The sequence below is a fragment of the Dipodomys merriami genome, unplaced genomic scaffold (genome assembly GCF_024711535.1).
Source record: "Dipodomys merriami isolate MVZ:Mamm:240054 unplaced genomic scaffold, mDipMer1.0.p SCAF_527, whole genome shotgun sequence".
NCBI classification, from domain to species: domain Eukaryota; kingdom Metazoa; phylum Chordata; class Mammalia; order Rodentia; family Heteromyidae; genus Dipodomys; species Dipodomys merriami.
The window spans coordinates 248,623-320,711 of record NW_027206099.1 but is presented as its reverse complement, the minus strand read 5'-3'; the positions used below and the strand labels follow the sequence as shown (position 1 = coordinate 320,711).

Sequence of the window (72,089 nt, the reverse complement as noted above, 5' to 3'; positions counted from 1 at the left end):
TCTACTAATCTCAGCTTTTTAGTGGTTATAATTGGAGATATCATGGACTTTCCTGCCCAGACTGGTATAAACTTTGCTCCTGTTTGTAGCCTCATGAATCTGGTCTGGCTCTACATGATACTCATTTCTAATGCAAAACCAAAACAGAAAAATAAAAACCTAGAATTTACTTGTAGTTCAACTGGCAGAACTTGGAAAAAGCACCCAGACCCTGAGTTCTAGCTGTAGGACAAGCACAGAAGAAATAAAAGAAAAGGAAGATAGAAGTACAAAAAAGAGTCAGTAACAGTGGTTGAAATGAATCTAAAATTGTTTGCTCACACATGTTATAAGAGGTACTCAGGAGCATGAAATCTAAGGATCACGCTTCATGACCAGCCCACGTAGGAGAGTCCATGAAACTCATATATCTAATTTGTATCAAAAATAAGCTACAATTTGTACTTTGGCTCGTGCAGTTGAGTGGTAGTTTAAAACAGAAAGCTTGGAACAGCATCTACGCCCTAAGTTGAAATCCTAGACACACATTTCAAAAAAACAAAAAAGCACAAACTAAAAATGATGGGTAAAGAGAAATGTAAAGTTTCAAAATGAGCATGCATTTTGGTTCATATGTTTATTCCTAGATGTTCAAGGTTAAAAGAAAGACTGGCCAAAAATGTACATGAAACTCATTCCCAACTACCCAGTGTAGATATGATTGTAGTTGTATAGCATTGTATTTGGTGAAAAAGCTAAAAAAAAAAAAAAACCTGTTTGTCGTCCCAGAGATCAATTTCTAGCGCTAAAAAAATTGTAGGAGAAGAAAGGCCAACTGTAAATTTAAACATAAGCCTGGTGCTTGGTGATAATGGCTGTACTCCTTCTCAGGAGGCAGAAATCTGAAGATCAAGTTTCAAGGTCAGCCAAGAAGCAAAGTCCAGGCAACTTTGTGTATATGTGTGTATATTTGTGTGTGTGTGTGTGTGTGTGTGTGTGTGTGTGTGTGTGTGTTTGTGTGTGTGTTTGTATGTGTGATGTGTGTGTTTCTGTACAATCCTTTGCCTAGTGCCCTAGCATTCCCAGATTTTGGGTGGTGACTTGGAGATAAAAGTGTCATGGACTTTCCTGCCCATGCTGGCTTTGAAACATGGGCCTCAGATTTTAGCCACCTGATTTAGCTGGAAGTTGAGCTATGGCTTAATTTGCAGAACTGGGCAAATTTTTTCTGGGACGGCACCTAGATCGTGAATTCAAGCACCAGCACATGCACAGAAGAAAAAAGAAGAGTAGAAGTAACCAAGGAAGAGCGAGTGACAAAGGCTTATATAAGTCAAGCATTGGTGGTTCATACATGTTCTATTAGCTATTCAAGAGGCTGAAATCTGAGGATGATGGTTCAGGCCAGCCCAGGTAGGAGAGTCCATGAAACTATTGTGTAGTGACCGTCTACTCGACCAGCGAGAAAGAACGACCACCACACCAGGAGTCTTCTCAGATCACGCTTTATTGGAGAGCCTTTTAGTTGTAGGAGAGCTTGGGCGCAAGAGAGCGTGCACCCGAAACACAGCCGCTTATATAGGAGAATCGGAACGCGGGTCTTTCTATTGTTGGTCGCCTGCCTTTCACCGTCACCAGGTGTCATGGGATTGGCTGGGGACTCTACCTGGCTCGCGCACGCGCAAAGCTCAGGCGTCCCGCCAAGCACCGTCTGGGGTGGTTACCTCAAAGCTGCAAGGGAGTGGGCGGAGTCTCGCCTCGGCTCCCTACACTATTGTCTGTAATTAATCACCTCCCAAAAAAGGGCCAAAAATTGTGGTGTGTCTCATGTAATAGAGGATAGCATTGAATAAAAACTTATGGGACAGAATAAGAGCCCAATTTGTAGACCAGGAATAGCACACACATGCAAAAAAAAGAATAAAGTAAAGCAGGTAGAGGCAAGCAAATATTAAAATTTTTAAATGCCACAAGGTTTGCGGGTCCTGTGTATATTCCTAACTACACAAGAGGATGACATCTGAGGATTGTGGTATCAAGTCAGCCTGGGCATGAACGTGATTGAGATGCTTATCCCAGCTACCTAGCACAAAGCCCTGAGCTGGACCCAAGGTGGTAAAGCAGCAGCCTTTAGTTAAAAAGCTCAGAAACAGACTCCAGAGCCAGAGGTCAAGCTGCAGGACCACTAAAATTTACAAATAAAACACAATAAATAAAAAGGAGAGTGGAAGAAGAGAGACTGAAATCTGAGGATCACAGTTCAAAGCTAACACAAGTAAGAAAATCCATAAGATTTTCTCTGTGTGTGTGCATCTGTGTGCCATCCTGTGGCTTGTATGTGCCATCCTTGAACATGTGCTGGTTTGGTCAAGGCTAGAGCTCGACCACTCCCAGCTTTTCAGTGGTTAATTGGAGGTCATAGTCTCATGGACTTTCCTTCCAAGGCTGGCTTGATTCATGATAGGCTTTGACTCAGACTTTTATGTCCAATTAATTGTCAAAAAGAAAAGAAAAAAACCTTGGAATTGAGTTATGGCTCAAGTGGCAGAATTGGGCAATCACTTTCTGGGATAGCAACCAGGTCGTGAAATCAAGCCCCAGGACAATCACAGAATAATTAAACAATAGGAGGTTAAGTGCAGAAGCAAGATCAAATGACAGAGGTTTAAATAAATCAAGCATTGGTAGCTCACTGATGTTCTATCAGCTACTCAGGAGGATGAAATCTTAGGACCACAGTTGAAGACCAGCCCAGGTAGAAGAATCCATGATACTCTTATGTCTCATTTGCCACCAAAAATATGCCACGAGCTGTGCTCTGGCACATGTGGTAGAGTGCTAGTCTTAAACAGAAAGCTCAGGGACAGCACACATGCCCTGGTGCTGAAGCCCTAGCACAGACACCTACAAAAAGAAAGAAAAAAGAGCACAAATTATAAAAGATGGGAGAAAGTGAAAATTATAATTTCAAAATGAGCCACGGTTGTTGGTTTATTTGTGTATTCCTAGCTACTCAGAAAGTTGAAATATGAGGATCACAGCTCAAAGCCAGCCTGGGGAGGAACATGCTGAAATTCTTTTCTCCAACTACACAGCAAAAGCTGGAAATGAAGGTGTGATAGTAGTTGTAAAGTACTGAAATTCCATGAAAAACCTGGGAAACAGTACCCAGGTACATAATTCAGCCCAAAGTCGACCAAAAACAAAACTGAAAGAAGAGCAGAAATGACCATTTGAGATTTAAATATAAGCTTGGGTCTGATGGTTCCTGCTTATCATTTTAGCTATTCAAGAGGCTGAAATCTGAAGATACCATTTAAAGGCCAGCCCAATAAGGAAAGTCCATGGGGCTTTTTTTCTTTGTGTGCCAACCTGTGGCTTGAATTCATGTAGGAGCTCTACTACTCCCAACATCTTGGTAGTTGATGAAAAGAGTCTCATGGACTTTCCTGCCCAGGATGGCTTCAACTTCGATCCTCAGGTTTCAGCCTTCTATGTCTTTCTGGGCTTTACATGAGATTCTTATCTCCAATTAACCACCAAAAGGAAGAAAAATATAACCTGGTGATTGAGCTCTAATGGCAGAAATGAGAAAATAATTTCTGGGACAGCACCCAGACCTTGATATTAAATTTAGGACCCACACACACAAAGAATAAAATAAATAAATGTAGAGAATATAGGAGAAGAAAGAGCCAATTTCAGAGTTTAAAATGAGCTATGTATAGGTGGCAAACACCTGTGATGGTATCAACTTGGGAGGCTCAAATCTGAAGATCACATTTGAAAGCCAGCCCAGGTAGGAGAATTCCTGGACTCAAATCTAAGTAACTACTTAAAACAAAACAAAACAAAACAAAATAGCCACAAGTTGTGCTGTAGCTCATGTCTTGGTGTGCTAGTCTTCAATAAAAACCTCTGGGGCTGCACCTGGGCTGATTTGTAGACCCAGGACCAGCATACATAGAAACAAAAATACAAATAAAAAGTTGTAAGAATTGCTGGGAATGTGGCTTAGTGATACAGTGCTTGCCTAGCATGCTTAAATACCTGGGTTTGTTTCCTCAGTACCTCATAAATAGAAAAGGCTGGAAGTGGCACTGTGGCTCAAGTAGTACAATTCTCACCTGGAGTAACAGAAGTTCAGGGACAGTGCCCAAGGCCTGGGCTAGGACTAGGAAAAGAAAAACGGTGTGAGAAAATCCAATTAAAATTTCAAAATGAGCCATGCATGAGTTTTTGCTCAATATGTGTAATCTTAGTGACTCACAAGCTGAAATCTGAAGGTGGTTGTTCACAGACAGCCTGGACAGGGAAGTGCCTAAGTCTCCAAATAACCAGCAAAAAACACCAGAAATGAAGCTGTGGTTGTAGTTATAAAGCACCAGCCTTGAGAAAAACCTGTGAAACAGTGCCCTGGATCACAGATCAAGCCTCAGGATCACAATAAAAAAATAACTGGTTCGAAGTAGAGAACTTAAGACTGTCGGCTAATGTCTGTAATTCTAGAAATGCAAGTCGCTAAAATTTAAGATCCTGTGCAAAGGCAAACCTAATCAAGAAATTTGTGTGTGGCGCCACACTGGGGATAGGTTTTTGTTGGTTGATTGGAAATAAGAGTTTCATGGATTTTCCTGCGCAAGCCGCTTTCAAACCATGATGGCCAGATTTCAGCCTCCTGAATCAGGCCAGGCCTTGCATGAGTTCGAGCTCCAAGACCAATAAACACAAAAATAATGAAATAAATGAAAAGAAGGATAGAAGAAGAGAAGAAAGACCAAGTAACAGAGGTGTCAATCAGCCAATCATTGGTGGCTCATATCTTTCATTGTACATACTCAGGCTGAAATTTAAGGATACTGTTTAAAGCTCAGCTCAGGTATAGGTGTTCATAAGATGTGGTGTGTGTGTGTGTGTGTGTGTGTGTGTGTGTGTGTGTGTGTGTGTGTGTGTGTGTGTGTGCCAGTCCTGGTGCTTGAGCTTGCACTATTTTGCTCAATGATAGACTATTCTCAGATTGTAGTGGTTAACTGAAGAAAAGAGTATCATGGACTCTCCTCAATTTTCAGCCTCCTGAATCTGGCCTAGCTCTACATGATTCTCTTCTCTCCATTTAACTTCCCCCCAAAAGCAAAATGTTATGGTTGGTCCCATGTATGTCGTGAGACAGCATCTGAGCTTCAATTTCTACTCCCAGGACAAGCAAAAATGAAAAAAGAATAAGAAAAGAAGGTGTAAGCAAGCACAAATTAAAGATTTAAAATGACCCACATGTTGCTGGTCATGTGTGTAATCCTCACTACACAAGAGGCTGACAACTGAGGATTGCAGTGTCAAGTCAGCCTGGGAAAGAATGTGCTTGAGATTCTTATCTCCACCTACACAGCACAAAGCCTTGAGCTGTCGCAGAGGTGGTAAAGCACCACCCTTGAGTGTAAAACATAAGATATATGCCCCAGAATCAGAGGTCAAACCACAGGACCAATAAAATTTTCAGAAAGATGATGAAGAGATATTGAAATCTGAGAATCATGGTTCAAAGTTAGCCCATGCAAGAAAGTTCATGAGGCTTTCTTTGTTTTCGCATCTGTGTACCATCCTGAGGCTTGAACTTATTCCGTTTTGTTCAAGGATAGAGCTCTACCACTCTCAGCTTTTCAGTAATTGATTGGAGCTAAGAGTCTTATGGGCTTTTCTGCCTTAGTTGGTTTGAACAATGATCCTCAGATTTTAGCCAAATAATTCGTGGTGGGCTTTGCATAAGACTCATCTATTAACTATCAAGAATTGAAAGAAAACCTGGAATTGAGCTGTGACCCGAATGCAAACTGGAAAAGCACTTTCTAGGACAGCACCCAGAGCTTTAGTTCCAGCACTAATACAAAACAAGTATAGCCACAAGCTACACTTTGGCTCATGTGGTAAGCCACTAGTCTTGAAGAGAAAGCTCTGGCATTGTATCCAGGCCCTGATTTGTAGCCCCAGGGCTAGGACATATACAAAAATAAAAAGCAAGAAAAAATTTAAAAAGACAAAAGGGGGAAAACATATTAATGTTTTCAAATACCAATGGGTTTGTGGTTCATGTGTATAATTGGAGCACCTCAGAAAGCTGAAATTTGAGGATCATGGTTTGAAGCCAGTCTACCCAGAAAAGTATATTAGAAGTTTATGTCCAATAAGCAAAACTAAGCTAGAAGTGGAGCTGTGGTTGAAGTTGCATAACATCATCCTTGGGTCAAAAAGCTAAGAAACAGAAGGGCACTGGTGGCTCTTGCCTGTAATCTTAGCTACTCAGGAAGCTGAGATATGAAGATCATAGTTCAAAGTCAACCGGGGTAGGAAAGTTCATGAGATTATTATCTCCAATAATCCACCAGAAAACTGGAATTGGTTCTGTGGCTCAAGTGGTAGAGTGCTTGCTTTGAGCTGAAGAGCACAGGGACAGCACCCAAAGACCAGAGCTTAAGCCCCAGGAACGACAAAAAGGAAAAAAAAATATTAAAATAAGTCAGTGGTTGGTTGCTCATGCCTGTAAATCCTAACTACCCAGGAGGCTGAAATCTAAGGGCTGCAGTGCAAAGCCAGCCCAAGGAAGAAAGTCCATGAAACTTGTTCATGTAATTACCAGTACTAGAGATTGAATTGCCCTGTTTTACTCAAGGCTAGAGTTCCACTACCCACAGTTTTTTGGTGATTAATTGGAGATAAGAATCTCAGACTTTGCTGCTCAGACTGGCTTCAAACCAGGATCCTCAGATTTCAGCCTCCTTAGTTGTGCTGAGCATTGCATGAGACTTTTCACATGAATGAAGCTGGAAGTTGAGCTGTGGCTCAATTGGCAGAACTGAGCAAAACCTCTGAGACAGTGGCCAGTCCTTACAGGCAGAGAAAAAAACCTTTTAAAAATAAATAATAGTAGGTGTAATATAGAAAAAAATCAAAAACCATGCTTAATATGATACAAAGGAAAATTATGTTTCTTTGTAAATGTTGAAAATGAGAAAGTACGAAGTTTCAAAATGACATACTGAGTAAAGGAAAAAAGAAAAATTTTAAAATTCATGTAAATATTAACTACAAGCTGACATGACCATATTATAATGTGATTGGAAACTTATCTCTCACTTGTAATTGCTTACAAATAATTGTCCCTCCACTTTCAGCATGGGGATTTAGACATGACCTACCTATGCAGCCTTGACTGTGTAAGGATCTTCCTGCTTTAGCCTCTTGAGTTAGAACTGCAGGCATTTCCCTCATTTTAATATATGAGGTTTCCTTTAAAACTCAAAATTAATATTCAAATAATGGATTTCCTGTAAAGAATAACTAAACATCAGAGATCCACGAGAGAGCCTCTGAGGAATATAATCAAAACAGTAGAAAAGGACCTACCACTGAAGGTATGTAACAGAAGGAAGATTTAGCATTTTTTGGATGTGTTGGGGTTGAACACAGGGCCTCATACTTGATAGGTAGGTATAAAATTCAGTGAGATTATATCCACACTGCATTGTAACAATTACCTCTATTTGTGAACTGTCTTTTCGATACTGATGGAATCCACACAATCATAGAGTAATGATAACCCCAATGTCCTGTCCCAGAAATTTTAATCTTCCATTTTCTCTTATGAAATAGTTTAATCAATATGTTTCACATAAATAGTAGATTATTTTTGTATCCATCCGTGACAGATATATATTAATTGCAGCCTTTTTGTGGATAAGTCATAATCCATTTATGTATACCTAATATTTTATAAAATTTTTCATCTTATAGACACGCCAGGTATTTCAAACTTCTGACTATTCTTTACTTTGCTGTTATCATTGGTATATGAGCTATTAGTTTTTTTTCTTTTGTTGTTTTGGTTATGCAATGAGAAAAGGAATTGCTGTGTAATGTGGTAATTCTATGTTATGTTAGAAGAACGTGTCAAATTCTACCAAAATTTCTATATCACTTTTCATCAGCACAGAAATGTACAAATGGTCAATAAAATGTACAAGAGTATTTCAAATCTTCCACAGCTGTGCCCTAAAGGATCATTTTTTTTTTTTACTTTTACTTGTTTTTATTTAGGCCATGCAGCCCTGGAACTATGTAGCATTGTCTAGAGCTGAAGTGAGAACAATACCAAATGCCACTGACCCAACCTCCAAAAACATTTTATCTGGTAGTCTTTTTTTTTCTAGAGATAACTTTTAGTGATTTTATGCATTTTTACTCTTTTAAAATAAGGCTTTGAATTTTAAAATGACTTATATAAAGGTAACACCTATGTGTAGCTTCATTTTAATAAGATAAAAAGTTATTTTTTATTTTATTTTATTTTTTGTCGGTCGTGGGGCTTGAACTCTAGGCTTGTGCGCTGTCCCTGTGCTCTTCATCTCAAGGCGAGAGCTATACTGCTTGAGCCACAGCGCCACTTCCTGTTTTCTAGTGGTTTATTGGAGATAAGAGTCTCACGAATGTTCCTCCCTGGGCTGGCTTTGAACAACAATCCTCAGATCTCAGCCTCCGGAGTACCTAGGATTATAGGTGTGAGCCACTGGCGCTCGGCTGAAAAATTATATTTACAAAATATATGAAAGCACAAATAAAGCTTCCCAGCAGGAAAAAACCTTACAATCACAGTCTGATGCTGACCCAAGCAAAATAATATGATAAGAGCTTATTAAAAGTAAAATGAAGAGCAAGGGCTGGGGGCAGGGGTCAAGGGGTAGAGCACTTGCTTGCCCAGCACCAGCCTCTCAATCAAAACTGTAGTCCTGCCAAGGGATAAAATAAAGTATTAAATCTTAAGGAAATGTGTAGATAATAGGATGATGCATGACATAGAGGTACACACCTGTTAACCCAAAACTTGGGAGACTAGGCAACAGAATTATGAAGTTGACTTGGCTATATAATGAGACTGAATCTTAAAGAATAACAGAATAAAATTAAACAAACTATATTTTTAAAGACTAGGGTGTAGTTCAAGAGTAATTCAAGTAGTTTTGTAAATGGAAGGAACTGATACAATCCACAAAAATTACATGCTTTGATAACTACAACATTCAGTTTACACTGCAGTACAAGGTGTCCCTTGCCTGGAATCCCTCCTGAGGAAACCTAAGGCAGTTGATGCACCTGTCTTCTTGGGTTTTTCTGGGCAAATAGGGTTTTCGTTTCCATTCGTGGATCCCACTTACAACTCTTTCTTTTAGTAGACCACCTACAAATCTCTCCCATCTCAAAAAGAGGCTTTCTGGCTTTCAAATGAAGTTATCTCTGATATCTCTCAGGCCTCTCCTCCCCTTTGTCTTGAACTGCTCTATTCCTGGGCCCACATTCAGCAGCTTGTTCTGACAAGAGTGGTAACTATTTTGCTAGTCACCTCTATCCACTGCCATCTCCTCCTCAAATTAGTCTTTGGTATCAGTATGAGTTTGCTCAGAGGGTAGAGCCAGCCACAGCTGGCTTTGAACCATGATCCTCAGATCTCCTGAATAGTTAGGCTTACAGGTGTAAGCCAATGACACCCAACAATCATTTCTTTCTTCCAGGAAAATTTAGGTGTGGAATATCACAGCAGCACATACATTCGATAGCAACTGCCCCAGGGTGAACCAGATGCTCAGATCAAACCACTGACCTTGATATTGCCTTTGGTATCCAACATGATGTTGTTGTAGTTAAGGTTTCAGTGTGTGATTCTGTTTTGGTATGGGCAGTGAACAGCACTTACAATTGGTGTGAAGAGCCTCTTGGTTTCATCCTCATATAGGTGGCAGGATCTTCAGATCCACCCCAGGAGGTATCCCCTACTGGCCAATTCCATGATGAAATACACATACTCTTCCTTCTCCATCACCTGGTACAACCTGTTGATGTGTTTGTGCCATACCATCTTAAAAATGACAACCTCATTCTTTAACTGATGACTGGAGGACTCTCCCTTCAGGAATATTTTAACTGCCACTTTCATGTGTGTGAGGCAAGGATGGGATAGCCTCACTTGTCCATTGGTACCATGGTTGATGAGCTCTTTCATCTTTTATTGTTTGATGATATCCTCCTTCAAGGATCTGGAGGAGGATTCTTTGTATTGTTCCATCCTTCTGCTATGATGGCAGGTAGCAAGTCTATCTAAAATTAACTAAATAAAATAATGGAAACCTCAGAAAAAAGTAAAAAAGAAATACCAAAATCCAAACGACAATTCACCTCCCCAACCAAAAAAATCACGAATTTAGCTTTTAGTCAGTCCAGCGGGTCACCAATCAAGAGCTCCTAGAGGTGTTAAAAGACGTAGGTTGGAGCACATTGGCTTCATATATACCCTGCATGATTTCTCAAAATGGAGCTATCACAGCCAGGCATAGTGACACCATAGAGAAAATGGACCAATCAAAGTCTGAGCCAGTGACGTCAGAGAAAAAGTGGACCAATCATAGCTTGCCAGCATTGATACTCTAGCTTATAGTTTTCAAAGACTGTTGCTAAGACTCCATGTGGGCTTGTGGTTGATCTGGTCACTATTATGCCATTCCTGAAACCACTACATCAGTGGTCAAAATCCTCTGACCTTCTAGAAAACTCCTGAGTCTCATAAATCTCATCCGTGTAGACACTAGACAATAACCTCTATTCTTGATGGCCACCTTATCTTATAGCTTGTTCCAGCAATGACAAAGCAAGAAGGACTCCATCCCACTCAAGGGTAACTTTCCTACAACTTGCTCTTGAGGGGACAAGGTCCAGGCTGGCTTTGAGCCACAATCTTCACCTCCCTGAGTAGCTAAGATTATATACCTGAACCATCGTTAGGTACTTAGCTCATCTCTCACATTTGGAGAAAGGATATATATTTGTTAGAAAGGTTAATAGGGATATAGGTGGAACCATTGTAACAATGAAATATACAAGTCATTATGTCAAAAAATGAACTTTAAAACTTTGGTGCAGGGGGTGGGGGGGTAAGCGGGGAGGATTGGGTGGGGGCGGGGGGAGGATGGGAAGGGATGGGAAGGGGAAACAAAGGAGGAGGCTACAATGCTTGATAAGAAATGTACTCATCTTGCCCATGTAATTGGAACTCCTCTGTACAGTATTTTCACAATAAAAAATAAAATAAAAAAGAAAGGTTGGTATTAGATATGTCCTCTAAGCACCTTAAATTTGTTGCCCTTGCTGTCTAATAGTTAATCTAGTTTCTGATGAGAAATTGTCATAACATTGTTGAAGATCACTTGCGTGTGATGAGTTGTGTGTCTGTGCTTTGGGAGGCTTTCTGTCTTTGACTGTTTAATTAGAATGGCTTAGTGTGGACCTGTGTACTTACGTTAATTGACTTCTTTAAGCTGCTAGATTCCTGCATAGAAGGGTTCATTCTTTCAATCAAATTTGGGAACGTTTTGGTCATTATTCTGTCAAACACTATGATTTCTTTTTTTCTCCCTGTACGTTATACATATATACATAATACATTATACATACATTATATATTCACATTATATATGTGAATATACATATATGTCTACATATTTATTTTATATATACATATATTTATTTTTCACATAACTTCCACTTCTGTGATTGTTTATGGGAGGAAGTCTAGATTGATCCCAGCTACTCCATCAGAGTTAGAATTAGCAGTTTTCCTTTTTATTTCATGATGAAAATATGCATTTCTCGGCAAGGATATTGAAACCAGTACAAATCAGAGATAGCCTAGAGTTCTCTCTCCCTCTCTCCCTCCTCTCTGTCTCTCTGTCTCTCTGTCTCTCTGTCTCTCTGTCTCTCTCTCTCTCTCTCTCTCTCTCTCTCTCTCTCTCTGTCTCTCTGTCTCTCTCTCTGTCTGTCTGTCTCCCTCTCTATCTCTCTCTGATTTCCTGCCTCTGTCAGGTCTCTGAGCACAGGGCCATTGCTTACCAAGTTTTTATAATGTGTGCTGTGATCTTCTAGTGTGTGAACTGTCATATTCTCCTCAAAGACCATCATGCCTGCACCTGGAAGAGGAGCTGCTCCATCGTCAGCCTGCTTGGGTGTGCCTGCCTATGTCTTGATGTCAGAGCCCCCATAGCTATTGGGGTGGCCTTAGTAGATGCCCATGTGCCAGGACTGCTGACTGCTGACTGTGGGCGATACAAGCACAGGGTCTTTTTTTACCCAAGTAAGAGGTCTGAGTTGGATCATGGGGGCACTGCTCCATTGGTGACTGTGCTAGGAGCAAGACTGGGAGATGCAGAAGCCTCCCTGTGGTCTGACATCTGGAGCCCAATAGATGCCAAAGGCTTCTCTGTGCACTTTTCAGAATATGTGGGCAAGTTCACGAAGCAGAAACTAAGCTCAGAAGCACCCTAAACACAGGGTGGGCAACGGAGCTGGAAAGAGCAAGGCTGTCCAGGTTGGCAAGGGAACAAGGGATGAGGCTGGTAGGATAAACCTTGCTGGATGGCTTTGCAGGTTCAACTTGGGCCACCTGAAGGCACAAGAAGCCGCCTATCATCTCAGCCAAAGAGTTTGGGGACAGCAGCTTTCCCAACTTGGAGATGAGTTTCCAGCTTATTAAAGGATACTGTGGTCAGTTTGGGTCTGGGAAGAGTGGTAGGCTTGCTGCTGGAGGGAGCAGATGACCCATCCAAAGCTTCTGGGGGATGGGAAGCCCCTGGAAATGGGCTCATGAATGGCTGGTCTGTCCTCCCCAAAGAGACCTCCAGCTTGTTTGACTGTTTGCTTGGGTAGGGGTGTCAGCCTTTGGGGACAGTGATATTAGGAGACAGTGTTGGTGAGATTATCCCAAAATTAAACCAAACCTGTGGGAGCAAAAGAGTAAGGATTTCTGAACTGCCATGGCAGGTGGAGTTGAGGTGATGGCTGCTTCATTCTTGAATGGTCTTGAGGCTTTGTCACCAGAGGACAAGTGACTGGATGCTGGCATTGAGCCTGATTATTCTAGGAAATTTATCAGAGAGCCCTACTTGGCTTGTATGTCACTCAACAGGCTAATAATGGGTGGGGAGTTTGGGCTGTAAAACTCGGCATCACAGCGTGATCCTTTTGAAGAGCTAAAGACACCTTCGGGCAGCGGTTGGAACTTCATGAGGTCTGAGTACATTATGTAATTAGGTGTGGTCCTCTGAGCTTCATTCTTGGGTTGTTATAGGGATGAACCCTCTCTCCCTGCTGTCATAGTGCTCTCAGGATGTGGGCTGGTGTCTGGTGGGTAGAAAAGGGCAGTGTGTTTACCCCCTGAGACTCACTGTGAAGGACTACTGTTGGCAGGGAGGATTGTGTCATTGGGAGGTCTGTGTGTTCTTTGAGTAAGGAAATCTATACACCTCAGAGCATATCTTGGCCTTCTCTCTGAACATTTGGTTTCTTTGGAATACTAGTGTCTGAAATATTAACAGTTCTAAGGCTCCAGAGGCTGTCTTGATTTCCAGACATGTCCAGGGCTTGTTCTTTTTCATCTTACACATCTATAACTTCCTTCCTTACTCGTGGTCTACTGAGCCATTTGGCTCTGGCATAAATGAGAAAAGACAGGCAGGACTGTCTGGTTGCTAAGGAAAAGCATGTAGGGTTCTCTTGTTACATCGTTTCATTTTCTTTTCCAATGTTGGTAAATAAAGCCATCAGATTGAACGTCAGGAGCTTCCCTGGATCATTGCTCCATCCCTTTTCCCTGCTCTTACCATACTGCCTTTCCATTTGAATTTATTTTTATTTTCAATTTTTGTATTAGTGATTGAATCTAGGGCTTCAATAAGTTGAGCATAGTGATCTGCACTTATAAGCTTAGCTTTTTGGGAGTCTGAGACTGCAAAAATTATGTTTTCAGGTCAACCCAGGCAGAATTCTGTGAGACCTTATCTGAATAGAAGCTGTGCATAGTAGTGTACACCTCTCATCCCAGCAATAGTTGCAGAGGAAAGTAGGATGACTGAAATCCAGTTGAATACCTGAGCAGGAAATGCGACCCTGTCTAACAAACAGTGCAAGAATTACAACTGTGGCTCAATATTAGAGTGTGTATCTAGAAAACATGAGGTCCTGAGTTCAAACCTCAGTATCATAAAAAGAAGAGAACCAGTTATGTCTGGTAAGCTTATCAAAAGTAGTCTTTTTTTAAAAAAAAATGTGTATTGATATTCTGGCTTGAACTCTGGGCATTGACATTTTCCCTTAGTAAAAAATTTCACGTAAAACTAAACTTTGTGTTTTTGCGGGTGTGGGTTGACCCAGTGTAACAATAAGATGTTCAAAACACTAAGTTGAAAATGAACTTTACAACCCTGGTGGGGGTGGGGGGTGGGGAGGGTAGTTGTGGAGGTGGGAGGGAAGGGATGGTAGGAGGAAAACAAAGGTGGAGGCAACAATGCTCAATAGGAAATGTAATCAGTACCTTGCTCATGTAACTGTAACCAACCCCTCTAACAAGGATTTTTAAAATAAAAAAATCCAAAAAAAGAGACTAAACTTATACGATTGAGCCTCATCTCCACTTCGAGCTTTTCTTGTGTGTGTGTGTGTGTGTGTTTGTGTATGTGTGTGTGTGTGTGTGTGTGTGTGTGTGTGTGTGTGTGTGTGTGTTTGTGTGTTCATTAGGCTTGAACTCCAGGACTGGGCACTGTCCTTGAGCTCTTGTTCAAGGGTAGTCCTGTACCGCTTGGCCCACCACTCTCCTACTGGCTTTTTGTGGTGAATGAGATAAAAGTTTCATGGACTGTTCTTGCCCCAGCAATCTTTAAACCGAGATCCTCTGCTCTCAGACCCTTGAATGGCTAGGGATATGGGTGTGAATCATCAGTATATGGTAGGAGAAGTGTTCTTAAGCAGAAATAATGTGGATTGCTGGCCTTCTGCAATTTGTTGGAATGTTTTTTTTTTTCTTAGAAAGGAATTCCTTTACTGGGAGACCAGAGGTTACTCTGGATGCTAGGAAGGCGGAGGAAATGCAATTCCCTATCTCCAGAGGTAGTACCTTTTTCATGATGGTTGTAAGACCCTCATCTTCCTTTATCAGAGCAGATATTTAAGCTAACCTGAAGGTAACACTGTTTTCTTCATCAGCTTCGTCTTGGTTGCATTAAATAAGAAAATTACTTGATAACTCTCACCAAAGTTCACCAGAGAGAAGGTGGAATGAAGCTTTAAAGTGAAGCATTAGACATGACAGGAATATACCAGAAGAGCCAAGGAGAAATGAGAGTTCATAAATATTGATTTTTATTTAAATAAAATAAGGAGAATACATGAATATATGTTAGTACTGGCCAAATGTGCTCAAAGCTTTCTAATAAACTAGCACTTAAAAGGGGTATTTTCCTGATGCAGGAATCCTCATATTACCTGTGTAGATTCACTAATCCCTTCACTGTCCTCCCAAGGCAAGACACATTTCCTGCAGCTCAGAGCAGAGCATCAAAGATTACATCCATCTAATACTGGGCAGTGGAAGACCAGTCTAACAGCTGGTGAAGTGTGTACAAGGTGCTCTGCTCCTTTTTCCACCAAATTCTAGCCTTTGCTGTATAGAGTACACAGATCAGGGGAGATGCTTGAGAATACTGCTGGACCTACAAGTGAGTGTGTGTTTGTGTGTGTGTGTGTGTGTGTGTGTGTGTGTGTGTGTGTGTGTGTGTGTGATAATACTCATATATCAGCATGGGGATTCTTTTGGGCCTTACAGATGGAGTTAACTCCTTCTTCCCCAAGTCTGTTGAAAAGATTTGTCTTTGACTGCCTGAGATGCAGCAGAGGAGGAAATGATTCTTGAATTTTCAACTGGTAGATCAGATGGGTCCTTCTATGTGCTCTGATTTATAGTAATGCTAGTGTTAATACTAACCCATGACTGGTACTAATATCAGCTGGCCCTTTTTGGATATTTTGGTACGAGTTAGTTTTTTTCACCTGGATTAAGCACACAATTGTCCTAAGAATATTATGACATAGTGTTAATTATAATGTGCTGTTCACACACACACACACACACACACACACACACACACACACACACACACACACACCTATTTGGCAGCAGTCTTCATTATGTAAAGTGGACCATGAATTATAGAAAAGTTCAATGGAAGCCTCTCAGGGACCAGATCCTACAGCCAGCACCTTGGACGAGAGACTCACAGGAGTCTGACCAACAAGATGGAGATGAAGATGATGTGGATCCCATGCCATGCTTGTCTACCTGCCTGATCTGGAGGGACCCAGGTTTTCTAGGTCCTTGGTCTTGAACTCAGGGCCCGAGGTCTATCAAGGTAGAGCTCTACTGCTTGCATCACAGCTGAACATATGGATTTTTTGTGTTAATTGGGACTAAAAGTCTCCCAGATTTTCCTGTCCTGACTGGCTTTGAACCACTACCCTCAGGTCTCAGACTTTTCAATAGCTAGGATTTAAAGGTGTGAACTACTGGCGCCTCTCTGTTTGCTCGATTGCCATACAGAGAGAATTGTGCTTGGAAAGTGTTCTGGAGTAAAAAGAATTGAACTTTTCCAATGAGCAGTGGTGAAAATAATCAGATTCTAGCCCGGCATTGGTGGATTGGGCCTCTAATTCTACCAATTCAGGAAGTTGAAATCTGAGAATTGCAGTTAGAAATCAGTGTGTGGATGTCTGATTCCTTGAGATTCTTTATCTCCAATGAACTACCACAAAACTGGAAGTGGCAGTTTAGCTAAGTTGTAGAGCACGAACCTTGAGCTAAAAAGCTCAGGGAGAGCACTCAGGCTGTGAGTTCAAACGCAGTGACCACATAAATAAAACAAAACAAGAAAAAGAACTGGGGTTCTTCAGTAGAATTTATCATTATAAGTATCGCTTTCCCATTATATTTAGCTCTGTCATAGGTACATGGATATAAGGTGAATAAGAAACTTGGCTAAAAAATATAGTAAGCTTTGATTGTGTGTGTTTGTGTGTGTGTGTGTGTGTGTGTGTGTGTGTGTGTGTGTGTGTGTATGTGTGTGTGTGTGTGTGTGTGTGTGTGTGTGTGTGTGTCTGCCAGTTCTGAGACTTGAACCTAGGGCCTTAATCACTTGATTGGCTTTTTTTTATCAAGTCTGGTACTCTGCCACTTGGTGCACAGGTATACTCCCAGATTTTATTATTGTTAATTGGCTATAATAGTTTTACACACTATTCTGCCTGTGGTGCCCAATTCTGGAATGTGATTATTTTGAATCTGCTGCAAAAAATGTGTGTGCAGATAGCTCTACTGTAGGGATAATTTACATTTCTTCAGGAGTATATGTAGGATTTCTTGTGTGGAACTTCCACACTGATTTCTTTTGGCACTACACTGTTTCACTTAATTGCCAATATTGTTTAGGGTATCTTTCCGCCCCCCTCCTTGTGAGTATTTCTGCTTTCTTTTTTGGTTTTATTGTGAAAATACTGTACAGAGGGGTTACAATTATATGGGAAAGGTAATGAGTACATTTTTTATCAAACATTGTTGCCTCATCCTTTGTTTCCACTTCCCATCCCTTCCCATCTCACACCACCCCACCCCATGCCCCCTCGCCAAAGTTGTAAAGTTCATTTTTCCACATGACTTGTATATCTCATTGTTGCAATGGGTCCACCCGTATCCCAATTTAAACAATTTGTTTTTCCCTTCCCCTTCACAAATTATAACGACATCAAATTCAGTGAAAGCAGGGGTTATACCCTGGGGGAAAGACATACAAAGCAACAAAGAAATCAACTTATAAATATGTTAGAAACAATAGAAAGAAAGAAAAAAAACATTTGAATCCTTATTTTGGCGTCATTTCACTTAACATCAACTTATCTGACCTTTTCTGTTTGTCTCATACATATACTAGTTATTGTAAATAAGGAAACCATGGGACATATGTTTTTTGGGCCTGGTTTACTTCACTTAATATATTTTTTCCAAGTCTTTCCATTTCCTAAAGAAGGGGACAATGTCATTCTTTCTGATGGAGGCATAGAATTCCATTGTGTATAAATACCACATTTTCTTTATCCATTTATCTACTAAGGGGCATCTGGGTTGGCTCCAGATCTTAGTTATAGTAAATGATGCTGAAATAAACATATTTGTCCTAGTAGCTTTAGTGTGGTCTTCTTTGTGATTATTTGGGTAAATGCCCAAAAGTGGGATTGCTGGGACATAGGGGAGGTCTATGTGGAGTCTTTTCAGGAACTTTCACACTAATTTCCAAATTGGTTGAACAAGTTTACATTACCACCAACAATGTAGTAAGGTTCCCTTCTGTTCACCTCCCCTCCAGCATCTGTTGTTATTAGTGTTCCTGATTTTAGCCATTCTAACTGGGGTTAGGTGGTATCTTAATGTTGTTTTGATTTGCATTTCTTTTATGGCTTGGGAGGTTGAGCATTTCTTCATGTGTCTATTGGCCATCCTTCTTTCCTCTTCAGAGAAGTTTCTCTTTAAGTCTTTATCCCACTTATTTATTGGGCAGTTGTTTCTTTGAGGATTTGTTGTTGGAAGATTTAATTTTTAAGATCCAGGTACATTTTAGATATGAAACTCTTGTTCGTTTTATATTCCAACCTCATCCTTCAAGGAAATAGAAGAGGCAATACAAAAATTCATATGGAACAATAAAAGATCCTGAATAGCAAAAATGATCCTTAACAGAAAGAACAGTGCTGGGGGAATATCAATACTAAATTTTGAACTTCACTACAAAGCCATAGTAATCAAAACAGCTTGGTACTGGCACAAGAACAGTCCTCTGAACCAATGGAATAGAATTGAAAACCCAGAAATGAACCTACGGACAAATAGCCATCTAATCTTCCATAAGGGAGCTAAAAAATAGAATGGAAGAAAGACAGCCTCTTCAGTGCTGGCAAAATTGTGCTGGCAAAATTGATTAATCACGTTTAGAAAACTAAAGCTAGATCCTTATCTATCACTTGGCACCGGAATGAAGTTCAAATGGATCAATGACCTCGGAGACAAAGCAGACCCTCTGAAAACATTACAGGATGGAATAGGAGTAACCCTAGGTCTCCTTGGCACAGGCTGAAATTTTCTTAATGGAGACCCAGAAAGAAAGCAAATCAAAGAAATGTTATACACATTGGATTGCATGAAATTGTAGAGCTTCTGAATGGCAAAGGACATTGCTAGCAAAATCAGGAGAAAGCCTACAGATTCACTAGCCATACAACAGACAAGGGTCTCATATCTAAAATATACCTGTTTTCTTTTTTAAGAAGCATTCTGATTAGGCAGAGATGGAAGTTCAACATAGATTTTATTTACATTTCCTTGATTACTAAGCAAGTTGAATATTTTCAAGTATTCCTTAGACACCTATATCTGTTTGGGGAACTCTTTAGTCAATTCACTTGCCTATTTATTGATAAGATTTTTTGTTCTTAGGATGTTTCATTTTTTTGTGTCTATACATTCTTGATAATAGGATTTCTTTTGTTACTCAAAAGGCAGGAGTTTAGGCTTATTTTGCTTATTCTTAACAAAAGATGCCTTATAAACTTCAAATTATATAAAAGATGATTGGTTATAAAATGAGAACAAGGATGTGGTTCACACAGGAGGGTTCCTGTCAATAACTACATGTTCTGAACTCAGACTTCAGGGTTTACAAAAAAAGAGATATTCTTTACTTTAAAGCAATAAAACCTAATCGGTTATATTTTCTCAAAATACGTAATTCTAAATATTTCACTATTCTTGGCAATAAAACTATTGCAAATTTTACAACAGATGAACAATTTTAGATTCTAATCAGTCAAGCAAGCAAAACAAAAAAATACAACTTTGGCCAGGTGCTGGTGGCTCATGTCTGTATTCCTAGCTACACAGGAGGCTGAGATCTAAGGATTACAGTTCAAAGTGAGCATAGGCAGGGAACTCTGTGAGACTTATCTCCAAATAACCTCCAGAAACCTAGAAGTGGTGCTATGGCTCAAGTGATAGAGTGCTTTTCTTGAGCTGAATAGCTGAGGCTCTGCCCCCAGGCCCAGAGTTCAAGCCCCACGACCAACAACAACAACAAAAAAAACTTTGTAGGACTACAGGTAATATATAAATTTACTCATATAAAATAGAAATAGCAACATAAACAAATAAAACTTTAGAACAACAAAACTGAATCTAGTTATATAAAAGACATAAAAAGACGAACACCATAGCCTGAGTTCAAGCCTCAGGACCAGCACAAAAGAAATAAAGAAATGTAGAAGAAGGGAAGGAATAGTCAGTGACAGAGTTTTGAATTAATCAATCACTGGTGGCTTACACAGGTTGTATTAGCTACATAGGAGGCTAAAGCCAGAAAATAACATTTTTTTCTTTTTTTGTTGTGAAAATACTATTCAGAAGGGTTACAATTAGATGGGCAAGATAATGAGTACATTTCTTATCAAGCATTATAGCCTCCTCCTTTGTTTCCCCTTCCCATCCCATCCTCCTCCCTGTCCCCCCGCCAAATCCTCCTCCCCCACACCAAAGTTGTAAAGTTCGTTTTCGACATAACAACTTGTACATATCATTGTTGCAATGGGTCCACATATATCCTTGTTTAAATGATTAGTTTTTTCCCTTCCCCTCCACAAATTATAACAACATCAAATACAGTGAAAGTAGAGGTTATACCGTGGGGGAGGGACATAGAAGGGAACAAAGAAATAATCTTATAAATGTGTTAGAAACAATCACATGAAAGAAAAAAAAATATTTGAATACATATCTTAGGGTTCAATTCCTAACATCAACTTATCTGACCTTTTCTGCTTGTCTCAGACATATACTAGTAATTGCAAATAAAGGAAATCATGGGACCTATGTTTCATTGGGCCTGGCTTACTTCACTTAATTTAATTTTTTCCAAGTCTTTCCATGTCCTTACAAATGGGGCAATGTCATTCTTTCTGATGGAGGCATAGAATTCCATTGTGTATATATACCACATTTTCTTGATCCATTTGGAGTTGATTCTGGTTCACGGTGATATATGAGGATCTAGATTTAGTTTTCTACACGTGATTAACCAATTTTGCCAGTACAATTTACTGAAGAGGGTGTCTTTCTTCCATTCTGTTTTTTTTTTTTTAGCTTCCTTATCAAAGATTAGATGGCTATAGGTCTGTAAGTTCATTTCTAGGTTTTCAATTCTATTCCATTGTTCCTGAGGTTTATTCTTGTGCCAGTACCAAGCTGTTTTGATTACAATGGCTTTGTAGTAGAGTTTGAAATTTGGTATTGTATTCTTCCAGCATTTTTCTTTTTTTTGAGGATCGTTTTTGCTATTTGGGGTCTTTTATGGTTCCAAATGAATTTTTGGTTTACCTCTTCTATTTCCTTGAAGAATGAGGTTGGGATATTGATAGGTATTGTTATGTCAAGGTCGCAGGATCCCCACCAAGAAGACCACCGAGAGTCAAACTCTATGGCTGTTTTATTTAAATGGACTGCAGCTCAGGCCTCATTCTACACTCCGACACAGTGGAGCCCAGGAGGAAAGCCCCAAGATAATGATTTTCAGGTCTTATAAGGGCACACAACCAGGTGGTTTAGCAGCACGTGTTGCTCTGCTCTGAAACAAGCAACAAATGGTCACTGCCTCAAATACTCTAAACTTTCATTCCCCCCTCCTTGACTTCTGGTCCTGAGCCCCAATCTTATGGCTCTAGCCCAAAACTAAACTCCAACAGCTCTTGATCTTGAACGAGTATACCAATAACAATCATTCCATGTTTCTTTAGTTGAGGTGTATGTGGATTGGCTGAGTAGGATGCTTGGAGACTTCCCATGTTTCCCCACGGTCGTTCAGGGCAAAGGGGTCAGCTGGTCTGGCATGGGGGCAGTGGATTCAAGCAGCAATGCCGTCCACCTTAAGGGCAGTAGGTGTAGCTAAATAGCACCATGTAAGGTCCCTTCCACAGTGGTTCCAGGGATCTCAAATTGTGCATTCGAACAAACACCCTGACCCTGGTTTAAACAAATGGGAGGTAGGAATAGAAGCAGAATCATATAATGCTCTAAGTTGGGGCCACATACTCTTATGCACCAGCTGTAAATAGTCAAACTTACACAGAATTTCAGTATCATCAAAATCAGCAAGCAGTTCAGTGTGAAGGCTAGGGATAATGGGTGGAGTGTGTCCATACATTATTTCAAAAGGAGTAAAGCCAAGCCAATAGGGTGAATTTATTATTCTAAACAAGGCAAAAGAAAGGAGCAATACCCAGTCTGTGCCAGTCTCCAAGGCCAATTTAGTTAAGGTCTCTTTTAGAGTCTGATTCATTCTTTCTACCTGCCCTGATCTTTTCCCAGTGTCACGGCTATTCCCTGACTTACTTTTGAAAAGAAGGCGGGTCCAATGTCCCACCCGATGGTGGATGGGAAGCCATACCAGGGTACGATTTCTCCCAGCCCAGGATCTTCTTAGCCACGAAGTTCATGGTCTCATGCTTTGTTGGGTAGGCTTCAACCCATCCTGAAAAGGTGTCTACAAAAACTAGCAAATATTTATATCCAAATGTTCCAGTTTTAATTTCTGTGAAGTCTACTTCCCAATACACACCTGGCCTATCTCCACAGAGGTGAGCTCCTTTTGTAACCTGTTGATTTTGGGGGTATTGCTAAGCTGAAAGGCTTTACAATTTTTAATAATTTCCTCAGTGAGTTGATTTCCTTGCTTAATTTTACTTCTGAGTGTCAGAGCAAGTCCTGCAATCTTCGGGTTCCCATGTGAGAGACCCGATGGATTCTCTTAAGAATCCCTTTGCCCAATCTTTGTGGCAAGATAAGTTTCCCCTCACCATTTTTCCACCAGTCTTTTTTTTCCTTCTCTGTCCAGGGGTTTAGAGGCCATGGGAGTTTTCTTTATCTACTCCAAGTCTTCTTGGGAGTACTGAGGCTCAGGAGTCAAAGTTCATGGCCCTGGGTCTACTAAAGTCAGTACTTCCACTCTGGATGGAGGGCTGCCTCCTTAGCTGCCTGATTGGCCAAGTTATTTCCTTTGGTTATAGAATCAGTTCCCTTTTGATGGCCAGGACAGTGCATAATGGCAATATTTGCTGGTTCCCATATGGCCCGGATGAGGTTTAAAATTTCTTGTTTGTTTTTAACATTGTTTCCCTCAGCTGTCAGCAGCCCCCTGTCTTGGTAAATGGCTCCATGGGCATACACAGTGGCAAAAGCATACCGACTGTCCTTGTAAATGTGTAGTCTCTTCCCTTTTCCCATTTGTAGGGCTTTTGTTAGTGCCACTAGTTCTGCTCTTTGTGCAGATGTTCTCTGGAGGAGAGCTTCTGCCCACACTACCTCAGTGTCCGTGGTGACTGCTGCGCCTGCATACCTTTTTCCATCTCGAATGAAACTGCTGCCATCTGTGAACCAGGTATGCTCAACATGCGATAGTGTTGAGTCCAACAAATCTGGCCTCTTTTCCTTGGCCCAGTCTCTCTTTTCACGCTCAATTTCATGTTCTCTCTCTTTCCTTTTCTGTCTTTGCTCCAGTCTCTCTCTTATTGTAAACCTTTTCTGCCATGGCTACTAGATCCCTAATAGACTTTTCACCAAATCTGTCTAGAGCTTGCAACTTTCGCTTTATGTTTGGTGCAGCTTGATTTGTATAGGCAAACATAATCATCTGAGCGACTCCTGCTTCTCAAGATCATATGGTGTATATTGACTAAAAGCTTCCAGAAGCCTCTCAAGATATTCTGCCGGACTTTCACTTCTTCCCTGTCTTACATCATAAACCTTGGCCATAGTAATAGGTTTGCGAGCCGCTGCCTTGAGACCTGCCAATAGAGCCTGGTGGTAGACGAGGAGTCACTCCTTACCTTCATCCATATTGTAGTCCCATGTTGGTTGGATCTCAGGAAAATAGGCAGCGATCAGGGCAGGATCCACGGTGGGCGCTCCTGTCGGGACAGGGATATGTTTCCCGGCTGCCTCTCGGATACCATCTCTCACTTCGGTGGTAAAAAGGACCTGTAAAAGCTGACTGCAAGCATCCCAAGTGGGCTGATGAGTAAAGAGAATAATTTCAAGGAAATGAATTAAATCCTGGGGTTTCTAAGTAAAGGGGGCATTTTGGGTGAGCCAATTGTATAGATCACTAGTAGAAAATGGCCAATATTGGAGTTGCTGTTGACCCTCCGCATCCACAGGACTTACAGCTTTTAAGGCAAAAACAGCTGCATTAAAAGGGGGGTTGATACCATGGCATCTTCGAGTAACTAGCCCCTCAGAAATTTTAAAGGCAGGTGCCGAGGGTTCTATAGTTCCCTCCTCCTCTTGATCATTCTCAGATTCTGCAAAAGGAACCTGGGAGTATGGGAGAGGAAACATTTCTTCCATGTTATCTCCCTGAAACACTGGGAGGTACAATTTCGTTTCCTCTATCTTAGTTTCTTTCTGTAAGTGTAGGAGGCCAGATGGAGTGATGCCCATGTTTTCCAGTCCCATCAGCCTCACAGAAAAAAAACAAACAATAAACAGTACAAATAAAACACACACAGGCATGACAGTTATGAAAAAAAGCTTCACACGGCGGGGTTCCAATGACCCTCCCCACCCACATGGCGGGGATCCTCCCGCCCCACACGGTGGGGTTCCAAAGACCCCAGCTCCACACAGCAGGGTTACCCCGGCCCCAAAAGAGGATCTGGGACATCTCCCAGTTCCTCCAGTTTTGTAGAGCAAGTCCGTCCCCTTCGACAACCCTTTAGGAATCGGAGAAAATGAAAGCAAAACAGACAAATGACAGGACAAGACAAATTAACAAAGAAAGCAGTTTTACCTTTGGAGTCTGAAGTCTCTGGGGTCTTTGCGGGGATCCTGGATGAGCCCCCACTAATGTTATGCCAGGTTCGCAGGACACCCACCAAGAAGACCACCAAGAGTCAGACTCTACAGCTGTTTCATTTAAATGATGGGCTGCAGCTCAGGCCTCACCCTACGCTCTAACACAGAGAAGCCCAGGAGGAGAGCCCCAAGCCTAGGATTTGCAGGTCTTATAAGGGCACACAACCAGGTGGTTTAGTACTACGTGTTGCTCTACTCTAAAACAAGCAACAAATGGTCACTGCCTCACATATTCTAACCTTTCAGGTATCACATTGAATTTGTAGATAGCCTTGGGATGTATTGCCATTTTTAAGATGATGATCTTTCTAAACCAGGAGCATAGGGGTTTTTGCCACTTTCTAAGTTCTGTTTTGATTTCCTATTTTAAGTTTTTAAAGTTTTCATCAGAGAGGTCCTGCAATTCTTTGGTTAATTCCTAGGTATTTTATTTTTTGTGGGGCTATTACAAATGGGGTTGCTTTCCGAATTTCAGCCACACTTTTCTCATTGTTGGCATACAGAAAAGCCATTGACTTGGGGGGCTTAATTTTATACCCTGCTACTTTGCAAAGCTTTGAATCAGCTGGAGAAATTTGGGACTGTCGTCTATGTGATTCTTTAAATACAAGATAATGTCATCTTCAAAGAGAGAGAGTTTTAATTCTTCTTTCCCAATTTGGATCCCCTTTAAGTTTGCATCTTGTCTTATTGTTGTACCTAAGCATTCTAAAACCAGATTGAAGAGCAGTGGAGAGAGTGGCCATCCTTGTCTGATTCCTGAGTAAAGAGGAAATGGCTGTAGTTTTTCACAATTAAGTATAATGCTGGCTGTAGATTTGTCAGCCTTTATTTTATTGAGGAATGTTCCATGGATTCCTAATTTTTCCACAACCTTCTTCATAAAGGGATGTTGGATCTTGTCAAATGCTTGTTCTGCATCTATTGAGATAACCATGTAGTTCTTATCCTTGCTCCTGTTGATGTGATGAATAATATTAACTGATTTTCATCTATTGAAACAGCTTTGCATCCCTGAAATGAATACGGTTTGATCGTGGTGTATGATTTTTTGGATGAATTGTTGAAGTCTATTGGCCAGAATTTTGCTGAGAAGTTTTACATCAATGTTCACCAAAGAAATAGGTCTATAGTACTCTTTCTTTGATGAGTCCCTGCCTGGTTTGGGGATGAGGGTCATGATGGCTTCATAGAATAAGTTCAGTAGTGAAATTTCTCTTTCACTTTCATTGAACAGTTGGAGGAGTATTGGTGTGAGCTCTGCTTTGAAGGCCTTGTAGAATTCCGTTGTAAAGGCAACTGGTCCTAGGTTTTTCTTAGATAGGAGGTGTCTTATTGCTATTTCTATTTCAATGCTTGATATGGTTCTGTTAAGATGATTAAACTTATGTTGTTTTAGTCCCGGCATGCAAATATTTGCTAGGAAAAGGTCCATTTCTGTCAAGTTCTCAAACTTATTAGCATAAAGTTTTGAGAAGAATTCCCTCATGATGTTCTGAATCTTGGATGTTTCTGTGGTGATGTTTTAATTCCCATCTCTGAGTTTATTTGTTTGGGTGTGTTCTCTTCTTTTTCTGGTAAGTTTTGTTAAGGATCTGTCATTTTTAAAAATTTTTTCGAAGAACCAACTCTGTTTTGTTGATACCTTCTAAGTTTTTTTTGGATTCTAATTCATTTAATTCTGATTTAATTTTAATTATTTTTTCCATCTACTGGATTGGGGTTTATCTTGCTGCTCTTTATAAAGGAGGCTCAGATGTCTCATTAAATTGTTGGTTTCAGATCTCTCCAATTTGTTGATGTAGGTGCTCAGAGCTATATACTTGCCCATGAGTACTGCTTTGGCTGTGTCCCAGAGGAGCTGGTAATGTTTTTTGTTCATTTTTGTTGAATATCATGAACATTTGAATTTCCTTTCTAATCTCTTCCATGACCCACTGGTGATTCAAGAGTGTGTTGTTCAGCCTCCATGTGTTACAGGATTTTCTTTGATGGCTTTTGGTGTTGAGTATTAATTTTCTTCCCTTTCTGTCTGAGAGAATGCAAAGTAAAACTTCAATGTTTCTGAATTTGGACAAGTTTGCTTTGTGGCCTAAAATGTGGTCTATTTTGGAAAATGTTCCATGTGTTGCTGAGAAAAAACGTGTATTCTGATGCTGCTGGGTGAAATATTCGGTAGATGTCTGTTAAATATAGTTGATCTATGCAATTGTTTAGATCTGTGGTTTTTCTGTGGAGTTTTGGTCGAGTTGATCTGTCTAGTGGGGAAAGTAGTGTGTTAAAGTACCCAACAATTATTGCCTTTGGATCTATGTGAGATTTGAGGGAAAGTAGTGTTTCTTGGATAAATTTGGGTTCTCTATTGTTTGGTGAATAGATATTTGGAATTGTAATATCCTGATGAAGGAGAGATCCCTTAATCAGTATGTAGTGACCTTCTTTATCTCTTCTCACAAATTTTAATTTGAAGTCTATTTTATCTGATATTAGGATTGCAACTCCCGCCTGTTTATGGGGGCCGTTTGCTTGGTAGATTTTGTTCCAGCATTTCAAACTGAAAACATGTTTGTGTTTATGGGAAAGATGTGACTCCTGAAGGCACCTGATTGAAGGATCATGCTTTTTAGTCCAACTAGACAGTCTATGTCGCATAATTGGAGAGTTAAGATTGTTAATGTTGAGAGACAAGTATTTGGGAGTTCCTGCCATGTTATCCATCTTCTTAGGGGCTGGAAAAACAGGGTTCTTCCTATGGTTCTTGGATTCTCAGTTTGGGTGAGGTTTCTTGGCCTTTATTGTGGTCTTGTTGGTTTTCTATGTGTAGGACATCTTTAAGGATCTTTTGCAGGTCTGGTTTGGTGGAGATATATTGTTTCAATTTTTCTTTGATATGGAAGGTTTTTATTTGACCTTCGATTATGAAGGAGAGTGTAGCTGGGTGCAGAATTTCAAGCCCTTCTTGCTTTGATTGTGCCCACTGAGAAATATGAGGTGAATCAAATTGGTTTCCCTTTATAGGCGATTGTTCTTTTCTCCTTGACAGCTTTAAGGATCTTTTCCTTGGTCTGAATTGATCCTGTGTGGATTATAATGTGATGGTGGGATGTCCTATTCTGGTCTATTTGGAGTTTTAAAAGCTTCTTGTATCTGAAGAGGCCTATCTTTTTGCATGTTTAGGAAGTTCTCTCTTACGATCCTGTTAAACAAATTTCCTAGACCATTAACTTCTGTCTCTAGGTGCTCCTCTACACCCATTATCCTCGTTTTAGGCCATCTGATGGTATCTTCCAAGTGTTGAATAGATCTATCATATTTCTTGTATTTGTCTTGGATGCTTGTATGTCCTTTCTCTGTAATATCTAGGTGGCCTTCAATTCCAGAGATTCGATATTCTGCATAGTCTAACCTATTAAGACTTTCTACTTTTTTATTTCTTTTCCTTGTAGTTGGTTGGCTTTCATGGATTCAAATTTTTTGTTGGAGCTTTGTTTTAGATCTTGTATGAACTTCTTTCCTTCCTTAATTTGGTGTTCATTGTTTATTCTCAAATCACTTATTTGATTGGTTATGGTTTACTTGTACTCCCATTATTTCTCTTGGGTTCCATTGAACATTCCCTTTCCGGTCTCCCTGACTTCTTTCAGCTCTCTGTTTATGGATTCCATGAATGCCTTAGGTGATCTTTCTGTATACTCATCCTCCGCTCTCAATTCCTCCATTACTCTTTGATTAGCTATTTCACGTTAACGCAGTTCCTGTAGTTCTTGTTGCGTGTTCTCAGCCTGCTCATACCATTCCTTTATTTTTATTTGAGTGTTCTCAAGCTTCTCACGCAATTCCTGTATCAGTCTTTGAGTAGCTTCCTCATGCTCATGATATTCCTGTATTAACCTTTGTTTTGCTGCCTCTCTCTCCCTATGACACATACCTTTGCAGGTTTTCAGTCTTTTCATTTACAATGTCTACAAGTAGTATTTTTAGGGCTTTTTGGGAACTCTCCTTTGGATTATTCATTATCTTTTCTGTCCCCTAATTATCATGAGTGGGAGTTGAGATAACTGGACTTGTCATTTTTCTTGTGTTTTTCCAGGGAGCTCTGCCCATTTGGGATGAAAGTAAACCAGTTTTGTCCTAGCACACTATTTTAAGGCAAACATCAACCAAAGTGTGTAATTGCACAGTCAATAGTCTGCAGATACAATCTAGTTCAACATCAGACAAGTATGTATTAATGGGCTATGAACCGCAGAGAAGAACTTGGCAAACAGAAATTATTAGGTTTAGGGAGAGATGTGGATAAAAATAGGAATAGAGGGATGTGGAAAGACAGAGGGTGAGTTAACTGAGTCATAATCTCTAAGCAGGAAAAAGGTTGGATAGAATGCTAGCAGAGGGAGAGGAAAAAAAAGAAGAAGAGAAAGAGAAGAGACAAGAAAAAATAGAACAACAAATATTAAAAATTAAGAAGTGCAATGCTTAAGAAGTATGCAAATTTGAAAACAATATTCAGAGATGAATGTGGATAGAATAAGAGCAGGGGAGGGATAGAAAGGAGCTGTGGCAAACTTAAAAATAAAAATGCTTAAAATATTATATAGGTATAAAAAAGTAGTACTGCTATTAAGAAATTTATGTCTAGGCAGTTTTCAATTGAGCAATAAATTTCTGGACTAAGTGTGTACAAAATGGGGCTAAGATCTAAGAATCGACTACGGGTACATCTGAAGATGAGGAAAACAGCAATTAAGTCTTGCAAAGAATAATGAAAGAAAAAAGTGAAAAGAATGAGAAGGAAAGACAAAAAGGATCAAATGATCAGTTGAGCTAAACAAAAAAAAATTTTTAAAGAAAAAACAGTACACACACATATACCCCTAAAATTGAAATTACAAGTAGAAGAAAAAGAGTTAAGAGAAAACAAAAAAAATTATAGTTAAAAATTAAAAAAAAAACTTTTAGAAAAATAATTTTTTAATAAAAGGTACAAAAAAGAGTTCTTTAATTTTTTTCGGAGGATGGGACAATCCAGTATCTCCCTTGTGTCCGTAACCAGTCTCTTGTTGGAGTCTCTAGTCTGCTTGAGGTGTTTGATATTCCTGTAGCTTGGATGGTTTCTTAAGTCAGTTTGATCAGGCAGAAAAATGCTCTGCTTTATCAAGGAATTTGTGATCCTCCTTCCAGGCTACTTCAATGAGAGGGAGATCTGCTTTCAGTATCATAAAAAAGGGACATGGCTGTTTCCTCCAGTTTGGATATGCTGTGAGGAGTCTAGGTTCTGGGTACAGTTGAAGCCTTTCAGCAGTGTCTTCCCTGAAGAGGTAGCTTCTAAGAAACTCACATAGCCCAGCCTGGAGCCATTCTCAGGGTTTATGTTTACTGAATTTCAATTGATTGTCAAGGCTGCTGTAGGGAGGGGCAGCCTCTGGCTCTGTTTACCCAGTGAAGAAAGCCACTGCTGGGGCTGGCGGCCCAAGCTGGTTGACTTCTCCCTGGGGGGAATCTGAGCCTGGACGGTCAGGTTAGGTTCCTGTGACCTGCTAAATGACTCTTGTTTTTGTTTTTGTTTTTTTTCCAAGTCCTGATTTGGAGTTAGCTGCTCAGCCAGGCTTTGTCAGTATCAAAGATGGAGATTTCCGGTAGAGGGAGGGAGGGGTGGCCTTCCCTCCTCTTCTCCCTGAGAAGGAATGAGGATGTCCGGCTTCTACTCACGCTGGAGTCTTGGTGCCTGGGTCGTCTCTGGTCTGCGAACTGCAGGATGAAGATGTGTGCCCCTTGTCAGTTCTTGCTGGTGTTGAGTAGAATCTGCTCGCCCGCCACATCTGGCACCTTCGTCCTGGACTATCTGTGTTGTAGGTATCGTGGCCAAGGCCGCCGCCACCGCCACAGCCACGCCTACCGGCAAGTACTCAGATTTGTCTCCTTGCCTCAGTTTTCTGTCTCTGGCCTAACTCTCTATACTGTGATGGCAAACTTCTTTGATTCTCTGGCTTAAGACTGTTCACTGGAACATTAAAACTGCTTTGTATACAAAAGCTTGTTTAGCCTCCAGCTTCTCCTTTGCCATCTTCACGGAACTCATCAGAAAATAACATTTAAAGGCAAGCCCAAGCAGGAAAGTACATGGGACATTTTTTCTGTGTGTGACGGTCATGGGAGTTGAATTTGTTCTACTTTACTCAAGGCTAGTGTTCTATTACTCTCAGCTCATTAGTGGGATCGCTACCAGCTAATTGGTGGTAAAGAGTTTCATGGAATTTCCTGTGCAGGCTGAATTCAAACTGTGATCCTCAGATTTCAGCTTCCTGATTCATTCTGTGATTTGCATGAGACTCTTATCTCCAGTGAACCACCAAAAAGAAGAAAAAAAAACCTCCTGGAGGTTGTCCTGTAGCTCCAATGGCAGAAATGAGACAATGATTTCTGGGACAGGACCCACACCTTGTGATCAAGCTCCAGAACTAGCACACACAAGAATAACATAAATAAATGAAAACAAAAGAGGAAGAAGAAAAAGGAGAGCCAATTTCAGAGTTGAAAATGAGCAATACTAAGGTAGCTTACACTTGTTATTGTACTTACTCAAGGGTCTCACATCTGAGAATCAATGTTCAAGGCCAGCCAAGGAATGGGAGTGCATGGACTCAACTCTAATTAGTCAACTACAGTTTTTTTTAAAGCTCCAAATTGTGCTGTGGCTCAGTTATTAGAGGGCTAGTATTAAAAGTGTAGTGGGATGGGACTGGGAAGGTGATTCAAGGGGGGAGTGCTTGCCATGCATGCATGAGGCCTGGGTTCCATTCCTCATCAACACATAAGCAGGAAAAGCCAGAAGCGGGATCTAGCTTCAAGCTGAAGAGGTGAGGGAAAGCGCCCAGGCCCAGAGTTCAGGCCCCTTGACCAGCAAAAAAAAAAAAAAAAAAGGATCTGGAACAATACCTAGGCTCTGATTTATAGCTAGAAGCCCAGCATACATACGGAAATAAAAAGTAGAAAATAAAGAAATGTGTAAGAAAATCCAATTCAATTTTCAAAATGAGTCATGAGTTTTTGGTTTTTGAGTGTAATCCTAAATACTAAGATACTTAGAGTGTTATGGTCTCTTATCACCAAGTCACCAGCAAAACAAACATGAAAACAGAAGTGAAGCTGTAATTGGAATTGTAAATCACCAGCCTTGATTGAGAAAGCTATGAAACAGGGTCCTGGCCCAGAGATCCAGCCTCAGGTTCACAAAAATGTTAATAAGAAGAGAACCTGGGGCTGGTGACTTATGCCTGTAATTCTAGAACTTCAGGAAGCAGAAATATGGGTATCCAGTGTAAAGGCCAACTCAAGCAGGAAAGTCCAGAAGACAGTTGTTTGTTGGCCATCCTGGTGCTAGAACTGTAATACTCCCACAATTTTGGCAGTAATTGGAGGTAAGGATCTTAGATTTCCTGCTCAGCCTGGCTTTGAACCATGATGGTCAGATTTTAGCCTCCTGAAACAGGCCATGCCTTGCATGAGTTCTGGCTCCAGCACGAGCACACTCACAAAAAATGAAATGAATACATGCAAAGAAGGCTTGAAGATAAGAAGAACCAATACCTATGGGCTGCAATGAGCCTATCAGCCCTGCACTGGTGGCTCATAACTGTAATTCTGGTTACTTAGGAGAGTCCCTAGGAAAGTCCCTAAGACTTGTGTGTGTGTAAGTATGTCTGTGTGTGAGTCCTGTTGCTTGAACTTGTACTGTTTTGCTCAAAGCTCTACTAATCTCAGCTTTTTAGTGGTTATAATTGTAGATATCATGTACTTTCCTGCCCAGGCTGGCACCAACTTTGATTCTCAGATTTCAGCTTCATAAATCTGGTCTGGCTCTACATTATATTCATTTCTAATTAAACACCAAAACAGAAAAAATTCCTGGAGTTTAGCTGTTGTTCAACTGGGAAAAAATTTCTGGAACAGCACCTAGACCCTTAGTTCAAGCTGGAGAACAAACAGAAGAAATAAAAAGAGGATTGAAGTACAAAGAAGAGTCAGTGACAGAGGTTGAAATGAATCAAACATTGGTTCCTCACACATGTTGTACAATGTACTCAGGAGAATTAAATCTAAGATTCACCGTTTATGACTTGCACAGGCAGGAGAGTCCATGAGACTTAATTGTCTAATTTGCCAGCAAAAATAAGCTACAATTTGTACTTTGGCTCATTCGGTTGAGTGCTAGTCTCAAATAGAAAGTTTGGGCAGCACCCAAGTTCTGAGTTGAAGTCCTAGACATGCATTTCAAAACAAACAAACCAAGAAAACCCCACTAATTTAAAAATGATGGGAAAAAGAGAAAACTAAGATTTAAAAATGAGCCATGGTTTTTGGTTCCCATGTGTATTCCTATCCATTCTAGGTTCAAAGCTAGACTGGGCAGGAAAGTACATGAAAATGTTTACCCCAACTACCCAACCAAAAGCTGGATGTGCAGATATGATTGTATATGCAAACTACTGTGTTCGGTGCAAAAGCTAATTTAAAAAAGTGCTGACCCAGAGTTCAATTCTTAGTGCTAAAAAAATTGTAGGAGAAGAGAAGAAAGGCCAATTGTAAATTTAAATATAAGCCTGGTGCTTATTTATCATGGCTGTAGTTGATCCATGGGTGCAAAAATCTTGAGATCAAGTTTCAAGCCAACCCCAAAAGCAAAGTCCAGGGGACTTTGTGTGTGTATGTGTGAAAGTTTTTTTTGTGTGTGTGTGTTTCTGTGTGTGTGTGTGTGTGTGTGTGTGTGTGTGTGTGTTTCTGTGTGTGTGTGTGTTTCTGTAGTATCTTTTGCTTAGTGCCCTCGCATTCCCAGTTTTGGGTGTTGACTTGAAGATAAGAGTGTCATGGACTTTCCTGCCCAGGCTGGTTTGAAACATGATCCTCAGATTTCAGCCACCTGATTGAGCTGGAAGTTGAGCTATGGCTCAAATTGCAGAACTGGGAAAATATTTTCTGGGACTGCACCCAGACCCTGAGTTCAAGCCCCAGGACATGCATAGAAGAAATGAGTAGAACTAACCAAGGAAGAGCAACTGACAAAGGCTTAAATGAATCAAGCATCGGTGGCTTATACATGTTTTACTAGCTATTCAAGAGCCTGAAATCTGAGGATGATGGTTCATGGCCAGCCCAGGCAGGATAGTCCATGACTCTTGTCTGTAATTAAATAACACCCACCCAAAAAGTGCCAAAAAGTTATATTGTTTCTCATGTAATAGAGGATATGCTTGAATAAAAACTTCTAGGACAGAATATGAGCCCCAATTTTAGACCCAGGATCAGCAGCACATGCAAATAATAAAAAGTAAACAAAGAAGTTAGTGACAAGCATATATTAAAGTTTTAAAATGACACAAGGGTTGTTGGTCCTGTGTATAATCCTAACTACACAAGAGTTTGACATCTGAGGATTGTGGTAACAAGTCAGCCTGGGTAGGAACGTGCTTGAGATGCTTATCCCAGATATCTAGCACAAAGCCCTGAGCCAGAGCTGATGTGGTAAAGGAATAGCCTTCAGTTAAAATCTAAGAAACAGTCCCCAGAGGCAGAGGTCAAGCTGCAGGGCAACTAAATATTACAAACAACAAACAATCAATGCAAAGGAGAGTGGAAGAAGAGAGACTGAAATCTGAGGATTCACAATTCAAAGTTAATGCATGCAAGAAAATCCATGAGACGTTCTGTGTATGTGTGTATCTGTGTGCCATCTTGCAGCTTGTGTGTGAGCCTCCTTGAACTTGTGCTAGTTTGCTAAAGGACAGAGCTCTGCCACTACAAGATTTTCAGTGGTTAATTGGAGGTCACGGTCTCATGAACTTTCCTTCTCAGCCTGGCTTGATTCATGCTAGGCTTTCCTCAGAGTCTTATCTCCAATTAATTGTCAAAAAGAAAAAAAAGCCTGGGAATTAAGTTATGGCTCAAGTGGCAGAATTGGGCAATCAGTTTCTGGGACAGTAACCAGGCCATGAGGTCAAGCCTCAGGACAATCACAGAAAAAGAGGCTAGAACTGCAGAAGATCCAATGACAGAGGTTTAAATAAATCAAGCATTGGTAGCTCACCAATATTCTATCAGCTACTCAGGAGGATGAAATCTGAGGATCACCACTGAAGGCCAGCTGAGGTAGGAGAATCCATGAGACCCTTATGTCTCATTTGTCACCAAAAATATGACACTAGCTGTGCTCTGGTTCATGTGGTACATTCCTAGTCTTAAAGAGAAAGCTCTGGTACAGCACACAGGCCCTGGTGCTGAGGTCCCAGCACAAAAACATACAAAAACAAAGAAAAAAGAGCACAAATTATGAAAGAGGAGAGAGAGAAAATTATTATTTCAAAATGAGCCATGGGTTGTTGGTTTATTTGTGTATACTGAGGAAGTTGAAATATGAGGATCACAACTCAAAGCCAGACTGGCTAGGAAAGTGATTGAAATTCTTATCTTCAACTACCTAGCAAAAGCTGGAAATGAAGGTGTGATAGTAGTTGTAAAGTATTGAAATTTGGTGAAATTCTGGAAGTAGTTTCCTGGTCCAGAATTCAGGCCAAAGTCGACCAAAAACAAAACTGACAGAAGAGAAGAAATGACCATTTGAGATTAAAAAAATAAGCCTGGCACTGGTGGTTCATGTTTATAATTTTAGCTCTCAGGAGGCTGAAGTTTGAAGATAGTATTTAAAGGCCAGTCCAAACAGGAAAGGCCATGGGTTTTTTTCCTGTGTATGCCAACCTAGGGCTTGAATTTGTGTAGGAGCTCTACCACTCTCAGAATCTTGGTAGTTGATGAAATGAATCTCAGGAACTTTCCTGCTCGGGTTGACTTCACACTATGATAATCAGTTTTCAGCCTCCTGAGTCTTGCTGGGCTTTACATGAGACTGTTATCTCCAAAAGGAAGAAAAATAAAACCTGGAGATTGAGCTGTGGCTTCAATGGCAGAAATAAGAAAATAATTTCTGATAAAGCACCCAGACCTTGATATTAACTTCAGGACTAACATACATACAAAGAATAAAATAAATAAATGTGGAGGAGGGTGGGAGAAGAAAGAGCCAATTTCAGAGTTTAAAATGAGCTAGGCATAGGTGGCACACACCTGTGATAATAGCTACTCAGGAGGCTCAAATCTGAGGATCACAGTTGAAAGCCAGCCCAGATAGGAGAAATCATATACTCAACTCTAAGTAGCTACTTAAAACCAAATAACATAAAAAAATAGCCACAGTTGTGCAGTGGCTCATGTTTTCATTGCTAGTCTTGAGTAAACACCTCGGGGATAGCACTTGGTCTAATTTGTAGACCCAGGACCAGCATATTCAAGGAAATAAAAATACAAATAAAAAGGTGTAAGAATAGCAGGAAATATGGATTAGTGCTAGAATGCTTGCCCAGCATGTTTGAATTCCTGGGTCTGTTTCCTCAGTACCTCATAAATAGAAAAGCTTGAAAGTGGCACTATGGCTCAATAAATAGAGTCCTCACCTTCAGTAAAGAAGCTTAGGAACAGTGCCCAAGCCCTGATTTCAAGCCTCAAGGCTAGGGAAACAAAGAAAAAAGGTGTGAGAAAATCCAATTAAAGTTTAAAAATTATCCATGAATTTTTGCTTGATGTGTATAGTCCTAGTGATTCAGAAGGCTGAAATCTAAAGGTTGTTGTTCGTAGCCAACCTGGGCAGGGAAGTGCCTAAGTATCCAACTAATCAGCAAAAAAATCCAGACATGAGGTTGTGCTTGTAGTTGGAAAGCAACAGCCTTGAGGAAAAACCTATGAAATAGTGCCCTGTCTCAGAGATCCAGCCTCAGGATTACAATAAGAGAATTAAGTGATTGGAATTAGAGAACCTTGGACTGTTGGCTCATGTAATTCTAGAAATGCAGGAGGCTGAAATATAAGATCCAGTGTAAAGGCAAACTCAGTCAAGAAATTCCAGGAGACTGTTTTGTGTGCGGTGGCAACACTGGAGGTAGGTTTTGTTGATTGAATGGAAATGAGTTTCATGGACTTCCTTGCTCAGGCTGCTTTCAAACTATGATGGACAGATTTGAGCGTCGTGTATCAGGCCAGGCCTATCATGAGTTCAAGCTCCAGGACCAACAAACACAAAAATAATTAAATAAATGAAAAGAAGGCTAGAAGAAGAGAAAAAAGAGGCAGTACCAGAGGTTTCAATGAACCAATCATTGGTGGCTCATATCTGTGATTCTAGCTACTCAGGCTGAAATTTGAGGATATTGTTTAAAGCTCAGCTCAGTTATATGAGTACATAAGATCTCTCTCTCTCTCTGTAACTATCTCTCTTTTTCTCCCTCTGTCTCTCTCTCTCTCTCTGTGCCAATCCTGGTGTTTGAACTTTAACTATTTTCTTTAATGGCATACTTACTTTCAGATTTTTAGCGGTTAATTGGAGAAAAGGGTGTTAAGGACTTTCCTCAATTTTCAGCTTCCCGAATCTGGCTTAGCTCTACATGAGTCTCTTGTCTCCAATTAACTTCCCCCCAAAAGCCAAATGTTATGGTTAGTCCCATATATGCACCGAGACAGCATCTGAGCTGCAATTTCTACTCATAGGACAAGCAAAAATGAAGACAATAAGAAAAGAAGGTGGAAGCAAGCACATATGAAAGTTTTAAAATGACGCAAATGTTGCTGGCCATGTGTGTAATACTTACTATACAAGAGGCTGACTTCTAAGGATTGCAGTGTCAAATCAGTCTGGGCAGGAATATGCTTGAGACTCATCTTCAGCCACACAGCACAAAACCTTGAGCTATGGCTGAGGTTGTAAAAGCACCAGCCTTGAGTGTAAACGGTAAGATACAGGTCCCAGAGTCAGAGGTCAAGCCACAGGACCAATAAAATTTCAAAGAAGAGAAGATGAAGAGAAGATGAAATCTGAGGATAATGGTTCAAAACTAGCCCATGCAACAAAGTCCACGAGCCTTTCTCTGTGTGTGCATCTGTGTGCTGTCCTATGCCTTGAGCTTGTGCTGTTTTGTTCAAGGATAGAGCTCCACCACTCCCAGCTTTTCATTGATTAATTGGAGCTAAGAGTCTCATGGACTTTCCTGCCCTACATGGCTTTGAACCATGATCCTCAGATTTCAAAAAACTGATTCATGCTGGGGTTTGCATAAGACTCATCTCCAATTAGCTACCAAGAATTAAAAAAAAAAAAACCTGGAGTTGAACTGTGACTCAAGTGGCAAACTGGGCAATCAATTTCTAGGACAGCACTCAGGGCCTTATTTCAAGCACCAAGACAAAACATGTATAGCCACAAGTTATATTTTGGCTCATGTGGTAAGCCATTAGTCTTGCAGAAAAAGCTCTGGTATTGTATCCAGCCTGATTTGTAGCCCCAGGACTAGCACATAAACAAAAATAACAAACAAGAAAAATTTTAAAAAGAAAAATTGGAAAAAATAACACATTAACGTTTTTAAATGAACAATAGGTGTGTGGTTCATGTGTATAATCGGAGCACTTCAGGAAGCTGAAATCTGAGGATCATGGTTTGAAGCCAGACTACCCAGAAAAGTATATTAAAATCTTATGTTCAATAAGCCAGCAAAAAGCTAGAAGTGGAGCTATGGTTGAGTTGTAAAACAATCCTTGAGTCAAAAAGCTAGTAAACATAGGGCGATGAGACTCTAGCCTGTAATCCTAGATATTCAGAGTTTGAGATATGAAAATCATGGTTCAAAACCAACCTGGGAAGGAAAGTTAATGAGAACTTATCTCCAGTTAAACACCAGAAAACCTGAAGTTTTGCTGAGGCTGAAATGGTAGAGCATTCACCTTAAGCTGAAGAGCTCAAAGACAGCACTCAGACTGAGGGTTCAACTCCACCCTCCTTAAAAATAGGTAAGAAACAGCAAAGAAGCCCAGAGATCAGGTCTACTGACCACAATTAAAAAGCAATGAGGTTGAAGGCAAGAAAGAGCTGAGTAAAAATATTGAAATGTCAGAATCTGGTTGCTCATGCCTGTAGATTCTAGCTACGCAGGCCGCAGTTCAAAGCCAGCACTAGCAAGAAAGTCCATGAGACTTGTGTATGTAATTACCAGTACTGGGGGTTGAACTTGCCCTGTTTTACCCAAGTCTAGAGTACGACAATCCCCAGCTTTTTGGTGATTAATTGGAGATAAGAATCTCAGACTTCATCTGGGAAGTTGGCTCAGTGGTACAGAGCTAGCCTTGCATGCATGAGGACCTGGGTTTGACTCATCAGAACCACATAAGCAGGAAAAGCCGAAAATGTTGCTGCCGCTCAATTGATAGAGCACTAACCTTAAGCTGGAATGCTGATGGATAGTGCCAAAGGCTAGTTTTCAGGCTCACAACCAATGGCAAAATAATAATAATAAAAAGAACCTCAGACTTTGCTGTTCATACTGGCTTCAAACCAAGATCCTCAGATTTCAGCCTCTTTAGTTGTGCTGGGTTTGCATGAGACTCTTCAAAAAGAAAGCAGCTGGAAGTTGAGCTGTGGCTCAATTGTCAGAACTGAGCAAAATCTCTGAGACAGTGGCCAGTATCTAGATAGAGAAAAAAAACATAAAAAATTTCAAAAATTAATAATAAATTGTAATACAGAAAAAATCATGTTTAATATGATACAAAGGAAACCTATTTTTTTAAGGGCAGCAAAGAGGAACATACTACAAAGTTTCAAAATGACATACAGAGAGTAAGGGGAAAAGGGAAAATTTAAAATTCATGTAAATATTAATTCCAAACTGTCATGACCAAAATCTAATATGATCAGAAACTTATCTCTCACTTGTAATTGCTTACAAAATATTGTACCTCCAGTTTCAGCACTAGCATGGGGATTTAGGAAGTACCTTTCTATGAAGCCTTGACTGAATAAGAATCTTCCTGCTTTAGCCTCTTGAGTTAGAAATACAGGCATTGCCCTTATTTTAATACACACATTACACTTTAAAACTCAACATCAATATTCAAATAATGGATTATGTGTAAAAGCATGAGTAAACATCCATCAGAGAACCTCTGAGCAATACAATCATAACAGTAGAGGAGCACCTACCACTTAAGGTAGATAATAGAAGGATGATTTGGCATTTTTTGTATGTGCAGGGGGTTGAACACAGGGTCTCCTGCTTGCTAGGTAGGTACAAAATTCAGTGATTAATTATTTCCACACTACTTTGTAACCATTACCTTTTTCTTGTGAACTTTCTTTTCAATACTGATGGAATCCACACAATGACCTGCACCAGAAAATTATTTTTTTGTTTTGTTTTTGGTCGGTCATGGAGTTTGAACTCTGGGTTGGACACTGTCTCTGTGCTCTTCAGCTCAAGGTGAGTTCTCTACTGCTTGAGCTACAGCACCACTTCCGGTTTTCTAGTGTTTTATTGGAGATAATAGTCTCACAGAATTTCCTGCCCGGGCTGGCTTTCAACTGTGATCCTCAGATCTGAGCCTCCTGAGTAGCTAGGATTACAGGTGTGAGTCACCAGCGCCTAACCCAAGGCCCCAGAAAATTTTAATCATTCATTTTTTCCTTATGGAATGATTGAGTCAATATATTTCACATAAATAGACTATTTTGTGTCCATCCATGACAGACATATATTAATTGCAGCCTTTTGTGGATGTCATAATTTATGCACACCTCATATTTTATAAACCTATTCATCAGGGCCCACATTCAGCAGCTTGTTCTGAGAAGAATAGTAGCTATTTTGCTAGCCACCTCTATCCTCTGCCATCTCCTACTCAAATTAGTCTTTGGTATCAGTTTGAGTCTGCTCAGAGGGTAGAGCCAGCCTGGGCTGGCTTTGAACCATGATCCTCAGATCTCAGTCTCCTGAATAGCTAGGATTACAGACATGAGACACCTGCACCAGGCCATCATTACTTCCAAGAACATTTCAGGAGGATGGAATAGGATAGCACCACATACATTCATTAGCAACTGCCCTATGGTGAGCCAGATGCTCAGACCAAATCCACTGACCTTGATATTGTCTGGACTCGTGTATGATTTGTTTTGGTGTAAGTAGTGAACAGCTCTTACAACATGTGTGACAAGCCTCCTGGCTTCATCCTCATATAGGCGGCAGAATTTTCAGATCCACCCCAGGAACTATCCCCTAGTGGCCAGTTCCATGATGAGATACACATACTCTTCCTTCTCCATTACCTGGTACAACCTGATGATGTGTTTGTGCCATACCTTTTTCAAAATGTCCACCTCATTCTTTATCCAATGATGAGGACTCTCACTTCAAGAGTATTTTAAATGCCACGTCCTTGTCTGTGAGGTGGGAATGGGCCAGCTTCACTTTTCCATAGGTACCTGTGTCAAAGAGCTCTTTCTTCTGGTATTGTTTGATTATTTCCTCCTTCAAGGAGCTCAAGGATGATTCTTTCTGTACTTCCATCCTTCTGCTACAATGGCAGGTAGCAAGTCTACCTAAATAAATTAAATAAAGTAAAGGAAAACCCAGAAAGTGTAAAAAGAAATACCAAAATCCAAATAACAGCCCTTCCCCACAACCCAAAAAATCATTTAGCTTTGATTCAGTCCAGGGGGTCATCAAGCAAGAGTTCCAAGCTCTGTTAACTGACATAGGTTGGAGCACAGTGGCTTACTGTATATCCTGCATGACCTCACACAATGGAGCAATCACAACTAGGCGTCATAGAAGAAATGGACCAATCAGAATCTGGGCCAGTGAAGTCAGTGAAAAAGTGGACCAATTACAGCCTGCCAGCATTGAAACACTAGCTCTTAGGCCTCAAAGACTGTTGCTAAGGAATCCATGTGGCTTCATATTGCTCTGGTCATTCTCGTGGCATTTCTAAAACCAGTAGTACAGTGGTCAAAATCCTCTGATTTTATAGAAGACTTATGAATCTTATAAATTGCTTTTCTGGAGACACTAGCTAATAGCCTCCATTCTTGATGCCCACCTTATTCTATGACTTGTTCCAGCAAAAGCACTGCACAAAGGCCTCCGTCCTTCTCAAGGACAACTCTGTCCTACAACTTCCTCCTGAGGGGACATGTTCCAGGGTGGCTTTGAGCCACCACCCTCACAATTCACCTTCCTGAGTAGTTAGGATTATAGGCCTGAGCCATGGGTAGGTACTTAGCACATCTCTTACATTTGGAGGAAGTATATTTGTTAGAAAGGTGGGTTTTACATATGTCCTTTTAACACTTTAATTTTTTTGTCCTTACTGTCTAATAGTAAATCTAGTTTCTGATGAGAAATTTGTCTTAATATAATTGAAGATTACTTGTGTGTGATGAGTTGTGTCTTTGTACTTTGGGATGTTTTCTGTTTTTGTTTAATTAGAATGTATCAATTTGGACCTGTGTAATTATGTTAATTGACTTTTTTGATCTGATAGATTGCTGCATAGGAGGGTTCATGCTTTCAATCAAAATTGGGAAGGTATTGGTTTTTATTCCTTCAAATCTCTGTATACATATATGCATTATACATTATATATTCACATTGTATATGTGAATATATATATGCCTACATGTTTATATTATATATACATTTATATACATATATAGTTTCACATAGCTCCCACTTTTGTGATTGTTTATGGTAGGAAGTTTAGATTGATCCTAGCTACTTCATCAGAGTTAGAGTTTGAAGTTGTCCTCTTTATTTCTTGATAAAAATATGCATTACTCGGCAAGGATATTGAAATAAGTATAAAGCACACATAGCTTCTCTCTCTCTCTCTCTGTGTCTCTCTCTGTCTCTCTGTCTCTCTCTCATTTCCTGCCTTAGTCAGGTCTCTAATCACAGGGACATTGCTTGTCGGGTTCTTCTAGTGTGCTGTGTTCTTCTGCAGTGTCATATTCTGCTTCAAAGGCCGCCAGGCCTGCACCTGTAAGAGAAGCTTCTCAAAGGCAGCCTGCATGGGTGCACCTTCCTGCCTCTGTCTTGATGTCAGAGCCCCACAGCTACTTGGGGTGGCCTTAGCAGATGCCCCTGTGCCAGGACTGCTGACTGGTGACTGTGCCAGCACAAGCACAGACTCTTTTTCTTACACATCAGAGGTCTGTGTTGGAACCGGGGGTATTCCCTGGTTGGTGGCTATGCTTGGAGCAAGGCTGGGGGCTGCAGAAGCCTCACTGTGGCCTGACTTCAGGGGCACAACAAATGCCAAAGGTTTCTCTGGGCTCTTTTCTTAATACATGGGCAGATTCAAGAGCAGAATCTGAGCTCAGGGGGGGCCCTAAACACAGGGTGGGCAATGGAGCTGGGTGGGGCAGGGCTGTCCAGGTTGGCAGGGGGCAGATGATGAGCTTATATTAGTAGTCTGCTGGCTCCAAAAAAAAAAAAAAAAAACTAGACTTGCTTGCTATCCAGAAATATCCCTCTAAATCTGGTTGCACCACAGAGTTCCATGCTGGTGGGAGGAAACTGCTGAAGACTGCAGTAGATGGATCAGGAGTACTTGGTGCTCTTTTTGGGCAATTCATTGCTGGCCTGGCAAGGGGAATCTGAAGTTTCCATAATATTGCAGCTCCAAGCAGACACTAGGCTTGGCCAGCTGCACACTGGGCAGGCTGGTAGGTGAATCTTTGCTGCATGGCTTTGCAGAGTCCCCTGGCCCACCTGCCAGCAAAAGAACCTGCCTAGCATCTCCTCAACCATAGAACTTGGAGACAGCAGCCCTCACAACATGGACATGAAGTGTCCATCTGGCTAGATTCTGCTGTGTTCAGTGCGAGTCTGGGAGGAGCGGTAGGCCTGCTGGTGGAGGGAGCAGATGCCCCTTCCAAGACATCTGGGGGAATAGGGGGCCCTGGAAATGGGCTCATGTAAGGCTAGTCTGTCCTGTCCAAAGACAACACCTCCAGCTTGTATGACTGTTTGGTTGGGTGAGGGAGTCACCCTTTGGGGGCAGTGTTATTAGGAGACAGTGTTGGTGAGATTATCCCAAAATTAAACCAACTTTTGAGCAAGCAAAAGAGTAAGTCTTGTTGAACTGATATGGCAGGTGGAGTTGAGGTCATGGCTGCTTTTGTCTTGAATGACCCCGAGGCTTTGTCACCAAAAGACATGTGACTGGATGCTATCATGGAGTGCGATGGTTTTAGGAAATTTATGAGAGAGCCCCACTTGGCTTGTAAGTCACTCAATAGGGCTAACACTGGGTGCGGAGTTTGGGCTTTAGAGCTGGGCACCACAAATTGATCTTTTTTTAATTTTAATTTTTTTATTGTGAAAATAGTGTACAGAGGGGTTACAATTACATGGGCAAGATAGTGAGTACATTTCTTATCAAGCATTGTAGCCTCCTCCTTTGTTTACCCTTCCCATCCCTTCCCATCCTCCCTCCCCCTCCACCAATCCTTCCCCCAAGTTATAAAGTTTGTTTTCGACATGACAACTTGTACTTCACATTGTTGCAATAGGTCCACCTGTATCCTTATATAAACGACTTGTTTTTGATCTTTTTGAAGGGCTGCCGACACCATCTGGAAGCTGTTGGACATTTAGGAGGTGTGAGTACATCACGAGATAGGTGTGGGCCTCTGAGCTTCATCCATTGTTTGCAACAGGGCTGAGCCCTCCAACCCATATTGTCCTGGTGCCCTCAGGGTGTGGGCTGGTTTCTGGCAGTGAGAAAAGTTTAATGTGTCCTCTATTCTCTGAGCCTCACTAGAAAGTTCTATTGTTGGCAGGGATGATTCTGTCATTGGGAGGTCTGTGTGTTCTCTGAGTAAGGGAATCTACAGTTCTCAGAACACATCTTGGCTTTCTCTCTGAATATTTAGTTTCTGTGAAAGACTGGTCTCTGAAAGGCCTAAGTGTTTAAGGTTTCAGATGCTTTATAGGTTTCCAGACATATCCAGGGCTTGTTCTTTTTTATCTGTCAATGACAGCTCTAATTTCCTCCTTTAGTCATGGTCTATTGACCCCTTTGACTCTGGCATAAATGAGGAAAGACAGGCAGGGCTGTTGTGTTGCTAAGGAAAGCAGACAGGGCTGCTTTGTTGCTGAGAAAAAGCAGGCAGGCCTGTCTTGTTACATAGTTTCATTTTATTCCCCGATGTTGATAAATAAAACCTCCAGATTGGACTTCAGGAGCTGCCCATGATCATTGCTCCATTTCTTTCCCCTGCTCTTACCATATTGCCTTTTTATTTAAATTCATTTTTACTTTTAATTTTTGTTAGAAACAAAGATGCAATTAAAAATCTACATGTAATGTCAATTTTTATTCTTGAATTACTAAAATACATGAAGAACATGTCAATTAAAGCAGCATAAAATGGCAGATGGCGTGAGCTTGATCACTGTCCCTCTACTCTGTCTCTCTTGCTCTACTTTGGGGTGACCACTGCGACTAATTAGTAATGTATCCCTGCATCTAAACTAAATGTGGTCAAACAACAGGCTATTAAAAAGAGACTTGCCCACAGCTATCCAAGTCCCTCAAACTTCTATCTTAGTAGGAGACCAAATTTCCATTCACACCATGTAGATTCAAAAGTCTACACTCAGGTTCACAGACCTGAGCCAAGTCTGTGGTGGAACCAGGACTGAAGGTGGTAACTTATTGTTCACTAAGGGAGAAGTCTGAAATAGCTAGAAATCTGCCCTTTGCCTTTGCCACTAAGTCACAGTGTCAGGTCTAAGGACCAAGGAGTTACCCAGGCCTTTCAGTGGTTACTAAACTGGGTTTTAACTTTTGTAATTCCAAGTTTCTCTTCAGATCAAATATTGGGCCTGCACAACAGCAGCCCATGAGGAAGTGATGTCCAGACCTTGTGCAAGTGTCTCAGACTGTTTGAATTTGTTTTTACTGAATTGTCTTTTTGCCTACAATCCACACCTATGGCCAAGTAGAGGCTTTGTTACAGCTAGCTGACTGAAGACACTACACTGGAACTAGTTCTGCAGACTTGTTCTGGAATATGGCTGTTTCAGTCTTAGATATAGAACTCCAGTCTTTCTCTCCCTCTCTTTCTCCTCCCTCTCTATCTTTCAATAAACTATTCAAATAATCATTTGTTGAACAAAACCTTGGAAAATTGTCATAACATTAAACCATAGTGTCCACCTTTCAAGTCTGGCCATTTTGTTAACACAAGTTGAGAACAAGCAAGAAAAACCATAAATGCACATACAGATGCACACACCCACACCCACACCTATACTGGATAGACACATACATACAGAAACACAAAAAAAATCAAAGCACATTTAAACCTTGTTTTTTTTAATACTTTAAATACACCAAACCATTTGATGCCATCAGGAAATCACTAGCTCCCTCCCCCCACATGCACCACACACACAGACACACACAGATACACAGACATAGACACACACAGACACAGACACACACACACACACACAGATACACAGACACACACAGACACACAGACACACAGACACACAGACACACACACACACAGACACACACACACACACACACACACACACACACACACACACACACACACACACTGCCAGTACTGGAGCTTGAACGCAAATGTGGGTAATATCCCTGAGATTTTGTAATGAAAGATACCATTTTACTCATTTGCACCACAGCTCTACTTGTGACTTTTTGGTTGCCAATTGGAGATAAAAAAAAACACATGGACTTTCTGCACAAGTTGACTCCAAACCTTAATATGCACTTCTCAGTCTCCAGACTGATTGAACAAGTTACATCCTCACCAGCAGTGATAGAGCTCCTTTTGCCACATCCATGACAGCATTTGTTACTAATCACATTAAAATGTTTTTATTGTCCTTCCTTACTGCAGTGACGTAGAATTAGGGTGTTGTTTTTGTTTACATTTCCTTTATGTTCAGAGATATTGAACATTTCTTCTTGTGTTGATTGGCCTTAATTACTTATTCTGAGAAGTTTGTCTTTAGGTCATTACCTCATTTATTAATTGGGATGTTATTTCATGGTTTATTGGGGGCAATTTTTGTGCTATCTACATATTTTTTTCCTATTAGGATCACGTTTGATGAATAGCTCATGGAATTCTTCTCCCATTCCATGGGTTTTGTATTTGGCTTGGTATGTTCTTTGTCAGGCAGAAACTTAAGTTTCATGCAATCCCGTTTATCCAGTCTTTCTTGGATTTCTTGTGATCATGGATCTTTAGTTAGAAAATTTCGACCTGTGTTGTAGAAGTCATAGTGTTTCCCCTGCCAGTTCTTGTAATATTTTCATGGTTTCTGGCCTTATATTGATGGCTTGGCATATGTGGACAGCATTAATTTAATCTGCCTACAATTCCTTGGTTCACAGACACAGCAAAGTTATACCCTTTCTAAGTAAGATGAGGTGTTTCATGATGATTTGGAAAGGGGATGTCTACTCAGAAGTGTGAATATGGAAATCATAGGAGGTAGGCTCAAGCATAATTATTTTTAATTACATTTTTAATTGTAAGTACAATGAATCCTAATCTGTGATACTTTTTTCATCATCTCCCCATCTCTGAAACAGCTCCTTCCCCTCAATTTTCCTAGTTTCATTGGATATGCATTGAAAATTGTGACTTCATTCACCTCCTACCCCCCATTCAAGTGCCAGTTTCCTCATTTACATTTTATTGTACTGTTGGATTTTCTAAAGAATTACACCATTTAAATTCTTTCCAACATATACTGTACTTCATGAAATATATTTAGGTATACGTGCATACAATACTCTGTATGTTTTCATATAGACCAAGCTTCCCCATTTGAAAGAAAACATGCATCCTGACTTCACAAAAAATTTTCCAGTTCATCAATTTCTTTATAAATGATGGAATATTCTAATTCATGAGTAATGTTACTCTGTATATATATATATATATATATATATATATATATATATATATATATAATTTTCTTGATTCATTCATCTATTGAAGCTATTTGTGCAATATAAATACCTTGACAATGAACATAGATGTTTAGGTGGCCTTACTTTATCGGGATTTTTAGTCTTTTAGATAAATGCCCAAGAATGGTAGTACTGAACCACAAGGTAGGTAAAGTTGTTTTGTGGGTTTTTTTCAGTGTAGTTAAACAAGATTACATTCCCACCAACAATATTTTATAATCAAGCTTAAATGAGATGTAAAAAGAGAAGCAAGTCAAGTGATTCTGTTTTTAGTGTTGTTGTTATTGTTTTTGTTCGGTTGTGGGACCTGAACTCTGGGCCAGGGCACTGAAACTCAGCTCCTCAGCTCAAGGATAGAGCTCACTACCACTTGAACCACACCACCACTTCCAGCTTTTTCTGCTTATGTGGTGCTGAGGAATCAAACCCAGGGCCTCATGTTTGCACAGCAAGCACTCTATCACTGAACCACCTTCCTAGCCCATCTCAAGTGTTTTGGTTTGCATTTCCTTTATGGCCAGAGATATTGAACATTTTTATGACTACTGTCCAATTTTATTTCTTCTGAGACGTCTCTACTTAGCTTGTTTGCCCATCTGTAATTGAGTTGTTAATTCTTTGTTAGTATAATTTATTGAGCTCTTTGTATATTCTGACATAGACCTGGCAAAGATCTCTCCTTCCGTAGGCTCTCTTTACCTTGCTAATGATGTCCTTTGCCATGCAGAAACTTCTTAGTTTGGCACAATCCCATTTGTGAATTCTCTCTTTGAGTCCAACCATTATTGATGATGAACTTTATATTCATGCTCAGTGGGAGCCAAGGTGAACAAGGCTTATATTCTTGGAACATTTCTTTCTAGAGTTCAGTGATACTTCTAGAGTGATACGCTAGAACATAAATTTTTCTTGTATAGTCTCAAGAGAGGTTGTCCTAGTGACTTTATTTCTTTATATTTCTTCCTTAACTCTGCACATCTGGTGTACAATATGATGACTGATGACCACATGGGATACTGAGCATTGTAAATTTTGGTTTGTTGTATTGATTTTGCTGTAAGGGATAATGTGCACCATGGAGTTGGAACACTACATACAAAACAATGAGGGGAGCTACTTTTTTGTTTGTTTTGCCAGTCCTGGGGCTTAAGCTCAAGGCTTAGATACTGACCCTGAGGATCTTTTGCTCAAGGCTAGCGAGCACTCTAGCACTTAAGCCACAGTGCTACTTCCAACTATTTCTGTTTATGTGGCACTGAGGAATCAAACTCAGACCTTCATGCAAGCACACTACCACTAAGCCACATTCCAGCTGTTGGGTTATTTTTTAAATGCTGTTTTTTTCATGAGTTTACCACTTTCTTGATCAGGCTTGCTTTGAACTGTGATCCTCAGATCTCAGCTTTCTGAATACCTTTGATCACGAGATACTGGTCCCTGGCAAATGGTGAATTTTAACCTACTTTTGATATTCCTCATCAATGAAACAGCTGAGTAGGTAACATGAGGAAAGGAGAAAGGCAGAGGAAAAAGCAACAGTAGTAGATACTAGAAAAACAATTGAAATTAGTACAAAAATTGGCAAAATGAAGTAAAGGTTGCAATTTAATAAATAGCATTACACCAATGTTGCATTTTTATTTTACAAACATACAATATTGGTATATTTCATTAACAGTAGGACAATGAGGGGACAGACAAACTGTTTACATTTAGACTTTTCTGTATACTGAATTTATGCCAATACAATTTATTGTAAAAAATGTCAACGAGGCTACGTGTGAAAACCTATACTTTTAATCTCAACTCTTAGGAGTTAAATTGGGAGGATTGGAAGTTTTTATATAGGTTTTAGCAAAACTATGTCTCTGAAATAAAAGAAAGAAAAAAAAACTCTAATCAAATATTTCATGTGCAATTTTGTCCAAGAAAATGCATTTTTCCCCTGTTTTTAGGTGTCAAACCTGGAAAATTGCCCATTGTATACAAGTCCTTTACTACTTGAGTAATGCCCCAAGCCTTTTTACTTACATGGTGTTTTTTACTTTGGATGGCTGGGAGTCTTTCTTTCTTTCTTTCTTTCTTTCTTTCTTTCTTTCTTTCTTTCTTTCTTTCTTTCTTTCTTTCTTTCTTTCTTTCTTTCTTTCTTTCTTTCTTTCTTGCTTCCTTGCTTGCTTGCTTGCTTGCTTGCTTGCTTGCTTGCTTGCTTGCTTGCTTGCTTGCTGGCTGGCTGGCTGGCTTGCTTGCTTTCTTTCCTGCTTTCTTCTTTCTTTTTTTTGTGGGGATAGACTATGATTAGCTGGAATAATCAATATATACCATCTCACCTAATGCATCTCTTATTTGACTGCTCCAGAAATTTTTTAAAAAGAAGAAACACTTCTTAACTAACTTCATAAGCGCAATGACAAAATCAGAATGCATGTATAGTAATTTTACTTATGAAGAGAAAGGCAAAAGTTCCTAAAAAAAGAGAATATGTATCAGAAATGGATAGATTACATTTATTCCTTTTCCATTTTTCCTGTGTGTGTTTTTTCTGAAGATTTAACACAGGATTCACACATAGAAATCAAGTTATTCTACCACCAAAGTGCAAGCCTACATACATAGCTACATTTTAGGAAATCTAATGCAATTTATTAAACTAAGTAAAAAACAAATCCCATATAATCCCAATAGATGCTGACACAGAAGCATTTAATATTTTTAATATTAGTGAAAATTCTGAAACAAGGAAAATAGCTTTAGCTTAAGTAGAATATCTATCAAGCACTTATAATATTCTTTAAAAATAGCTGAGGCATTTCTGATGCAAACAAGAGAGAAATTTATCAATGATGGCATTTGACAACACATTTGATGTTTTAACTGAGAAGAAGAAGAAGGAGAATGAGGAGGAGGAGGAGGAGGAGGAGGAGGAGGAAGAGGAGGAGGAGGAGAAGGAGAAGGAGAAGAAGAAGAAGAAGAAGAAGAAGAAGAAGAAGAAGAAGAAGAAGAAGAAGAAGAAGAAGAAGAAGAAGAACAACAACAACAACAACAACAACAACAACAACAAGATCACAGAAGATTGCATAAGATTGCAATGGAAGGAAAATATTGTGATTTGTGAGCAAGATTGCATGGTAGTCTACATAAAAATTCAAACATGTTTACCGTTTTACACTTTTACATGCTTTCAGTAAGTTGGGTACACACGAAGTCTAATAATGAAGAAATAAAAAAATCCTGTACATCTCAAACAAACAAAATTTAGGTGGTTAGAGTGTAGTTGTGGAGTTTGGAGGAAAGGAATTGTAGGGGAAAAACAAAGTAGGAGGCAACAATGCTTGATAAGAAATGTACTCATTACCTTGCTCATGTAACTGGAACCACTCCATACAGTTTTTTTATAATAAAAAATTTGTTTAAAAAATAATAAAATTAAAAATAAATAAAAAATAAAAAATCTATGCAGGGAATTTGAAACTTAGTGGTCGAGTATTCACCTACTATTTGTGAAGGGTCCTTGTTAAATCACCTGCAAAATACAAAATAGACCAAAAACTTTAAAAAATGATACATGAAGGAAAATAAAGCACAGGGGTTGGGGCAAGTAAGTGGTTTACTTCCAAAGAAGAAGTAGCAACAGATGATTTTGGGGGTACATACTTGGAATCTAAACATCCGTTCTTTCGTGGTTCAAGTGTTCAAGGCTAGTCAGCTAAAAAAAAAGCACAACAAAAAACGAGGAGGAGGGACATGACAGAAGAAATAATAATCTGATACAAATTAAACTTCATCTGGATGGTGGGAAGAAGTCTCTCAGCTCTGTTATTTTCTTTTAAATAAGTTTCTAGCCTTTCGACCATGTGAGAATGCAGCAACAAGGGAACACATTAAAGGCCTGGTGAAGCTGACCTCTCAGCATATTGAATTTTCTTGGTTCTAGATAATGTCCTTCAGAATTTCTGTTGAGTACCCATAAGTTTCTCTAAGCTATTGGGACCTTGTCGTAAGGAGTTTTGTTATAGCATCACAATGGAATTGAAATAAACAGCTATACCTCTTTCTCTACAGGAAGACTCATGGATTTGGCAGTAGGAGAGTTCAAGCAGAGGACCTCCAATTGTTTAGTTAGGGGTTCTACCATCTAAGTTCCCTACTCCAGGCCTTGTTCTTCACTTTGAACTTATCAACACATTGCCTTATGGATTTCAAGGATTCTGATGTAAATTATCTCAGAGGAAACTATCATGAGAAATGTTGATGCTCTATTTTTTCTCACTCCTATAGATGTTAATAACCCACTTCATGGAGATGTATGGCATAGGGCATTTTGATACAGTATCAGATGATTCTGAAGCGATACCACTATCCTTTTGACATCAGTCATTCTACATTTAAAGAAGAAGACATTGAATATCTTGAGTTAACTGATGAGGTCTTTAAAAGGCAAAAGTTAGAGCAGCTTTTCAGATTATGGATGCCATGAAATACCCTATTGGATTCAATTTCTGAGTGAGAAAACAGCTGTTTTCCATTATCCACCTAAGTATAAAACTTACTGGGACTTATTTTCTTTGCATTTTAATGTAAATGACAAAAGTGCCCATTTTTTGACTTTATTAGGGGACTCTTAGTATTACATAATTAAATAGTTGTCAAAATTCACTGAGCTGAATAGAGAACATAATTTATAATAATACATGGATGTATTTTATTAGTAAATACTGAAAAGGAAAAAAACAGTATTTCTACAGAAGATTCATCCTGGCAATAGTCACTTTACAGTAGGCTGGTTCTACCTGCCTTCTTTCAACCACATGCTATTGTTGAATGTGATATTGTTTTAGACCTACTCAAGAGCTATGGGGCTCATCTTGGATTCCATTAAAAACACACCAAAGTGCATACTGATATTACAACTTTTTAAAGATCAGAAATTATTTATTATATGGTACCAAAACACTAAATCACGTCCATAACAAATAAGGACTTTAATATTATTTTAAGCAGTTGTGCAAGAAGGTTCGAATTCAACAAAGAGGGACACCTCTTATACTTTAACAACTTCTTTGAATTTTCTCTTTATTGTCAAGATAAAAAAAAACCTGGATCCACTTTAGTGAAAGTTTCCAATTGAACTCTTCGTTATGTGTCCCCTGCATCTAGGAATACATAGGATTCCACTTTGTTTTTAGATTGTTGGAGCAAGTTCCAAGACTTGCACATATAGTGAATGGAAGCCACTGGTTGATGTATGCTCCTGCACATGGCCACTGTTCTGGCAGGAGCAGACATAAGGACATGGATACTACTCAAGGACAAAATCCTTGGGAGCAACCGTAGGATCTTGAAGCCAACAAGGACAGAATGCACTTTCTGATACACTTTATGTTCCTGCAACACTGCCAAGGCAGCACCAGTGGCATCATTCTGTGCACCTCACATCCCTGTGGAAACCTTGGCAACAGTCCTCCAGGCTCAAGACCAGAAGATCCAGTGGGTTCATTCCAAGCTGTGATTGGTCCATTGCAAATATTGTGAGTGGTCTCTGCAGTCCATTACATTGCTGAGAGTTCCTGGTGACCTGCAGGACTGAGTGCTACATTGACAGTTTCCTTTAGGTTATTGCTCTGGGGTTTTTATTTTCTTAGCTAAGTTTAGGTAGATTTACTCCTTGCCATCTTAGCAGAAAGATGGAAGAACATAGTGTATTATCCTCAAGCTCTTCAGAGAAGGAGATTTTCAATGAACAAGATAGTTTGAAGGTGATCATTAGCTATGGCAGGAGATTTTCCCTGAACAATATAGCATGAAGGAGGAAATCATTGACTATGGAAGCTATGGATATGGAAAGTTGGCCTAGCACCACCTCGTAGTCAATAAGGTTGTAGTGAAAATAATCCTGAAGATGAGAGTTCAACAATTGTTAAATCAAAAATGAGATGGACAGGCCGGGAAGGTGGCTCAGTGGTATATGTTTGCCTTACATAAATGAGGCCCTGGGTTCGATTCCTCAACACCACATAAACAGAAAGAGCTGGAAGTGGTGCTGTGGCTCAAGTGGTAGAGCAGTAGACATAACCTGAAGAGTTCAGTGACAATGCCTAGGCCCTAGAGTTCAAGCCCCAGGACCCACAAAAAATTTTTAAATGAGATGGACATTATTAAGATTTTCCGTCACCCAAACATGATCAGGTCATACCAGGTGAGGGAAATGGATGAGCACAAATATTTGGTAGTGGAACTGGCCATCCAGAGACCTCCTTAGACAAATGTGAAAATCATACTGCCTTTTCAAGAATGAAGTCAGGAGTTTATTCAAACAGATTGTGAGGACTGTGCACTACTTTAATGAAACTGAAAATAACTGAAACATTAAACCCAATAACATCGTGTTGGATGACAAAGGCAATGTGAAGTTCAATGACTTTGGCATGAGCATAAGGATTTCCGTAGGGTAGTTGCTGAAGGACATATTTGGTACCTTAATTTTGTCCCTATAAAATATTGCTTCCATGAATATTACAATGGCTGCAAAGTAGATAGCTGGTGCGTGGGAGTCCTCATTTTTATTCTACAGGGATGGCAAATATCCCATTTGAAAGTATGAATTTTAACCTTATACAGGTAATTGTCTTGGAGGCCACATACATTTCTCCATTCATCTGTCTCCAAAAGAACAAAATATCATCTTGAAATGGTAAACTGCATAGCCAAAGCAGAGGCATAGTATACAACAAACAATGGAGATCAGCTCAACCAAATTGAGGGATATTTCCTATGTCCTGATGAGCCACTTGTAATGAGTTAAACCCTATTATTCTTGCACTCTTGTGTGAGATGAGGTACAGCCTGCCTGATACACACAAATCAATATTGGACAGGACATTCGATGAAATCATGGTCATAAATGTTTTGATTTTAAAAAAGTCTTAAAATAGAATGACAGCAGTGAAATTAAATCAGTGCCTTCAATTGTTTCAGTGTGCCCAACTCCTGCAGATAAATAGTATGTATATACGTATATATCACACAAATATATTACATATTAAATATATGTCCAAAACTTATTTTATACAAAATTAGGGGACAATGTTATTAGATTTATCCTTGAAAAAAAGATCAACAAAAAATTAAAGATTGCTCACTTTGGCAGCACATATACAAAAATTGGAACAATACAGAGATTAGCATGGCCCTTGTGCAAGAATGACTCGCATATTTGTGAAGCATTCCTGATTTTAAAAAATAAATAAATAAAGACAGATAGAGATCCCAGTTTGAAGTGTGAAAGTAAGTGGAAGGCCCATAAATTCAAATCCTAGTACTGGCCCATAATCATACATTGAATTAATTTTTGTATGTCTTTTATTATAAAAAAAATACTGTGCAGAGGGGCTACAATTAAATGAGTAAGGTAATTTCCTATCAAGTATATTTCCTATCAAGCATTGTTGCCTCCTCCTTTGTTTTTCCCCTACCATTCCTTCTCTCCCACCTCCACGAGTATTCTCCCCACCTCCGAAGTTCTAATGTTTGTTTTCAACGTAGGGTCTTGTACATTGCATTTTTACAATGGGTCAACCCGTATCCCTGTTTAAGCATTTTATGTTTTCCCTTACCTTCTCCAAATTAGAAAAATGTATATAGAAGATGCAGGGTACCAGAATCAAATGCAGTGAAAACAGGAGTTATACCATGGGGGAGGTACAAAGAAAGCAACAAAGAAATCAATTTATAAATATGTTGGAAACAATCACAAGAAAGAAAAAATTATCTTGGGGTTCATTTCGCCTAACATCAACTTGTCTAAAAATTTCTGTTTTTCTCAGACATATACTAGTTATTGCAAATAAGGGAAAACATGGGATCTATGTTTCTTTGGGTATGGCTTATTTCACTTAATATAATTTGTTCCAAGTCTTTCCATTTCCTAACAAATTGGACAAAGAAATTCTATGGAGGCATGGAATTGTGTATATATACCACATTTTCTTGATCCATTCATCAACTTAGGGGTATCTGTGTTGGTTCCATATCTTAGTTATGGTAAATAATGCTGCAATAAACATAGTCGTGCTGGTAGCATTAGTATGATCTTGTTTGTGAACATTTGGGTAAATGCCCAAAAGTGCTAGTTCTGCGTCATAGGGGAGCTCTATGTGGAGTCTTTTGAGGAACCTCCATAAACTTTCCAAAGTGGTTGAATACGTTTACACTCCCACAACAATACAGTAAGGTTTTCTTCTATCCACATCCCCTCCAGAATCTGTTGTTATTAGAGTTCTTGATTATAGCCATTCTAACTGTGGTGAGATGGTACTTCTGCTCTTTTTATTTGCATTTCTTTTATGGCTAGGGAGGTTGAGCATTTCTTCATGTGTCTATTGGCCATCCTTCTTTTCTCTTCAGAGAAGTTTCTTTTTGAGTCTTTAGCCCACTTATTTAGTGAGAAGTGGTTTCTTTGAGGATTTGTTGTTGGGAGATATAATTTTTTGAGTTGCAGGTATATTTTAGATATGAGACTATTTTCTGTTTAATGGCTAGTGAAGATCTTTTCCCAATCCATAGGCTTTCTATTGATCTTGTTAACTATGTCCTTTGCCATGTAGAAGCTCTGCAATTTCATGCAATCCCATTTGTCCAACCTTTCTTTGATTTGTTGTGTTTCTGGGTCTCCATTAAAAAAAAATTCGGCCTGTGCCAAGGAGACCTAGGGTTTCTCCTATTCCATCCTATTCCATCAGAGTGTCTGCTTTGACTCAGAAGTCTTTGATCCATTTGGAGCTGATTCTGGTGCAGATTGATATATAAGGATCTAGCTTTAGTTTTCTACAAGTGATTAACCAATTTTGCCAGCACAATATACTTAAGAGGCTTTCTTCCATTCTATTTTTTAGCTCCATTATCGAAGATTAGGTAGCTATATATCTGTAGGTTCATTTCTGCCTTTTCAATTCTATTCCATTGTTCCTGATGTCCGTTCTTGTGCCAGTACCAAGCTGTTTTAATTACGATGGCTTTGTAGTAGAGTTTGAAATTTGGTATTGATATTCCTTCATCACTGTTCTTTATGTTAAGGATTTTTTTTTCTATTCTGGGTTTTTTATTGTTCTATATGAATTTTTGGATAGCCTCTTTAATTCCTTGAAGAAAGGGGTTGGAATATTGATAGGTATTGCATTAAATTGGTAGAAACCCTTGGAAAATATTGCCATTTTCACGATGTTGATCTTTCCAATCCAGGAGCATGGGAGGTTTTACCACTTTGTAAGTTCTGTTTTGATTTCCCTTTTCATGTTTTTAAAGTTTACATTATAGAGGTCCTTCCCTTCTTTGGTTAAATTAATTCCTAGGTATTTTTTGGGTGGGCTGTTATGAATGGAGTTGCTTTCCTGATTTCAACCACGCTTTTCTCATTGTTGGCATACAGAAAAGCCATTGATTTTTGAGGGTTATTTTTATACCCTGCTCCTTTGCCAAATTTTAAATCAGCTTGAGTAATTTTGGTGATTTGCTTTTCTTTTATGGCTAGAAATGTTGAGCATTTCTTCATGTGTCTATTTGCCATCTCCTTTCCTCTTCAGAGAAGTTTCTCTTTAAAACTTTAGCCCACTTATTTATTGCACAGTTGTTTCTTTGAGGATTTCTTGTTGGAGGTTTTATTTTTGTGAGTTCCAAGCACATTTTAGATATGAGATCCTTGTCTGTTGTATGGCTAATCTTCTCCTAATCGGTGGGCTTTCTATGGATTTTGCTAGTTATGTCCTTTGCCATGCACAAGCTCTGCACTTTCATGAAATCCCATTTGTGTAACTTTCATTTGTTGTGTTTCTGGGTCTCTAGTAAGGAAATTTTGACTTGTGCCAAGGAGACCTAGTGTTTCTCCTATTCTTTCCATTACTGTTTTCAGGGTGTCTGCTTTGACTCTGAGGTTGACAATTACTTTTGTAAACCGAAACTTGTTTGTTTTTTCCATCTTTTGTGTTCATAGGGGTGTCTGTATTATGTGTAAACAGGCTGTTCTACAAAGTATCTTTCAGGGTGGTAGAGTAGTTATTATATGGCTGTATGTATTTTATAACGACATAGAGCTTTCTCATGACTTACCTACATAAATCTTTTAATGTTATTTAAGGGCCAAGAAGAATGCCAAACTTACATTTTTGTGTCTATCTCCATCCTATTTCTCCCTATTGTCTAGTGGTTTATGTAACACTCAGCATAACTGACACTGGCACATGGAACAGACATGGACTTGATGGATCTTGGCTGTGAGATGGCCCCAAATACAGTAAATATCAGAATCAATGAGATCGAAGCAGTTGTCCAAGGTGCCTAGTTGTATTAACATCCTTGGCTTCCAATGGTCTCACCTGCCTCGGTCAGAAGCCTGTTAATGGTCTGTCACCATCAAAGCTCATACTGAAGTTTAACTATTCAATGTAGCAGTGTCAGGAGGTAGAAACCTTAAAAGATGTTTCAGTCATAAATGGATAAATGTTATCTCATCAACTCTCAAGGGACTAACGTTATCACTGTTATCAGTTGTTAAAAGCAACCTATGCCCCTTAATCCCTGTCATTCTAGCACATGCCATAATGCTGAGATCCTCTGTGATATGATGCACCTACGGGGCCTTGTCCCATGTGCTACCATGCTATATAGACTTTCCAGCTACTACTATTAGGCTTGAAATAGACCTTATATTCCTCATGAAGTATACAGGTTAATTGATTTTAAACAATGACAAAATGGACTGAGATTTTATTCCTTTTGTCTTTTTCTTGGAATTGAGGATTAAACTGAGGGCCTTAAACTTACTAGGCACATAACTTGCCACTTGTGCCTACATGCACCCAACTCTTTTTCTTTCTTTCTCAGTTTGCTTTTCATATAGGATCTTGTGCTAACTTCACCCAAGTCACCCTTAGTACCCCATGCTCTTATACCTCTACCTCTCAATATCTGGGATTACATGACTGTGACACCACAGTTTGCCCATTAGACCATACTACTCTTTAGGGGAAAGAGATACAGATCCCTGAGATGTTTATGTGGGTTTGTGTGTCTGGTTGTGTGCTTGTGTGTGTGTGTGTGTGTGTGTGTGTGTGTGTGTGTGTGTGTGTGTGTGTGTGTGTGTGTATCCACGTAAACTGTTCTTGATGATTTACTTAGTACTGAGGGTGAATCTTCCTTAAGAATCTGTATTCTTAATTCATTCCACTGAAAAAGAAATATTTCTCTGTGTACTAATGGCTCATAACTATAATTCTAGCTCTTCAGAATGCTGAGATTTTTGACATTATTAATGTTATCCCAGGTATTAACCCAATGTTATCCCAATGTTATGCCAGGTGAGCCAGGAAAAGTCCATGACACTCTTATCTCCATTTCATCACCAGAAAAGTCAGAAATGGAGCTGTGGTTTAAGTAATAGAGTAATATTCTTGAGGAAAAACATAGGAATAGCACCTAGGCTTTTATCAAGGCTCAGGACCCATACATAATATCCAGAAAGCACTTGTGCTATTACAATGAGCTCTTATGCTATTGCAAGTCACAATTATGTCTAATGGATTGTCTCTACAGGCCAGTTGCAGTAAAAAAAAAATTTTTGTAGTGCTCACTTTGGCAGCACATATACTAAAATTGGAATGATACAGAGATTAGCATGGTCCCTGCACAAGGATGACATGCAAATATGTGAAGCATTCCATATTTTTTTTTAAAGAATCTTGTATTACTTCATAAGATATGTTCTTTCTGGACCATCTTTATGCCTCATTTTTCTCTCTGGAATGATATTGAAATAGAGAAAATATTCAGTGAGGAATTTGGTTTCTGGATCCCTCCCTCATTCATTATTGACATGTTCTGTCTTTTTATTTTTTGGCAGTCCTGGAGCATGAACTGAGGGCCTGGGCACTGTCACTGAGCTTCTTTTTTGCACAAGCCTTGCACCCTTTGACCTGAGCCACAGGGCAACTTCTGGCTTTTTCTGTTTATGTGGTACTAAGTAATTGAACCCAGGGCTACATGCATGCTAGGAAAGCACTCTACCACTAAACCACATTCCAAGCCCCATGTTCTCTTTTTAACATATGTCTAACATGTTTAGCTCTGTCCCATCTCTGAAGCCACGGCCATTGCTCTTGAATCTATCCTCAATTTAACTCCTAACTGTGTTTCATTACCTATAACTGCCAAAATATTTTCCACTCCACCCAAGGAACTATCTTTCATTTTCTTAAATTTCACACTTCATTGGTTAATGTCAAACAATAACTCAACATTACCAGTGTCTGAAATTGAGGACACTTAGAATAATAAATAGCTTTTTCCAATGTTTTTCTTTTTTTAATTCTGAGGATTCAACTCTGGTTTCTGCGCAATCCTTCAGCTCTTCAGCTCAAAGTGAGTGCTATACCAGTTGAGCTACAGTACCACTTCCAGCTTTCTGAGTGGTTTATTGGATTTAAACCTTTCATTCCCAGGCTGCCTTTGAACTGGGAACCTCAGATTTCATCCTCCAGATAGCTAGGATTACAGGAATGAGCCACCAGTGCCCAGATAATAAATAGCTTTTTTTTGGGGGGGGGGGGTCCGGTCATGGGCCTGAACTCTGGCCTGGGCGCTGTCCCTCATCTCTTCAGCTCAAGTCTAGCACTGTACCACTTGAGCCATAATGCCACTTCCGGCTTTTTTTTTTCTGCGTATGTGGTGCTGAGGAATCGAACCCAGGGCCTCATGCATGCAAGGCAAGCGCTCTACCTCTGAGCCACCTTCCCAGCCCCAATAAATAGCTTTTAATGTGTATCAGGTGATACACAACAACTCAGACCCTTGGGAAGTCTTTTATCTTCCAGTCGGGCAGGATCTAACCCCACTATATGCTCTGGTAGATAACAAAATTAAACAGATTCTACAAATGTAATTAGTTCCCACAAGAGTTGGTATGAGTTATTTCCAAGGTGTGAGTGCAAATTAAGGCCTTTCTAGAAGTCAGTGATGCAAACAGAATGAATCAAACAGTAAGGAGAATATGTTTCTCAAGAAAGTATGGGGGTGCCTAGGAGCTGACAACAGTGGCTGTATGATAGGAGACCAGAAAGCAGAAACCACAGTCTCACCACCACAGAACCTAAACCCTACTAGGCATCCCATAAGCTTGTAAGAGATCCCCACATTCTGTGAGAGACTATAGGCTAGTGGCCCCTGCTAGAAACTGAGCAGCTACTATAGACAAACCACACCCAAGTTACCAGCCCAATCTTATATCCTACAATAGTTGGTATTCAGTGGCCAAACAAATTAATTTGTGATAATTTGCCACAAAACATGACAAAATAAATGCATATTTCAGACTGCTGGTGTCTTACACCTGTAATCCCAGCTACATAGGAGGCTGAAATCTGAGGATCCAGATTCAAAGGGATCCCAAGCAGCAATGTCTGTGATATTCATTTTGCCAATAAATAGCTAAAAACTGGAAATGGTGGTATGGCTTAAGTTGCTGTTCACTATTGAGCCATGGTTCTCCTTTTAGCTCTCTTTCAATTATTTTCATAAGTTTTAATTTTCTTTACAACGAATGACATATTTTTTGTTAGTTAGTTCTTAGTATGCTTTTATTGGATTGCTTTGGTATGAACAACTCGGGATTGAACTCATACCTCATTTATGGGAAGAAAGAAATCTAGCGATGGGGAAAAAAACAGTTGTTTAAGGATACAGGTGGACCTGTTGCAACAATGAGAAGTACAAGTTGTCATGTCCAAAACGAGCTTTACAACGTCGGTCTGGGTGGGGGGGGAAGGGGGGGAAGGAAAAGGATTGGGAATGGGGGGGAGGGGGGAGGCTGGGAAGGGATGTGAAGGGTAAACACAGGAGGAGGCTGCAATGCTTGGTAAGAAATGTATGCATTATCCTGCCCATGTAATTGTAACTCCTCTGTACAGTATGTTCACAAATAAAATAAAATTAAATTTAAAACAACAACAACAAAAAAGAAATCTAGCACCTAAGTCACAATTCAGTTGTGGCAGTTTTTTGTTTGTTTGTTTGTTTTTATTTGTCGTGGGGATTGACTTCTGGGCCTCGGTGCTATCCCTAAGCTCTTCAGCTCAAGGCTAGTGCTCTACCACTTTAGCTACAGTGCCAATTCCAGTTTTCTGTGTGGTTCCTTGGAGATAAGAGTCTCATGGACTTTTCCTTCCTAGGCTAGCTTTGAATCGTGATCCTCAGATTTCAGCCTCCTGAGTAGTTAGGATTTTATGTGTGAGCCACCACCACCCGGCTATGGTAGGTTTTTTTTTTTTTTTAGCAATTTGAATTTCTTATTTTTGTCCTAATTTAATTTAATATTTTATTTTTTTAATCCCAGGGAATTGAGTATAGGATCCTTTATATGTATGTATGTGCATGCTTTTGTGTACATATGTGCCAATACTGAGGCTTGAATTTCCTTAACTTTTTCCAAGCAAGGCTGACACTATACCACTTGAATCACACCTTCAGTATTTTCATTACTGCTTAGTTGAAGGTAAGAATCTCTGATTTGCTACTTTGAAGGCTTAGTTTTTGGATGACAGTTAAGAGCCAAACTGTGAGGTCTCCTTACCACTTCCCTCTAATATCTACTTAGGAAAAGCTGGAAGTGTCACTGTGGCTCAAGAAGTAGAGCACTAGCCTTAATGAAAAGCAACTCATATAAAGTGCCTAGGCCTGATTTAAACCCTGTGTCCTGCAGGTTAAACAAATAAACTCTGAATTGTCTGACAAGTCTAGTTTTAAAACATGATCTTATCAATCTCAGCCTCTGAAATTGCTAGATTTACAGGTTTAAGCCTTTAGTAATGGTGATAGTTTTCTATTATTATTGACAGATGCTTTAAAAAACACATAATGTAGCTAACAGTGGCTCATGGTTATAGTCCTTGATATTATGGACACTGAGAAGCTTGGTGTGAAGTTGGGCCTAATGACAGAATGTCTATGAGTCTTATCTCTAATTAACAACCAAAAGGTTGGATGTAGAACTGTGGCCCAAGTTTTAAAGTCATAACCTTGAGCAGAAAAATTTTAGGGACAATGTTCAGGCAATGCATGCAAACCCAAGATCAGCACAAAAATTAAAATAAATAGAACGTAAAATAATCCTAGGTATGGCTAGTGACAGTTTGCCTAGTTTTCCTAAAATTCTTAGTTTGATAGCCACCACAAAGATAAATAGACAAACCAAAAAATTATGTATCCATAGCCAGATGAAACGTTTGCTTAGAAATCTGCACTAATAATATTATTAAAAACATTTCTTACACTCTTTAATTTAGAAAATTAGCCCCAAAATAATGCCAGTTGAAGAGAAATTGTATGTGATGACTACTTCAGAAACAATACATTTTTTAGTTTTTTAAAAGGAGATGTCACGGATGTCACGTATTTATCAACTTATATATATATATATATATATATATATATATATATATATAATTAGTAAATAAATTTCAACTAAATATTAACTTCATTGTCCTCTAAATTGAAGTGTTGACCTATATTTTATATCAGAATGAGCATTTACTCGTTTCATTTTTAAAAGTCAATTTAAGTTTTCTATTCAAATTTTATACAAAAAGAATGTGTTTGGTGTTCTAGGAAAGTTCTCCAAAAGTTAATGTAGAGCAGTATGTAGGGCCATTGTGAGATTAACTAGGAATTCTGAGCCATGAAAGACTAAAGTTTTAAAGTTGAAATAAATACATGTCAGAGATATAGAAACAAAACTTGGGTTTCTAGGGATAGACTTTCAAACCCTTTCAACACATTTGGCTGGGTAGATGGTGCTACATTTGGTAATTTTGCTTCACTCGAAAATTCTTGTTGAGGTTTTTGTGTGTAAGAAGAAAATCCCTTTGCTTTCGTATTTATGAACTTCATGTTAAAACTTTAGCAATGGACCTTCTGTGGCCCCTTTTTAACTGGAAGTATTTCAAGATTTTTAAGACCTCAAAATCCTTTTGTACTCTCAGCCAGGCTGTTTTGAACTATTTACTTTCAAATTTATTAGCATAATCCATTTATCATTGTAGGGAGGAGAATCCTATGTGAATAAAGTCTACTTGCTAGAGTTGTTTGTAAGTAATGAAGCATTGGGTATTTTGGGGTTAGCCTCTGTAGAGTAGACTGGATTGAGATGACATTTCCATGATTTATAGGTAAAATCACCCTCTTCCACTAGAGGTGCAGGATCAAATGAATGATGGGCATTGGTTTAAGGTTTCTTTTATTTTACTATGTATGAATCTTCCATCATATATATATATATGGCTTGAATCTTCCTGATACGTTGTTTTATATACATTTGGTTTTACACGATGTGAATTATAGTTTTTTAAATTAAATAAGCAGGACATTTGGCTTTAATCATGTAAGAATTTGATTAATTTTAAGAGGAAAAATATCATCAGAATTAAATTAGGTTATCATCATTCGAAAATAAATATTGAAAAGATATAAAGCAGAAGAATTTATGGGGTGCTTAATATATTCAGCCTTTCTTGTTTATAAGGTTTGTTGTGACCTGATGGTAATAGATTTGCAATGGGTAAAAGTGTTGTTGGTCACATAGAGTTGTTACTTCAGCAAATGTATGAGAATGTCTGATGATGTTGAACCCTAGGTTTCTGAGAGGAAAAACACAGATATAAGTCCTCAAAGATGCTGACTAAAATGAATGAAATTCACACTCCATTAATAGGAGGGAAGGGCACCATTTTGTTTGCTGTCTTCAACAGCCAAATGCATTTTTCTCTGTAGGTGATTATAAGCAAAGAGGAGATTGTAGACAGACTCAATTCGTGGATCCTATTCAATGAAGAGAATAAGGAGATGTCTGGATGGCTGGTGTAGACGAACAACAATTCTACATACAGCAGACAGCATTATTGAAGAAAGGTTTGAGAAGTTTCAGAAGGTGAGCCAGCAGTGTCCAGGCAGGTGTAGTTTGAACACCCTTCTCACTGCTGAGAATCTCATGTTACAGGCAAGTTTTCTATAAGGATTGAAAGGAACAGTTGCTTCTTCTGCATTGGCAAGTCTGATAGGAGAATGGGCTTGTGTCTCCTAAAGTATCTTGGTGTCTCAGAACCCTGAAGGAGTCTAGTTATTGCAAAAGAGCAGAGGTCATTCATGATTAAATTGATGATTTCATGTAGTCACTAGGCCTCAGATGTAATGTAGTTCAGTAACACATGTAACAAGAATTCATGTAGTTAAATGAAATTGAGTTATATCCACTTGTGAATTAGAAGTAAATTAGAAGTAGATTAGAAGATATCCATGAGAGAAATCAGTGGGGCTGTTGTATCAAGAAAGTAAGAACAAACCACATTTTGAATTTGTTTAGTGAGCACTTCTTGACTTTCCAACGTTTCCCTGTGAAATTGCATTAACTCTCATATATGATGAGAATTTCTCAATTACAAAACTCTATAAGACACATGCCATGTTTGTGGCTAAGAAATAAATGCGTTGGGGGCCAGGCACTAACGGCTCAATCCTATAATCTTAACTATTCAGAAGTCTGAAAACTGAAGATTGAAGTTCAAATCCAGTCAAGACAAAAATCTCCCTTTAGTTCTCCAAAACCATGGAAATGTAACTTTACCTCAAGTTATAGAATACCTGCCTTAACAGAAAAAGCTAAAACACAGTGTCCAGGCCGTGAGTTCATATTCTCATAGTGGAACAAATAAAAAGTAGAAAAGGAAGATGGAGTAATAATGGAGCTTCCTATTTTCATAACTTACCAGGACCACATGGAGTTAATAATCCTTTTAAGTGAAAAGAAGGCCCAGTTGAAGCAAATGAGTAAACAGTTAAAAAGGGCCAGCAGCAAGACAAGAGACTTCAAGAGGGTTGACAAGCTTAGCAACAAAATCAAGAGCATTCATCTTCAAGAAAACACACCTCTGTAATCCCATATACACCTTTGATTATTCTCATCGCTATGACCATCCTCTAACGTTGGCTAAACTTATCCACTAGAGTCACCGAACACAGCGTATCCTTCGTGACATTTCATGGATAAAGTTGCTTGTCCTCATTGTCATCAGCCTTTCAGAATCTTCAGTGAAGAGCATGTTTTTCCACTTTGCCTGTATATGGCAGCATCCTCTTCTATTTTCCAGCAAAGAAACTGTGGCTAGCAGGCTTGAGAATGGTTACATTCAGAGGTTCTTCAGTTTCACATTTTTCCTTTCCTTTCTTGGTAGGTGAGTTGGAATAAGAAAAAAATTAAGCAGTATGTTTTATTTAACTGAAAAGATTTATTTGAAAATACTACAAGTTATCATTCTTTAAATATATTTTTAATTCAAATATAATAGGGCTAGTATTAATGCTGCTTGCCTTTAAACCTAACTATTTAGAAGGCTGAAATCTGAGGATAGTAGATTCACGACAGACAAGGTAAAATGGACCATGATACTCTTATCTACAACTAAGAAACAAAAAGCTAAACAAGGAGCTGTGGCTCAAATAGAAGTAGGTCTACCTTGAGCAAAAAGGAAAACCAAAAGAAACTAGGCCCTGAATTTAATTCCTAGTACTAGCACATATATGTTTGTGTGTGTGTATATATACATATATATATATATATGCACATATATATTCTATATGCATGCATATATAGGCATATATGTGTGTCAATATATATAAATTGTATATGCATATGTATGTAATTTTATAATAAATTATTAGCAAGTGTCAACTATATACAAGCAAATATTTAGTGTTGCTCTTAAAAACAGATTCATACACAATTATGAACCCCTGTGATTTATAGGAGCCAACATGAAAAGAAACGTAAACCAACAGATTAGGATATTAATAGAATGATTTTTGTTATAGAATGGACTGTATGCATAAGATTAGGCAAATGATATTTAGTCATTTTCCAAAACATTGAAAGCAAAAGCATAATAGTACAAGAAATCACATTTAGACATGGACTATGCCTCTCAGTGGACATGTAGAACAGGAAAATATGATAGCTATATGCATATAAATATACATGTATGCATATACATTGTCATATATGCATATATATACATACATACATACACAGGTACATGCACAACAGAATTTTATTTATCCATTCAAAAGAATTATAATGAATCATTTGCAAAGAAAGGAAATAAATTTGGGAAAATCATGCTAAATGAAGTAAGGGAAGAAAGCCAAACCCAGAGAAACAAATGACATATGTTTTCTGTTATATAGGAAGTTAGACATAATATAGATCAATACAATATGCACACTTTGTGGTGGAATCCAACTATACACCTAGGTATGAACTGAAATATGGATAGTTCAGAGAATAATTCAAAGAATGTAATTCCTTAGAATAGCTAACTCACATTCCAACAAAATAAACACTACGAATCAAGTACTCAGAGGTATGGATGGAGTCAAGGTGAGAAGAAATAGATAAATGAAGCAATAAATTGGAGTGAAATGCAGTGCTCTAACTTAATGCATATCCTACCAAATGAAGAAACTTGAGGAAAAGGTGGGAGTGAGTGTGCTGGGGAAAATTATGAAAGAGGTGAGATTGTACTCATGTACTCATAATGAATGTCAACTCCTGTGTACAAGTTGAAATCAAAATGAAATTAAAAATCCAATACTCAGTATGCTCATGAAAGTATTTCAGTGATGATGATTCTCTGAATAGCTAACAAACAATGAAGAGTTCAAGCAAATAAGTAGCAGAAAGGGAAATGATGTTCGGCTGGAGAAGAAGTTTAAGAAAAGAGGGGCTAGATTAATGAAAAGTGGAAGGAATGGCAAATATAATCATTATATTAATGATATCAATGTAAAAATGGAACCATGTAACTTGGAAGATGGGTAGTTTGGGGAAAGATGGGTAGATTAATGGAACAGTAATCAAGATGCATTGTACTTATAAACAAACTCATTGAATTGAAACCACTTTGCACAATGATAAATACAAATGAGTAAAAAAGACAAAAAATAAATTTGTGCTTCATTTTTCGTAGCACAAGTAGTAAATCGTAAGTTATAATTTGGATAAAAAGAAAAGTTAAATTAGCTACATGACAAAATAAGAAACAAAATGTCTTGTGGGTAACATTGTCTTTGGAAATATCCGTGCCTCATAATATACTTTTCAAAAATATCAATATTTTGATTACTTTGATTTTTTTGAAAATAAAGTGATCTGTGGACTTTCAGACACTATTATCATAATGCCTAATGTTACATAATTTAGCTAGAGTTGATAAGATAATCATTGTTACTTTTCTTATATTGTAAAATATAAGGAACTTTTATGATACCACTACATTATAACAGAGATACTGAAGTTTCCTTCTTTAAATTGCTCCACAGGATATTGTTACATATAACCTGATACAAGTCCCAAAATCACAAATATAAGTAAAATTACTTAGAAGGAAATGGTAGGAGGACAATTATTATCTAACACAATCAATGTCAGCCATGGACTTCCTGAAAGAGAATCATACACAAATGTGTTTGTTTCACCAGGCTTCTAGTGCCAAACAAGAAGTGTTGAAAAGACCCATTATGGCAAACTACTTCTCAAAGTCAGATCACTATATAGGCAGACCCTCCAAGACTCCTACATGGAAGAGACTATTTCTGACCCGAATGATCTTCTTTTTTTTATTACCAAAGAAACAGTTCCTTTAGTAATTTATGTTTTTTGAATTTAGATAATGAATGAACATTTTTCACAAAATTAAATTTGAAATATCTTTGATCGGTTTTTCCATGCTTAAAACTAGCAATACAATAAATAATAGTTGCCACAATTTGGAACTTTTCTGCATCAATGGAAAAACAATCTGGAGAATACAGATTCTAGAAAGAACCAAAGGAATACAAAGATATATCTATTTTCCACACAATTGTTCAAGTGGAATGAAGGCCAACATAGTTTCTTTAAAGTAAGAGTCTAATGTCTGCACACCAACAGTTAACAAATGTTTATTCCAAACTTAGTGATTGTAGAATAGGTAGACTTTGTAGACTTTCTTATTTTTGAAAGAAAAAATCTACTTGAGTGAGACACAGGAACCCTAAGACTTACAGATAAAGCACATAGTGTGTTAGAAGAAGAAACCATGGTAGAAAAATGAAACTTCCTTTTGTTGGTCACGAGGAATGAACTAAGGGCCTGAGTACTGTCCCTCAGCCCTCTAGCACTTTGGGACAGAGTACAACTTCTGTTTTATTGTTGATTAACTAGAGACAAATCTCATAGACTTTCTTCCCAGGCTAGCTTAGAACCACAATTCTCAGATCTCAGCCTCATGACTAGCTAGGATTATAGATGTGAGCCACCATTATCCACCACCCCACAAAATGAAACTTTTCAGCTTCTAGTGAGTTCAATTTTCAGTGGCCAGGAAAGACCTCCTAGAATGGTGCTTGCCACTAAAGAATTGAATTTACAGAATGAGCAACAAGGATGTTGTCTGTTATTAAAGATGCAAGTATGAAAGGGTGCTATTAATTTCAGTTATTTTTTTCAATATGATTGACCTTCAGTACAAATATGATCTTGTTGTCACCTCTTGGAAGGAGCAGAGACTGGGCCTATGCTACTGCAAATGTAAGAGACTAGAAAAAGAATACCCTATGGTACACAAGTAGTTGAATGCAGGAAAGAAGCAACATATTCCTGGCAGGGGAAGGCATGGGAGAGATAACGGCCTAGAGAAAAAACTGGTACTCACAACATTTAACCCCTTCTCCTCCAAGGAACTGACCTCCCACATAGTGGCAGTGACATAATTCACCTAGTGCATTTTCTGATATGAAGGAAGGTGTCATGTCTCACTAAACAACACAATTGTAGTCAAAGAAAGGGAAATTCTTTTGTGTGGCCCTTAGGCCCAGTCTCAGTTAATCTCCACATAATTCTTACCAGAAGGTCCCTAATCAGGAGGAAGATGTGGTCTCCTGGATTCCCATTGGCCCTTTGGGAACTGAGACCACTATCAGTTCTAAATCTGATCCTTCTATCAAGGTTGTGGTGGTTGGTGGGAAAGCTCATCCTCTGAATTGTGCCCTAGTACAAAATCTCTTCAGAGAAAGTCAAGGAATGACAGATTCTGCCTGAATTTCTCCATTTCCAAAGAGGTCAATTAATATCTGATTCTGAAGCTCAGGTGGAGGTCCTTCAATAGTTCCTCTGAGCTGGAGTGAAAGTTAGCACAGACTCCAAGCCATACTTACATTTCTCCAGCTCTTTTTCATGACCCGAAAGATCACAGGAGTTGAGTTCAGAAACAAGGAAAAATGAGACTAGCAGAAGAATCATGGTCAAGGGGAGGAATTAGACACCGTGAAAATGAGGTCAGAAAATCTCATAGGATCACTTACATCATTCAGTAATCACATAATAAGATTAATGAATAAAAGTAGTAAATTACTACCTAATTAGTAACTCTACTTCTCTGACTACAAGTGTTCTGTAAAAAGGTAAGTGACCTAGACTATGTTGATTAGGAAAAGAGAGCACATTGTTTCATCACAATGTTCTACTAAATATCTTCATCCATAGCACAGGTTTTTCTTGCTCTCTACTTCTCTGATACTTTTCTTTGCTGGATTCTAAAAGTGACCTTTGAAAGTGTTAACATCTTCAGATGTAATTACATTTTATTTTATCCATTTGTTATAAAGCAAATTATGGGGAAAATCTGTCTATGGGACATTTTCTTCAATGACCTTTTTATTTGATGTTATTAAGTTATTTTTATTGTTTCACTTTTAAAACTTGAGCAAAATGATTTGTTAAATTAACACTAATTAGTTGCACATCTTTCATATTTTACCTTGTTTATAAATGTGAAAATATATCTTGATCAGCACCCCATATGTTTTCTTCATCTTCTTTCCTCCTTTTCCACACAAACGCAGATATATTCAAACAATCACATCAACAATTTTGGCCATATTCTCTCTTTTTAACAGTTCTGATCCTTCTGTGAATTTTTGCTATTACATATACAAAAGACAGATCCTGATTTGTCTTCTCATAAACATTTTAAGTGTATATTATGAATTGGAATGTTTCTTCAGTGTACACCAAATATGCAATTACTTCATTCAAATTGGCCATGCAGATGAATGTTTTTCTAACCTTCATCCATCTTCTATCATTCAACAGTTTTTGATGAGTCTTATTTTATACCTTCTTCATTCAACTTTTCAAAATAATTTGTTATTAAACTTCTAGCATTATCTTTTTTTCTCAATTGTTGCTTTCTTAAAATTGCTTCAAATTATAAACTACATATGATGGTCCTGTATGTGTTCACTGATATATTTAACTTTTGGTCTAATATTCACCTATTATATGATATCTTTTTTTTTGGGGGGGTGCGGTTGTGGGGCCTGAAATCTGGACCCGGGCGCTGTCCCTCAGCTCTTCAGCTCAAGGTTAGCACTCTACCACTTGAGCCACAGTGCCACTTCCAGCTTTTTACTTTTTGCTTATGTGGTGCTGAGGAATCGAACACAGGGCCTCAGGCATGCAAGACAAGCGCTCTACCACTGAGCCACCTTCCCAGCCCCTTACAGGATATCTTTAACCTGTAGTAACTACTTTGAAAATCAATATTGACGTTCCTCATAAAAGAAAAAACACAATGCCAGAAAAGCCCATGAAAATAGTATTAGGTGTATATCCAAAAATACTTTGCAATGTAACAGTAGAAGCATTAACTTCTCTTATATTCCAGAATATGTTTATAGCTATGAATAGCCCATTTTGTTTATTCCATTTACTGGTACAACTAGGTTGATTGCAGATCTTGGTTGTTATGAATACTGCTGCCATTAACATGGATGTTCATGTTGAATCATATTCCTTCAATATGTATCCAAGTTACTGTAAAGGTCATTAAAATATGTGGGGTTGTTTTTGGTATTGTGTAAACTTCCACTCTGAACTACATATAAGTTGTACTCGGTTACAATGCCACACAACCTCTCCAGCATTTGGTTTATTTGTTTGAGTGGCTATAAGTATTTTAATGTGTAAGATGGGATGTCAGTGACTTTTGGGTATGTATTTCCTATGTGGATAAGAATTTCAAATATTTCATTTATTTATTAAACATTAACATTTGTACTTCATTCCTGATCAGTGTCTTTTTTGGTATTTTATCAATTTTTAAGTTTTATAATTTGTGATTTTTTCCTATTCCAATTATTAAAATTAGTTAAAAAATTTATTTCAGTGGTCCACAATTTACTAAAATCTAGTGATTGTACATTTATAACACTGCTTTTGTGTTTGTTT

At 39.0% G+C, this 72,089-nt stretch overlaps 2 non-coding genes across 2 annotated transcripts; both read left to right on the top strand.

The window, feature by feature from the left end:
• The first annotated feature begins 54,862 nt into the window (after positions 1–54,862).
• On the top strand, positions 54,863–54,966 carry LOC138811433 (U6 spliceosomal RNA). The gene has a single exon (XR_011367388.1). It is a non-coding gene; the product is annotated as a U6 spliceosomal RNA (small nuclear RNA).
• A 4,378-nt stretch (positions 54,967–59,344) lies between these two features.
• On the top strand, positions 59,345–59,448 carry LOC138811431 (U6 spliceosomal RNA). The gene has a single exon (XR_011367387.1). It is a non-coding gene; the product is annotated as a U6 spliceosomal RNA (small nuclear RNA).
• Positions 59,449–72,089: the final 12,641 nt, after the last annotated feature.